This window comes from Panicum virgatum, chromosome 2K (assembly GCF_016808335.1).
Source record: "Panicum virgatum strain AP13 chromosome 2K, P.virgatum_v5, whole genome shotgun sequence".
NCBI lineage: Eukaryota > Viridiplantae > Streptophyta > Magnoliopsida > Poales > Poaceae > Panicum > Panicum virgatum.
In genome coordinates this window covers 39,428,581-39,499,396 of record NC_053137.1, presented here as the reverse complement: position 1 = coordinate 39,499,396, position 70,816 = coordinate 39,428,581, and the positions used below count along the sequence as shown (strand labels likewise).

At 46.8% G+C, this 70,816-nt stretch overlaps 3 protein-coding genes, 1 long non-coding RNA gene and 1 other non-coding gene across 16 annotated transcripts; 4 read left to right on the top strand and 1 right to left on the bottom strand.

The window, feature by feature from the left end:
• Positions 1–27,087: 27,087 nt before the first annotated feature.
• LOC120676080 (receptor-like protein kinase HSL1) lies at positions 27,088–30,364 on the top strand. Its single transcript, XM_039957298.1, has 2 exons — positions 27,088–29,604; positions 29,820–30,364. Exons 1-2 carry the CDS (start codon positions 27,096–27,098, stop codon positions 30,164–30,166), a joined length of 2,856 nt encoding a protein of 951 aa, XP_039813232.1. The 5' UTR covers positions 27,088–27,095; the 3' UTR covers positions 30,167–30,364.
• Positions 30,365–33,216: 2,852 nt separating this feature from the next.
• Positions 33,217–34,561, top strand: LOC120676073. Its single transcript, XR_005675641.1, has 2 exons — positions 33,217–33,863; positions 34,125–34,561. It is a non-coding gene; the product is annotated as an uncharacterized LOC120676073 (long non-coding RNA).
• A 2,590-nt stretch (positions 34,562–37,151) lies between these two features.
• TRNAV-CAC lies at positions 37,152–37,224 on the top strand. The gene has a single exon. It is a non-coding gene; the product is annotated as a tRNA-Val (tRNA).
• A 914-nt stretch (positions 37,225–38,138) lies between these two features.
• LOC120676062 (probable protein phosphatase 2C 68) lies at positions 38,139–39,607 on the bottom strand. Its single transcript, XM_039957285.1, has one exon. The coding sequence runs from the start codon at positions 39,470–39,472 to the stop codon at positions 38,411–38,413; it is 1,062 nt and encodes a 353-aa protein (XP_039813219.1). The 5' UTR covers positions 39,473–39,607; the 3' UTR covers positions 38,139–38,410.
• Positions 39,608–50,347: 10,740 nt separating this feature from the next.
• Positions 50,348–62,849, top strand: LOC120676000. Of its 12 annotated transcripts, none has more exons than XM_039957238.1 (22): positions 50,348–50,765; positions 50,883–51,069; positions 51,824–53,146; positions 53,228–53,404; positions 53,501–53,590; positions 56,220–56,474; positions 56,650–56,810; positions 56,893–57,069; positions 57,171–57,311; positions 57,399–57,490; positions 57,605–57,812; positions 59,170–59,310; positions 59,401–59,495; positions 59,576–59,629; positions 59,704–59,784; positions 59,903–59,986; positions 60,149–60,496; positions 60,589–61,152; positions 61,239–61,313; positions 61,394–61,474; positions 61,569–61,777; positions 61,854–62,849. In XM_039957238.1, exons 13-18 carry the CDS (start codon positions 59,450–59,452, stop codon positions 61,119–61,121), a joined length of 1,146 nt encoding a protein of 381 aa, XP_039813172.1. In that variant the 5' UTR covers positions 50,348–50,765; positions 50,883–51,069; positions 51,824–53,146; positions 53,228–53,404; positions 53,501–53,590; positions 56,220–56,474; positions 56,650–56,810; positions 56,893–57,069; positions 57,171–57,311; positions 57,399–57,490; positions 57,605–57,812; positions 59,170–59,310; positions 59,401–59,449; the 3' UTR covers positions 61,122–61,152; positions 61,239–61,313; positions 61,394–61,474; positions 61,569–61,777; positions 61,854–62,849. The 12 variants fall into 12 exon arrangements, 11 of the variants coding, with proteins under 11 accessions (XP_039813172.1, XP_039813158.1, XP_039813189.1 ...); XM_039957224.1 differs by having other exon boundaries at positions 50,349–50,765; positions 53,249–53,404; positions 57,605–57,794; XM_039957255.1 differs by having other exon boundaries at positions 50,349–50,765; positions 56,696–56,810; positions 56,914–57,069; positions 57,605–57,794.
• The last annotated feature ends 7,967 nt before the right edge of the window (positions 62,850–70,816 follow it).

Genomic DNA, 70,816 nt, shown 5'->3' with positions numbered 1-70,816 from the left:
AAACCGCCACGGTTAATGAGACATTAACTGTGACGGTATGTCCGAGATGTTTGGCTTGCCCGCCTCGGAAAATGATTTTTTGTAGTAGTGAATATAATTGAATGGACAAGTCTCTTTTAGGCCTCCTCCAACAAGGGGAGATATCGCTGGCTTGAGCTTAGCTGGAGGAGAGAGGAATCCTAAAAGTTGCCGCACCCGCTTTTATCCCACCGCTAGCTTATAGCATAGTATGAGAGAGCAGAAATGCAAAACGAGAACTGAGTGGAACGTCTTTTCAAATTTTTATTGTTTAACAGCTGCAGCTCTATCGGCGATTTCGTCAATCCCGTTGGAGACGGCCTTAGCCCCTCGCTCTTTGGATCAGGGCATCGCTTTCTTTGGAATTGGAATTAATTGAATCATATTGATGTATGCAAATTTACAGAACGGTGAGGTAATACTGAAGTGACTGGTTTTTAGGTGTTATGCACTGTTGAGTGTTGAGCAGTCGAGCATGGACAACTAACATTAAACTTCTTGCAAATTAGCGAAGATATACGAGCTGACATGATTCTAATAATTTCTCACAAATTCATATTGCACTTTTTCTCGGTCATTCTAAAGTTGTCCCACTTGCCCACATGGGAACCTACGCTACCGCTCTATCCTTATCACGTCCTCAGAGAGCTGCTACAAATTGCAGTACTCTGCTTATTTCAAATTATAGATCTTATTAATTTATACATACTTTTTATTATATATATGTAAACATAGCGTATATCTATGTTCATATAATAAAACTATATACCTAAATAGTTAAAGATCTAGAGTTAAATGCATTGACAGTCCAAAACTTATAAGAGTGTGTTACTTAAGTCCGTCAACTCCGAAAGTGCATTTCTGGATCCACGAAATTGTTAAGTTATTCACTATAGGTGCATACATATGTATCCATTTTTTTTTTGAACAAACGAGCACGGGATTGTGCCTATTTTATTGATAGAGAAGAAGAGTACAAACCGGAAACAAAAGTTTACAGTTGTGGTATTATAGACGCTAAGTTCTTTGCTCCTGTTGTTGCCCAAATGGCTGCTTCTGCCTTAATTTTCTCCATTAACCTAGTTGCTGACGTTTTACGTATGTATCCGTATGTATGTAATTATGTCGACATAAGTAAAAATAAAGGAGCAAATCTGAACAATAGTAGGTAAGCAGACAAAACTAATGATTAACTAACTGGTACAATATGGACTAGCACCACGCACACCGCTTGTGTGCAATAGTACTTATAATATCCAAACAAAGCAAATGAACTACTCAATGAAATCCAAAATGCATGGGAGTAGTGCACATGAAAATATAGGCTTCCATCCTTTTATGCATGAGCATCATGCAGATTCATATGCGTCAAACACAAATTGCTGTTGTGTATCCTTTGAAAAATTATCGAGGACAAGGGGGGAACCTACTATGGCCCTAGAGAGGCTCCGCCGGTGGCTGACACAGTATGTTTCACATCTTATTTATCTCCCTGTTCTTTCAATCTCTCTGATCCAACCCCACTCGAGCTGCCGCGTGCTGTCCGTGCCGCCCTCCTATCCGCCCACCACATCCACTAGCACGTCCATTGCTTGACCAGACATGGCGCAGACAGTGCCATCGCTGATGCAGATCCGGCCAACATAGTGGGAGGCACCCGCGGCGGCCTCGGGCAGTCCCAGCAAGTGGCGGGATGAACAAGGGATCCTCGCTCCGGCCAAGAGAAGGAGGGAGACAGTATGGTAATGGTAGAGAAGAAAACCAACGGCAAATGCGTCAATTCTCATCATAATCCATGTTGTTGGCAGTCTGGGAAGCGTACAATCAGCGTGCCGTATCAACATTACGTGCATACATGGATACGTATGAACTTGTGGTAAACAACATAAAAATTTTATGGTCCTAGAAATACACTTTCGGAGATGATAGACCTAAGTTACGTACCCTCACATGTTTAGGGACTACCGGTATATTTTACTCAAAGATCTACGGTTTGAAATAAAGAAAGTATAAAATACTTAGTGTTCGAATTACTTGCAAGTATATATGTAATGCAGAGAAATTTCAGAATTTAGGTTCCAATATGACCACCTTTTAGGATTTGGGTTCCAATTCGCGTGCCTTTCATAATTTGACACTCATCTCACGAATAATTCAGCTTAGGTGTTTTCCACGTGTTTTTTCAGTTTTGCCTCTTTTCCCTTTTCTTTTTCTTTCTGATCCCACCTGAAATGTCAACCTTGTCCCTATTCCTTTGACACCTTATCCTCACGATTGAATCAGGACACGGCCACCAAGCACCACGTCTCTTCCTTTCATCTCACATGTCTCTCGCTCATTCTTGCGCTACCGCTAGGATTCCATGGGAGGAACACAACCAGAAGATGCAAACGGTCGAAATGGGCTGAACGAAAGCCATCGATCCTCTGATGTGCCTCTCGCTTAAGGACGCACTCCCTAATCACTCTCCTGGCCAGTTTCTATATAGTCCCAATTTAGTTCGATTTGTCCAGTTTCTGTATAGTCCCAATTAAGTTCGATTTAGGGAAGGACGCATCCATAAAGAAAAATATCAATTAGGATTGTACTTACTGATTTGTGTACTTGTACTTTTTTACTTGAAGCACGATAGGATTGATCCGGATGCTGCGTTTAGATTGTCGATCTAGATTTCTCAGTTCTTAGCAAAGATAGGGGATGGTTGCTTTGTTGATGAACCTCCAAAATGCTATGAATGGATTGTAGACCATCACACATTGTTATACCATGTTATCTTTAGGAAAAGGACTTGGCAACAAGAGTGACTTGGAGAAGCTCCCAACACCCTTTGATATCTGAATTTGATATGTTTATTGGTGGGGAAAGAAATTTGGATGATGATGCAGCTTTATCATCGGCATTCTTTGAAAGAATTTCAGAAAAAAAAGTTGATTGTTTTTGTTGATGTTGAGGAAAAGTTTGAATCAATACTTTGTAAGTCTATTGTTACACAGAGGGAGCCATGAGTAAGGTAGTGTCTGACAATGTTGGTATGCAATTAGATTCAACTGGTCCTCTAGATGTTGAAAATGTGATTAACTAGGATAATCTAGAGCTAATGCCAATTCTAGAAGAACAGATAGGTGCTCATATCACATTGATGGATGAAGATGCTATGTATGAGTTTGTTGAGCTGAGAGCAGAGAAGTAAGGATTGCAGCTGAAAAGAAGCTGTGAATGGTTCCGCTCTTTTGGATATGGAGCTGGAAGCAGGCCCGTCCCTGAGGGGGGAGGGGGGCGAAAGGGGCAGCCGCCCCAGGTCTCCAAGACCCAAGGTCCCCTCCCAGGTAGCAAATGGGTTTGTAAAAATGCAAAAGACCTATGGAAAAAACTTGAAATAATAGGAGCACTATGACGTTCAACATGATCGAGTTGATAATAGTTCGTATAAAGGAAAAACTAATATTAATTCAAATGATCAGTACCTTGCAAATAAATAATAATGGATGGCCCATATAGTTATGAGGGACCCAAATTTTTATTTCGCCCCGAACCCCGAATATCTCAAGACCAGACGTGGCTAGAAGGAGCAGAATTACTTGATGATAGAGTTTCTGGAGAGGTGTCAAATGTCTATGACATTGAAGATCCTCCAATGGAAGTTGGAACCATCTATGCTAGTATGAATGAATGAATTCAGGGCAGTAGTGAGGCAACATGCTATAAATGGACAGATTGAGCTGGGAACCATCAATGACATAGAAGGATCAAGAAGGCGATAGGGATGAAGCACAGGTGATCCAAATCACTACTACCACAAGGTCATAAGACAAGTGGTGAATCTAAAGCATCAGACATGGTCATGCAAGGAGTGGCAGGTATCATGAAAGGCTTGCCCACATTCTTTGGCACTCATAATTACAACAAGCAATCCTAAAATGGAATATTTCCTCCACCCATACTTTCTAGTCTACCATTTTATTAGGCTAGCATAAGCTAGAATAATTAAAACATTACCTGCCAATGTGATATTATGGATCTAAAATTTGGTTAATCAGGATATGTCTGCATGGATGTTTGTATGGGTGTACGAACTCCCCCCATCATATGCATATGTTAAGGCAACATGCTGTCAAAATTCCCCTTATACGCACATGTTAAGCCAAACATGTTGCCAAAATTTCAAAGAAAAAGTGATTGTACAGATTGATAATTTCATTGTATAAGTAACATTACACATAATATAAGATGGTCGCATTTCATTACATAGTTAATAGAACAAATTAACAACATAAGATGACTTCAATACATCGTATTCTACTTCAGTACAAATAAAAGGGTGCCCAACAACACAAGAACTACATTGATGCATCCCGTAGCGACACAACATCTATTTATTGTAGGCTCCCTATTGTTCATCACTATCATCTACTCTTTGACCTCATCTAATCCTATATGTAGTTGTTCGAATTCTTGCAACAATTCAGGGATGGCATTCACCGAAGGATTTGGCCCAATAAATCCCTTTTCCAGGATATAAGCTCCGTACACTTCTTGGAAAATGTATGTAGGACATGAACTACGTGTCTGCATCAAACTGAAATCAATCAGTACTCAATTCACAACCATTAAACAGAATTGCAATGAAACTAATGAATTTCAGGGGACCACTAACATATTCATGGTTCCTAGGGCACTTGAAGAATCGTCTACCAAGATTCCTGTGGGAATTCATAAGTGCTCTGAGCCTCATATCCTTGGCTTCTGGGCAAAGAATCAGAGGAAGACCAGTCGCACGATCAACTACGGGAGGGGCTCAACAACAAGGGAAGGTGGTGGCACAATAGCAAGGGGATGTAGCAGCGCAACAGGAAGCAGCGGTGGTGGCACAGCAGCAAGCGCCCCTGCCTAACCCTAATGCCACTGCTTTGCTACTGTGGATGCCTGCAACATGCCCAAAAATCGAATGTGGGGCTCGAGAAGTGCAACAGGAGGAGCAAGACGAGAGAGAGAGAGAGAGAGAGAGAGAGAGAGAGAGAGAGAGGGGGTCGCCTGTGGTGGATGGGAGAGCGGCGACAGCGGACAACAAGAGAGATGACAACAAGAGATGTAGTTCCTCGTTCAATCGTAAAGAGGATAAGGTGTCAAAGAGACTAGCGAAAGACTTGAATTTCAGGTCGGTTGGGAAAGAAAAAGTGGCAAAATTGAGAAAAGAGATGAAAAATATCGAAGTTGAATTAATTTGTGAGATGGGTGTCAAATTCTAAAAGGCACGCGAATTGGAACCCAAGTCCTAAAAAGGCGCTCATATTGGAACCCAAATCCTGAAATTTCTCCACTTACCTTATTCCCTTACCTTATTGATGAGATCCGTGTTGTGCCCAGCTTGTAACTGCCCGTATTTACCAATTGCATCTTATTTCTCGCAACTCCAACTCACGAGTATCTCGTCGCTATCTCATCCATGCCTTTCCTCGTTGACAGTGGTCGTGCGCCCATCCTTCTACTGCCACACGCCATTGGCTTCTTCTCCAAACTTATGGAGTTTCTTCTTACTCAGACTTTATCCATTGGGCCATCAGTTTTGGGCCTGAAAGTACCAAACCAGAACTGGTGGTACACATTTAAGAGACTAAGATATTGCACAGTTTGATTAAATCCCTTGGTCCCAATCGAATCGGTTTAGTAAAAATCGACCAGTCTTTGGGCCTTCATCCTCTTGAGTTGTTTTTAGCCATGTGCTGTGCAAGGCCTTGCTTTATTGGGTTGTAGACCGCCATCCATTTCATTCTAGCCCATGGCCGGCCTAAAGACTTCCGTTTATTCGTAATTAAAAAAGCAGCACACAGCTGGCAATATATGAAACTTTGTTGGCTATTATTCTTTCTGCTCAGAAATACAAGAAAATTTTCATTTTTAAATGAAGAACCAAATTGTAAAAATCAAATTGTCATATAAGATACTGTGAAAAACTTTGGGTAATAAGATACATTATACAAAATATTGAGTCTACGGAGTGGCAATCAAGATAGTTCACTGCACTCAAACGTCAAACCATTGCACACAATATACAAAACTAAATCTTTTTTTTGGCTCGCTTAGAAATTATAAACGAAATTATTGAATGAAACAACCATGTACAGCTAATGACATAATGTATCCTTAATGACATCTTATTATCCAAGGGGGGGGAAGAAAGAGCCTCGAACATTTTTGTGGCTTGCTGTGCCGGGTATATATGTTCCCCTTCTCTGTCTAGAATCTCATGCGGACATTTTTGTGATCTTGTGTTAGTCAAGCCCTATTTGGCCGTATCAAAAATTGTCTGTAAACTATTTTTTTCTTAATGAAATATGTGCTCAACCACGGTCGCGAAAAAATCTCATGCAGAATCACAACTGCAACCCTACGTCCCCACTGGTTAGTGTACGGTGTGCTTGCTTGCTTTACGTGCTGCTTATGCCATGAAATCTGAGGGAAGGGACTCACAATCCAACTCGTTATCCACGTCGGACTGTACAGTCACATCCTATCCCTACCTAAAGGCTGTAGGTGTCTTCACTCATCAGCAACAGCAAGCAACAGGTAGTACTGGTAGCAGCTTGTAGACTGTAGTAGACTAGTAGTAGTACTCATTTGAGGAAAACAAATACTCCTAGTCCTAGCTGAATACAAATGATGAAATGATTTTGTACGTATTTTATAAAAATAACTATACTAACTTGTACTCCTAGCAGTTTCCTGCAAATATGGAATATCCATTAGTACATTTGTTCAGAGTGTTTTCAGTCAGTCATGCACAATTATCATGTGCCAAACAAGATAATTATGGTCACATGTGTTTGATGATTATTTATGCCAAAATAATAATAATGAGATGTGGCAAAGTATATGCACGCAATATTTATTTGATGAGTTATTTTGAAGGCATACATAAGTTTTAACATGGTTGAGCCTATGACACGTGGGCCCCACTTCTCTCCATGTTTTAGAAGAGTTTAATGTACGCATGCATCTCATGAATTGATTTAGGTTGGGTGCTCTACAAGCTGGCCCACCTATCAGTGCCCATGCAGGATCTCTACGCTGGTTTATTCCAGGCCGGTTGATTTAGAGATAAAGCTAGCACGTTTTGGAGATAAAGCCAGCGAGCTACTTGGAGATAAGATCTTGATTGTTTTAAACAAACGAGTACGTGTACAACAGGGAAACCATATCAGGTGGTGTACGAGTTGGTTCTGTGATATCTAGCTAGCCTGGGTAGTTGAGATAAAGTCACGTACCCTGTTGAGATAGAGTCCTGGTTGGTTATGATCGTATCCAAGCCAGCCGGTAATTAGAGATAAAGCAGTTCACGTGACTAGAGGAGATAAAGTCCGGTTAGTTTAAACGTGAGGAGATTTTGCTTGGCCAAGGGTCAAAGCACCGACCTCCCATGCCTATATAAAGCAGCCAAGACCCCGAGGCCAAGGGACGCACATACGGACCTGCACAACACGCACGTCCAGCCGCCACTGCACGCTGCCGGAGAGCCGCCGCCGTTGAGCAACTTGCTGCACCTCGCCGCCGGCCAGCAGTTCGTCAACTCAAAAGCTGTCACCATGATTTACCTCTTTTCTCCCCCTCCGAGCGGTAGCTCAATGATCTATACTAACGGCGGCGGATGCTCCTGATCCATACCATGGTGGATGCTCCCGGTAATGACCCAAGCAAATAAATCAAGCGGCGCAAGTTACTTTGCCTCGTCAATGACGAGAAGGGCCGGAAAAGGTCAAGTCAATGCCATGAATTGGCGGCGTGAGTTACTTTGCCTCGTCAACGACGAGAAGGACCGGAAAAGGTCAAGTCAATGCCATAAATCGGCTGGCGGCGCGAGTTACTTTGAGAATACCTCGTCAATGACGAGAAGGGCCGGAAAATCAATGACGAGAAGGGCCGGAAAAGGTAAGTTAATGCCAGAAAAGAGAAGTCCTTGATGGCTTGTGAGAAGTTTTGAAGTTTATGCGTGCCAAGAAGCTACTCCCTCCTTCCCTGTTTATAAGGCATACACGTATATCAAAATTCAAACCTTGTCATCTTTAACCAATAATTTGACTATTAAATTTTTATTTTTATAATGCAAATTTCATATGATTGGATTCATAATCAAATATATTTTACAATGATTATAAGTTTATAATCAAAAGTGATATAATATATGATAAATAAATGGTCAAAGTGTTGTTTAGAAGACCGTGTCATGTTCCACCATGCCTTATAAACGGGGAAGGAGGGAGTAATAAATAAAATAAGAAGCCCTGGTGAGCTGCGTACATGCGTGAGCTCCGCTAGGTTCTTTATTTTGGCTAAGACTGCCGAGGCGAGCAAGCTGAAATAAAAGATGTTTTGAGGTGCCGGAAGGCTGATTTTTGCCCCGTTGCACGGGAGCGTGAAAGTAAGAAGAGAATCAGATAGCAAGCATTGCATCGCTACTACTTGCAAGAGTTAGATTGAGAATTGATATTCTTGTTAGGCTGCACATGCAAGTCGCCTCTTAAAAATAGAAGAATGCGAACAGAGCGTTTTGCTCTATGATTACTCCGCAATTGCGGTATGCTTCTACATGTCTAGTACCGACGAGGCTAGACATTTTTTTTGGCTAAGTGCCGACGAGGCGAGGTCACGATTTCATCAGCATGTCCCAAGTAACGGGATTTGGATTCTATTTTGCCGGGTACCGACAAGGCGATGGTAACACACATATATCTATGTTGAATGAAACTGGGCCATATGACTGGGCACCAACGAGGCGAAAGTCACCCCTTCATCGTTTTCCGTTTATCACCGACATGGCGATGTACAGTCGTGACCGGGTTTCGGCGAAACAAAGCCACCCATATTTCTACACTCCATATATTGCATATGGATGATGGCGAGCAGACGAGTTGATGATGATCACAAAAGCGCAGCTTAATCGGAGGTTTTCTGTAGACTCGCTCTACAGATGTAATTAACCTGACGCGCCCAATCGGCCCCGGAAATCAATGAACTACGCAATCTCTATGAGTTAGACCTCTCGTTAAGCATCGACGCAGAAGACAGAAGAAGACGAGCTGTCGCGAGTCATGTATTCATAAATTTTGTAAAAGATCGAAATTAATGAAATATATGTTCTCGCAAATGTGTGCATGTGTTCCCCTGTATGCGCAAAGTTTATTTATTTTCTCGTCGCCTTCGTTTTGTTTTCGTGAACAACATGATCGTTTCGTTGAATTTTCTTTTGCAAGCACGTGCTCAATCTGATCCACCATATGTCCCGGTGATACTGAAACCTATGAGGTTCTGTTAATCGTGGGATGGTTGACCCTTGCATATGCCATGCTAGAGAACCGTTTTGGGAAGAGAATGTCTTCAACAGAGAGAGAGCGGGAGGCGAAGCAATAACCCAATCGAATCCAAGCTCATCACGTGAAAGAAAGACAGGTATCATAGATACTGGGAAGCCTGATGTAGGTGCAGGTCCATCTCTCACATCAGCAAAAAGGATGGGAGAGAGCTTTTGCCATGGCCCATAGATTTGAGAGGTCAGCGATACAGGATCGAGAGATCCAGACATCATCAGTTTTCTGCTGCTTCAGTGTGATTCATCTCCAACAGTCCAGCACATTTCTAGGTTGTAGATTTTTTTTTTCTTTGTGGGTTGCAAGTGTTCTTTTTTTTCATGTAACATAACGTGATAACTGACAATTGAAGAGATAAATATTCAGGTTATGTTAGCAGAATAGAATGGCCAGTTAGAAAACAAAATAGAATGCTCAGGAAAGAATGGAAGGATCATACACAATGTTGATCCCGTAATACCTTTGGCACTCTGCTCCTGCGGCCAAGCAAGGCCACAAGCGAGAATCCAAGAGGACGTGCACCCTGCAGGCACCGGGAAACACAAGCAAACGTGCAGTAGTAGTACCATGTGACGAGTTCAGGGGCGAATCTTTTCGCAAAGATTCATGGCAAAAGGTATTCCAACTCTCACCCTCTCCGGAGGTAGCGTCAAACAGTGAACTCCGGGTACTGCATGGTACCTGCGTTCATGTGGCATCTGCACTGTAGTAGATGCTGTAGCGCTGCTCGTATATATATGGACGTCAAATTAACAAAACTGGAGTAACCTATGTAGAAAATGCAGGAACTATATGCAGTATGCAGTATATCTGCTGAAAATATTGCAAACTTATGTCATAAAAACTAGGGAGTGATTTTCAACATTCAACTACGAAACAGGATAACAGAGTTGTTCATCCAACCGTTAAATCTGTTGACAGCCAAATTTGGCACCTGCCGAGACCGACCGATCAGACCGGTCGGGTCTGTACAGCCCGAGTAGAATTAGGGTTTTTGTAAAGAGTCATCATGTAATCCTACTTGTGAAGGGGTTCGTCTTCCCCGGCCTATAAATATAAAGGCTAAGGCCGATTGAGGTTATTCCCAATCGAATCAATCAAAATATCGCATTACTTTTTGTCTCTCAAACCCTAGCCTTTTCCAACCCTAGATTGCTTTCTTACTTCGTCTCCACGGCGTTTGAAGATGTTCTGAGTGGCCTGCCGACCTCAGAGCAACCCTAGCGTGACGAACTCCGACGGGGTCCCTCCCGAGCTCGCCGTTCTAGGTTTTCAGCGAAGCCCTGCACGAACCGGTTTGACCGGTCGGCGGCACCGGTCTGACCGGCCTGCCCAGAGCTTCGTGGGTGTTGATCGTTTTGACGATCATTCACGTGTGCTAGCGCATTTGAGTGTGTTGGCGCGATTTTTGTGTCAACATACTTTTTGGTGACTCCACTAGGGAACAGATTAATCTGGTTTTAAAACCGATCTAATCTAATTTCTCCAAGAAGATATGTACTCATGGTGAAGTCCACAGCGACAACGTCCTCAAGGCAACCATGGAGGAGCTCACCGAAGACGAGCGCCGGGCCTACCTCATCGCTGAAGAGCACCTGAAGGAAAATTTCCTTCAAGGATTCAAGAAAGAGCGAGGAGGCTTATTCAAGAGGGTTGGGGAGTTCGTGATGCCATCATTCAAGATAAACAAAGACAAAATCGAGGTACTCCCTAATGATCCCTCCGAATTAGTTATGCAATTTTCTCTCATGGTAGATTCGAAAATATCTGCTGCACAAGTAGCCGCGGGAGAGACTTTTGCTGGGCTTAACGATGAGATTGCAGCGCTTAAAAAGGGTAAAACTGTTGAGGGTGGCGCTCAATTCTCAGAGGCAAATTTGGCTGGCACATTTGCTACTCAAGATCAATTCTATGAGATGCCGCCGAACTCGTTCCCAGGGCAATCTCCGCTGCCATCTACTGTCCACACGTCATCGGTCCAACCGGTCTTGTCGACCGGTCAGACCGGTCAGACCAGTCTGACAGGGCAGTACCTAATGCCCCCTGCATCGCACACTTCTATCCCTAGTTCGGCCACCCCTAACCGAACTAATGAGATGGTGTTGCATACCGGACCTCATGGTACATCATAGCAGGGATCTGGACCTCACCGAGGACCGATTCCTAATACTAACATGGCTTACACTGGTCCTAGCACACAACGTATCCCATCTTCTTCGCATGCGTCGGCCAGCGGTACTTATCAGGCCGACTTCACTAGATTCAAGGAAGATTTGGCCGGTGTGCTTAAATTTAAACTTGGGATTGATATGGGTGGGTCACGTTTATAACAAAAGTCATATCCTCCCGAGTTTGATTTTGATTCATATCCTGCTGGTTGGCGCGTTCCCGAGTTCGTTAAATTTAATGGCGATGATTCTCGTACGACTTGGGAGCATGTTAGCCAATATGTCTTGTAATTGGGAGAAGCGGGTCTTAATGATGCTTTGCGGGTGCGTTTGTTTTCTTTATCTTTGACCGGGACCACTTTCTCTTGGTTTTCCTCACTTGCGTCGGGTTCGATTTTAAATTGGAATCAATTAGACCGCAAATTTCATGATCACTTCTTTAGTGGGGAAGCCGAAGTTAGATTGCTAGACTTGACATCGGTTAAGCAAAACCAAGATGAATCGGTTTTAGATTATTTCCAAAGATTTAAGGCTTTGAAAAACCGATGCTTTAATTCATCTCTTTCCAAAAAGGAATTGGCGGATTTAGCATACAATGGCTTGCGTTCTTATTTGAAGGAAAAACTTGAGGGTTTCGATTTTCTTGTGGTTAATCATTTGCAAATGTGTGCCATTGGTCTTGAGTTTAAGTATAAAAATTCCAAAGACTCTTTTAAGCCTCATCGGTCCAACTCACATGTTATTGAGAATAATTTCGACTGTTCAGACGATGAGGAGAGGGGAGTGTATGCTGCTGAATTCGTTTGGCCATCAAAGGACAAACCAACTACATGTCCTTCGCTTAAGCCGGTTCAAAAGAATCGGCAGAATGAGATGAAGTTTACTTTTGATATTTTCAAGTGCGATAGAATTTTTGATGAATTACTTAAATATGGAAACATTCGTTTATCTCATGCTATACCCTCGCCAGAGGAATTAAAAAGGCATGCATATTGTAAGTGGTATAATTCTTTCTCGCATGCTACTAATGATTGTAATATTTTCCGTCGACAGATCCAATCGGCTGTAGATGAAAGACGATTGGTACTTTCTGAGATGCAAGTGGACAAGACTCCCTTCCCTGTTCATACTTTGGAGCTGCATAATCCAAAGGTTCTCCTTCGGCCAGAGCAAGCCGAGGGGGCTCAAGGGAAGAATGTTGTGATTGGAGATCCGAGGCCGATGAATGCGAATGATAAGATTCTGGCTAGAGAAGTCGTTGCTGAAAAGACTCCTGAAAGGAAGCCAATTTTGAGGATTTTTATAAATGCTCCTATGCCCAGGAGGCAAACGAGTTCATCCAGTCAGCCTGCTGTCCAGGCGTGACCGGTCAAACCGGCCGCAACAACTGGTCCGACCGGTCAGACCGGGTCCAGTGACCGGCCAGACCGGCCCAGGGAGCAGCCCCGGACATTCAAGCCAAAACGTCTGGAAGAGGGTACTTGGAAGACAAATGTGCCAAAGCTGCAGGGGAGGCGTGCAAATCAGGGGCCGACCTTTGGGCAATTATTGAACAAGTACACTAAGGCTGTTCAATAAGATCGGCCATTAAAAAAGAGACCTCACTCACCACCATGTCGGGGTAATGCTTCACCTCCAAGGAGAGAATTCATCAGGCGCAGGGGTGATCATCCGTAGTTCCCTCCACAGAAAGTGTATGCTACCATGCCTTGGTCCCTACCAGCATCAAATGCAGTCAATCCGGTGTGGGAGCATGAGGGAATCTGGCTCCAGTGCTTTCTGATGCCGTACCCACCACCACCTCAGAGGGAGGAAAGACCCAGGACGCCAGTACATGACCGATTGGGGCCACACCAATCTGGTCCGGTGCCGCAGCCCCAACCGGTCAGACCGGTCGTGTATGACCGGTCTCAGCAGAGACCGGCACGATTTGCTCCTCCACGAGTTGAATACCATGTAAAGGAGAGGAAGTCAGAAGTGCAATCAGAAACAACTCCGGAGATGACCAAGGCCGATACTGTTGTTCAGATCGGCAAAATTAAGGTAGTTGTACAAGACAAAGGTAAGGAGCCGATGGTGATTGACAAATCGGCTAGTTCTTCTGCTCCTCCTATCCAGAAGCCTTTTACTGCTAACAATCATGAAGCTAGTGGCAGCAAGGTGGCAGACAAATATCATCAACCCCGTTGGTGTCCTGAGGGGTTGACGCATACCCAAAAAAGGAACCTCCTGCGCCTTCGCAACAAGGAGAAGAGGGAGTAGGAGGCAGAGAAGGTGAGGGATGAATACTTCAACAAATACTGACTCATGATCCCTCAAGGCAAAGTGTGGCAAGCCAAGGCGATGGACCAGCCAGTAGTTCTACCAGTCGAACCGACCCTGGCGACCGGTCAGACCGGTGCGCCCGACCGGTCAGACCGCCATGAGCCACGGGTCAGACCGGTTGAGCCCAGTGCAGAGAGTACAGCCAAATCAGCGGTGCCTGTTTCGGTTTCTCGTGTTGATGAAGTGGAACCAGCTCCTCCAGCAAAGGAAGATGAAGAACTGGTGGACTACGAGGCATCTCCGGAGCGCAACAATTTGTAAATTAATGTTGTGCATATGTCTTCAGATTACCTCATAATTCCCGAAGAGGAGCTGGCTCATCTTCAGTTTAGGCCACGTGATACTGTGTTCTAGAAGCCCAAGGAATCGGATAACCACTTGAAGGCCCTCTACATGAGGGGACATATTAATGGAAAGTCGATTTCTCGCATGCTCGTGGATGGTGGGGCTATTGTAAATCTTATGCCCTACTCATTGTAAAAGAAGCTTGGTGGCGAGAACAAGGAATTGATCAAGACCAACATGACGGTCAGCGGCGTGGGTGGAGGTGATCTCATTGGTGCCAAGGGGGTTGCGTCCATGGAGTTGACCGTTGGGAGCAAGACACTCGCAACAGGCTTCTTCGTTTTGGAGGTGAAAGGTAACTTCAGTTTAATACTTGGCCGTGATTGGATTCATGCCAATCAATGTGTTTCGTCTACCTTGCATCAATTTCTTATTCAGTGGATCGGCGATGAGGTTGATATAGTGCCTGGTGACACTTCTTCCTTCATTGCTACCGCCGATTCCAACTCCATTGGTGCCAATGACAACATCATGTGCTTATCGGGCTTGGATCTGTCCGATTATGAGCTTATCAGTTGCACCAAGGAGGGTTTCGTTCCTGCTACTTTAAAGCCGATGGAAAATTGGCTAAATCATTTGATGTTGTAAAGATGAGTCCAGCAGGCGACTCAGGTGCAACCGGTCAGACCGGGTCCCACGACCGGTCAGACCGGTCCTCTTCGGATCGGCCACCAGAGCCGACCGATCAGACCGGTCTAACGCAGAGTGTCTCCAGCAGGGCATTGAGCACTATCGGGCGCGTACGAATGATATGTGTGAAACTATTAAAGAGTCCGAAGACATGGACAAGCTGGGGCAAGGTTTTACGTCGGCTGATCCTTTAGAGAAGGTAGATCTAGGTGATGGTATTATTCCTAGGCCGACTTTTGCAAATAAAAATTTATTGGCTGAGTTTAAAGCCGATTTAATAAAGTTATTGAAAGAATATATCGATTGTTTTGCTTGGGAGTATTCTGAAATGCCGGGATTGAGTCATGATCTTGTTGAGCATCGTTTACCAATCAAAGCCGGTTTTAAACCTTATAAACAACCGGCTAGACGTTTCAATCCTAGTATTTATGATCAAATTGAAGAAGAGACTAATCGATTGTTAGATGCTGGTTTTATTCGGTCTTGTCGTTATGCGGATTGGATCTCTAATATTGTGCCCGTTGAGAAGAAAGATTCGGGCAAGATTCGTGTTTGCATTGATTTTAGAGATCTCAATTAAGCTACTCCCAAGGATGAATATCCTATGCCTATAGCCAATATTCTAATTAATGAAGCATCGGGACACCGTGTTATTAGTTTTCTTGATGGTAATGCGGGGTACAATCAAATATTTATGGCCAAGGAAGATACATCTAAAACGGCCTTTGTATGTCCCGGATTTGTTGGTCTGTTTGAGTGGGTAGTTATGACTTTTGGTTTGAAGAATGCCGGTGCAACTTATCAAAGAGCTATGAATTTAATCTTCCATGATTTGTTTGGTGTCATCTTAGAAGTGTACATTGATGATATTGTTATTAAATCGGCCGGTTTGGATTCTTATTTAGCCAATTCAAGACTTGCTCTTGAAAGGATGCGTCGATATGGTTTGAAGATGAATCCACTCAAATGTGCTTTTGGAGTATCGGCTGGGAAGTTTTTTTGGTTTCATTATTCATGAGAAGGGCATAGAAATTGATCCTAAAAGAATTGAGGCCATGAGAAAAATTGAGGCTCCTACTTGCAAGAAGGACTTGCAAAAGTTTCTTGGCAAGGTAAATTATTTGAGAAGATTTATTTCTAATTTGTCCGGGAAGATTGATGCTTTTACTCCTATTCTTCGGTTAAAGAATGAAGCCGAATTTATTTGGGGGGCAAAATAGCAAGAGGCATTTGAAAAAATTAAATATTACTTGTCTTCGCCGCCGGTTCTTAAGGCACCTAGGAGAGGTGTTCATTTTAAACATTATATAGCGGCCGAAGATAAAGTTATTGGAGTTGTTTGGGCTCAAGAAATCGAAGAAAAGGAGTATGTTGTTACCTACATAGGCCGACGAGTTATTGATGCGGAAACAAGGTATATTTTTATTGAAAAATTATGCTTATCTTTATATCATGCTTGTACTAAATTGCGACATTATCTACTATCTAGTACTTGCGTAGTAGTATGTCAAACCGATGTGATAAAATATATGTTGCAAAAGTCGATTTTGAGTGGTAGAATCGGCAAGTGGGCATATGCTTTGATAGAATATGATTTGGCTTGTGAACCTTTGAAATCTATGAAACGCCAAATCATAACAGACTTTATTGTTGAGCATCAGATTAATGATGAGCATGATTTAGAAATCGGCCATATTATTTGCACACCATGGAAGCTTTATTTTGATGGATCGGTTTGTGATGATGGGAGAGGAATTGGTGTTGTTCTTATATCTCCAAGTGGTGCTGTTTTTGAGTTCTCAAACCGATTAGAAGAATATTGTACAAATAACCAAGTTGAGTATGAAGCATTATTATTTGGCTTGGAGATTTTACAATCCATGGGCGTGAAGCATGTTGAAGTTTTTGGTGATTTACTTCTCGTTGTGCAGCAAGTATCCAAGGTATGCCAATGTTATAATGGTTCATTAAATGCATATCTTGACAAGTGCCTCGACATTATTTCTTCTTTTGATGAATTTGTTATAAGACATTTGCCAAGAGAAGAAAATGGACAGGCTAACGCTCTGGCTCAGCAAGCATCTGGTTATAGTGTTGGAAGAGGAAGATTCAACATTAGGAAACCAATGCGGATCAAGGCCGAGCTGCAGGCTCTGGACGAACCGGTCCGACTGGTTGATGCGACTGGTCTGACCGGTCCAGAGACCGGTCTGACCGCCTAGTCGCCAGAAAACACCGATTTGGCCATGGAAAGGGCCGAAGATCAGGATTTGAGGGTTCCTATAATCTCCTATTTCAAAGATCCTGGTCGTGGGGCAGAGAGAAATATTCGGCGTGCAGCATTCAAATATATTTTAATTGATGGCGAGCTTTATCGTCGAATCGCTGAAGATTTGCTTCTCAAATATTTGGACTCAGATCAGGCCAAAGTTGCTATGGGAGAAGTTCATGAAGGCATCTGTGGTACTCATCAATCAGCTCCTAAAATGAAGTGGTTGCATAGGAGAGCCGGTTTTTATTGGCCTTCCATGATTTCGGATTGCTTTAAGTATTATAAAGGGTGCGAAGAGTGTCAACGGTTTGGAGATTTGCAATTGGTACCTGCTATATCGTTGCATCCTATTATAAAACCATGGCCGTTCCGAGGTTGGGGGTTGGATTTTATTGGATAGATTAATCCTCCATCTTCAAAGGGGCATCGATTCGTGTTGGTTGCTACGGATTATTTCACTAAGTGGACCGAAGCAGTTCCTTTGAAGAATATGACACATAGAGAGGTGATTGAGTTTATAACTGAGCATATTATTCATAGATTCGGTATTCCTCAAACTTTAACTACGGATCAAGGTTCTTCATTTATATCAAAGGAGGTACGCGCATTTATCGAATCTTACAAGATCAAATTGCTCAATTCATCTCCATATTATGCTCAGGCCAATGGACAGGCCGAGTCAAGTAATAAGATATTGATCAAGCTTATCAAGAAGAAAATAGAAGAGAATCCTAAGAGGTGGCATGAAGTATTATCCGAAGCATTGTGGGCTCATCGTATATCTCATCATGGTGCTACTAAAGTTACCCCTTTTGAGATTGTGTATGGTCAAGAGGCCGTTTTGCTCGTTGAGGTAAATCTGGACACTTATAGATTGGCTAACCAAAATGATCTTTCCACCGTTGATTATTACAATTCAATGATAGATAACATTGATGAAGTGACCAACAAGCGAATGAAGCCTTTAAAAGAGATTGAAAAAGACAAGCTTCGGGTTGCTAGAGCTTACAACAAGAATGTCGTGGTGCTGCAAACCACAGCCGGGTGGCGGAACGCACCCGCCCTAGCCCAGAGGGTGTGTAATCGGGGGTTAGCTAGTCCCAGTTAGATCTCACTCAAGAACACGATGAACACAGCTGGTTTAGAGTGGTTCGGGCCGCCGGAGCGTAATACCCTACGTCCACTGTGTGTTGTATTGCTCGCGCTCTCTAGCTGAGTCTTGAGAGAGTCTGAGGATCTGTGTTCTAGCGGGTGTGCTCTCCCTTTTATATGTCCAAGGGGAGCACGTACACTGAGCGGGGCCCCGATATGTGGACCCGGCGATGTATTATAAACTACACTTTGGCCTTCAATGCCTCAGGTCCGGAGATCTTGTCGTCGGCTTCCGTGCGTAGCTTCTGACCAGGGATGGTCTTGAGCTGTCCTGTCAGAGTAGAGTCTAGCCTCTGCAGCCACGCGTCGAGGTCATGATGAAGCGCCGAACTACTGACTCAGTCCACTGTAGCAGCGTGCACTGTTGCTCCAGTCAGTAGCTGGTCATCATGACTCGTCGCCCATGCACACGGTGCTGAGTCTTTAATGCTTGTCTTGGTAACTGACGAGCCGCCTCGGTAACTGGCGATCCATAATGTGGACTGACAAAAGCTGCCCCGTGCCCAGAGGCAGTAGAGCCTGCCTCGACCACTCGCACTTAATGCGGGTGGGTGAGGGAGCTTCCAGCGGAAGGCTTGCGCCCGCGCCCGCGTCTGCGTGACACGCGACGGCTCTGGACCCCTCCCGATCAGCTAGCTGAGCCGAGAGCTCACGGGGGTCCGAATAGGCGCGTGGAGGTCCCGGACCCATCTGTGGGAGTCCGGATGGCACGTGGAGATCCCGGACCCACCTGCGGGGGTCTGGGTCTGCGGCCACAGGTATTGAGCATTTCCACCTCTAGGACACGTGGTGACACCGGACCCGTCCCTGAACGGGAAGCGGGTCCGGGACCGTTGGTCTGGTGAGATGGAGTCGGACCCCAGAGGTCCGGCTACTCAGCTCCTTAGGGCGTAGTTACGGATAACTACGCGAGTCTTGGCACAGTAGGAGTGGGTACCCCAGTTACAGGGTACCGACAAAGAAGATAAAAAATAAATCTTTTCAGGTTGGAGATCTAGTTTGGAAAACAATATTGCCTCTTGGGATGAAAAACAATAAGTTTGGTAAGTGGTAGCCAAGTTGGGAGGGTCCATATAGAGTTGTTAAAGTTATCTTCGGCAATTCCTACATGATGGAGACGCTGCATGGAGATCGACTACCTAAAGCTATCAATGGGAAGTACTTGAAGAAATTCTATCCCAGCGTGTGGCAGGATGCATGAAGAAGAGATGGCCGATTTGTGAAAATCGCTCTTAGCAGTATTTTTAGGCCCAAGTGTTGTATAGAATACTTCTGTTTTGCTTTTTAGCATGTAAACTCACTAAAAAGCAGGGGGTCATATGTTGACAGCCAAATTTGGCACCTGCCGAGGCCGATCGATCTGACCGGTCGGGCCGACCGGTCAGACCGGTCTGGTCTATAAAGTCCGAGTAGAATTAGGGTTTTTGTAAAGAGTCCTCATGTAATCCTACTCATGAAGGGGTACGTCTTCCCCGTCTTATAAATATAAAGGCTAAGGCCGATTGAGGTTATTCTCAATCGAATCAATCAAAATATCGCATTACTTTTTGTCTCTCAAACCCTAGTCTTTTCCAACCCTAGATTGCTTTCTTCCTTCATCTCCATGGCGTTTGAAGACGTTCTGAGTGGCCTGCCGACCTCAGAGCAACTCTAGCGTGACGAGCTCCGACGGGGTCCCTCCCGAGCTCGCCGTTCTAGGTTTTCAGCGAAGCCCTGCACGAACCGTCTGACCGGTCGGCGGCACGAGTCTGACCGGCCTGCCCAGAGCTTCGTGGGTGTTGATCATTTTGACGATCGTTCGCGCGTGCTAGCGCATTCGAGTGTGTTGGCACGATTTTTGTGTCAACAGAATCCAAACAAATTTAGCCCCTTAGGGCAACTCCAGCAAGCTCTCTATTTGAGCCCCTACTCCTAATTTAGAGGGTGAAGTCTAAAAATCTAACTCTAGCATGCCAGCCCTAAAATAAGGAGGCCTCCAAATCCACCCCCCAGACCTGGGGAGTCTTTAGGGAGCCCTCCATCTGTGGGTCCCACCCACAACAGCCTCTTCTTTCTCCCTCTCTCTCCAAGCCCGCGCTCCGCTCCTCCTCCTGTTCGGCGCTTCCTCTGCTCGCCGGCGCCGCGAGAGCTTCCACTCTCCGCGTCTCAGTGCGCGGGCCAAGCTCCTGCCGAGCCCTCCTCGCCGCTGCCGTGCACGCCGCCGCCCTCCACGCCACCACAGGACAGGGCGCCGGCGTCGTCCCTATTGCTCCACGCCGCCGCCACAGGACGGGCCGCCGGCGTCACCCCTGCTGCTCCCGCCCGCCCGACCGACCGGAGCAGCACCCCCACGCGGCGGATCTTGGGCTGCGGTGGAGAGATGCGCGCATGTGTGTGAGAGAGAGGCGGGCGAGCCAGAGGATCCCGCGCCGGCGCGAGCAAGGGAGCGTGCGCTGCGAGCGAGCAGGATGAGCGTGCGCGGGCGACGAGCGAGCAGGAGGAGTGTGCTGCAGCGGCGAGCAAGGGAGCGCACCGGCAGGGGCCGAAGGACCATGGCACGGTGGCGCCGAAGTGGCCGATCTGGACCGAGGGGGGAAGAAAGAAGAAGTAAAAGAAAAATAGAAAAATAGAAAAAAAGAAAGGTCACTTATAGGTGGGCCCCACCTGTCATATATAAAGAAGGGGCTAAGAAGTAGGGGGTATTGCTGGAGTTGTGGACAAAATTTAGAGCCCCATAAAGTTGGGCAGCCCCTACTCAGCAAGTAGGGTCCCTAAAGTAGGAGTTGTTGCTGGAGTTGCTCTTAGGTGGTTTGAGAAAGTGGTTTTTCATTTTGTGAGAATTAATATATTCAATTTTAAACTAAAAAATCATAAATAATTCATTTTAAGTCAAAATTATAAAATGAGTATTAAATATTTTCTAGAAATGTAACCTATCTATTGACACAATACTTGTGAGTTATTCAGATCCAATTTTGTTACGTTCATAATATCTGGTTGCTTCCAGTTATAACTATTATTTTTGAATAACTAAGATTCAAATGGAGCAATAATAGATAGGTTATATTTTTAGAAAAAAATTACTAGTTTCATATTATTTGATTTAAAATGAATTAGTTTCAATTTTTTAAATCTAAATAGATTTTTTACTTTTTTAGAAAAATGAAAATCACATTCAGAACCAGCCCAAGGGCCAACTTTGCCTAGTTTCGACAGTTGGATATCCTATGGTGTCCGATTTTGTAGTTGAATGTTGAAAATTAGACTTTTGTGATAGTTCGAGAGTGTAAATCGAATTTTTCCCTTCCCTAAAACTACTCCCACCATCTAAAAAAACAAGTCACTCTAGAAACTTAGGACAGATTAGTGTTCAAGGTAATTTACCTAGTTGTCCCTCATTGGAATGAGCTAGTTTTTTTTTTGAGATAATGAAAGGGAGAAAACTATGCACTCTAAACAATAAGAACGGACAATTATTTCACAGAGCAATTTATTCTTGACTAACTGTATATATGCACTGCCAACATTAATTTCAGGTAACTTCAAAATGACAAGTTTTCCATAAGAAGAGTGCAAACCTCAATCGCTAAACTATTGGCATCACATAATACAATTGAAGTCCATGTCTTGTTTGGAACGAGAAATTCAACAAGATTTGGGAAATCTTTCATCGTCTAACCTATATTAGACATAAGTAAGCAAATTTTAATGAGCAATCTGGGTTGAGAGGTGACAAGAGCTCAGTTGTTTATTCGAGTATTTGACATGCGGAGGCTGTGATCTGTATATTCCATCATCCAAAGTTTATTAATCTTGAAAACATGTTTAATACTGCAGTGATATATACATCAAAGAGAATTCAAGTCCTTATTTAGATGCAACGTGTAAACTTTTTGTAAGGAAATCTTTGCACATTTGAAATGTTAAATATAGATTAATCACAAAACTAATTATAGAACTTGTCTATAAACTACAAGATGAATTTATTAAAACTAATTAATTCATCATTAGCAGATATTTATTATAGTTTTCCTGTAGCAATTTATTGATCTAATTATGTTTATTAGATTTGTCTCGTAATTTACAGTCAAATCATGCAATTGGTTATTTTATTTTATTTAAATTTAATATCTCATACATATGTCGTAAAATAATTTTAGAATTTTGAATTTTACATCTAAATAAGAGGCCAACTAGACAATGCGTTCCCAAAGACACACACAGGGCAGCGATGATTTGACGTCGGGCCATGGGCTAGCCGCTAGCGTGTTGAACTTGAGTCACAGCCTGACCGGAAGTACACATGACTTGATTGGGATTTAAATACGATCACTTGGTAGCTGGCCCTCGCTGTACTGAATGCCTTGGAAAATGCACTTGTAGATTTTCTTGTCAGATATAGCCTGTAGGATTTTCTCCGGTTCCCTATAAATCTTAGAAATGCATGAATAGACAATATACTTGTTAAAAATGCATGAGTAGCCATTGTACTTGTTAGCGCATTTTAGTTTGGCCATCATATTTTGAAAAGTTTAAATCACGGCCACTAAAGTTTAAATCATTAGCTATACAGACATACATATTTGGATCATGTGGCTTCCAACGTGGAGTTTTTTTTTTTTTTTGCAAATTGCCCTTTACATTTGAGTTATTTGAGGCATGTAAGCCGAACCAGAAACCATCTAAATGTCAATATGAGAATAGACCTTGCTATCTACATCAAGTACTGTCTTGACATGCAGTCCAATTTCACGGGGTGCTGAGCTTGATTCGAGAGCATTTATTATTTCCTATAGCTCGAAAGTTTAATGTTTCTAGAAATCTTAATTTGAACTATAGCTCAAAGATGAATGGCTTCACTCTGCATCCCTTGGTAGTCAAAATTACCAGTTCCTCTACTTAACAATTAGAGCTCCAATGTGACTAAAAGCGTCAATATGTATTATTTTTTTACATCAATCAAAATTATATTTTGAAAAATTCAGAAAGACAAACAGATTAGTTTTTCTTTGCTTTCTTATCAGCTTGTATTTCGTTCCTTGCATGAGTATCACCTACCCGTTTGCCAGCTGTTTTTTCTTCTTTTTTGCAATCGTTGCTACCCACTTCTGTACAGCCTCAACCTTCCTAACTTGTGCAAGATCTGCTTTCTTCTCTGCAGCTTTTTCCTTCCTTACCGGTGCCTCTGTTGCCTTATTCTTCTTGATTGTGGCCATTATAGCTGCAAATAACTCAAATGAGAGGAGCAATTTGCAAAAAATAACTCCATGTTGGACGCCACATCATCCAAATACGTATGGCTACAAAGGTAATGATCGCATTGATTGAGTCAAACAACTTTAGTGGCCGCAATTTGCACTTTTCAAAGTACGATGGCCAAATTGAAACGCGCTAACCAGTATAATGAATATAATAATCATGCATTTTACTATAAATTTTAGTCATAAAAGCTTATCAAACAGCTCAATCATAGTACTACTACTACATTGACTTTCCCCATCTGGCGGCCATCCCTACACAATCCAATTATACCATGTTAGGCAAGTTTTTGAACGTAAACTAGGCAAATAACTTTGGAGATTTTTATGTTTCCAAATCTACTACATGTATATGTTTCTCATAAATAAAGATACTGAAAATAGTGAATCATACATGTAAAAATAATGAAAGAGACATATTTGACTCCTGGCTGTGTTTAAAAAGGAGTAAATTTCATCGACGATCCTTAAACCTGTCCCAAGTTCTCGTCTCGGTCTATAACTCTTAAAATACACATATATAATAGTCATTAAACTTTTCCCAAGCACTCATTCTGATCCTTAAACTTGTCCCGAGTTGTCATCCCAGTCCTCGTACTCTCAAAATGCACATAATGGTCCGTAAACTTGTCCCATGTTCTTATCATAATCCTTAAACTTTTCCAACACTCTCATCCAGGTCATGTGCTTCTAAAATGCTTTATTTATTTAGAAAAAACTTTTGTGAATTGTTTAAATTTTATTTGGATTTCAAATCAAGTTTGAATCCCACTCGAAGTGGATCCAAAATTTATGGATAAATTATCACGAATTGAATGTGAAATATAAAAATCTCTAAATAACCTATATTCAAATTATATTTTTTTGATTTTCTCAAAAAAATTTAGAGCAGAGGATAAATGATTTGACTATTATTTTAATATCTAAAATAAATGTCTTGAAGTAACAACTCTATAAATCATCAAATATTGTATCCAAGATAACTGCCTCATGAATTTTTTTATTAATTTTTAGTGAGATTAGAACTTGATTTGAAATTCTAAAAGTTCGGAACAATTTGTAAAATTTTCTTCTAAATAGTTCTGAAGTATATAGACTTGGTTGAGAGAGTGGTATAAGTTCATAGGCCATTATGTGCATTTTGAGAGTATGAGGACTAGGATGAGAACTCGAGACAAGTTTAAGAACCATGATAAGAGCTTGGGATAAGTTTAAGAACTATTATGTGCATTTTAAGAGTACCGGGACTGGGATGAGAACTTGGGACAAGTTTAAGAACTGCTAGTGAAATTTACTCTTTAAAAAGTTTTGATTTCTATGTCTAATTTAAATATGTTCCAATTTTAGAAAAAATGTATTGTTTACATTGAGCGCAATAAGCATATGGGCCCTCAAACTAAAGTTGTGGTAGATTAATAATTTATGATAGTTGTATAATTTTTCCACTAATCCATGAAAAACAGGGCTACAAAACGTTTCTCTTCCTGGTTGAGAAATCATGAGTATTAGGCTATACAACTTTGTGGCTTGGCATGATTTCTTGAGCATGATTTCAAATGTTACCTTCCTTACTTTTTGCATCACGTGGCCAATAAATATGACTATTCCACGATAAAATATCTAAAGCAACATCATTTTAAACAAATTGTAGACCATCAGGTAGTTCTTGTGAACGCTTTCACCAGTGCGACGGTGCACATTGTTGACCTGTCGTCGCCCTAGCCCTACCAAACCCACAATCTCACCGAAGGCGTGTCCTTTGTTGTAACTAGCTTAGGTGGCCATCCCTTATCGTGTAAATAGCCATAGCGAGCGCGGCTAACCTCTTTCGACACTACTCTTTCGCGGTACCTTTCACAAACCACGCTGGGCCGCGTGGTTCCCTCGCCGCGCCGTCCAAATTCTAGCCGGGGAGGTGTGGCCGTTCCCACCTTTCCAACCCAGCCCCGGCGTCGAATGCTCTCTCTTTACCGCGCGGCGCCAAAAGCGGGCCATCGCGCACCGCCTCGCCACGCCCCGGCGCGCACCACGCACCCCTCACGCTGTGCGACCCCCGCCCCGGGCACGGCCCCAGCGCTCGCAGGCAGCAAAAGCGCCGAAACGCCTCCGTTGCAGGTGACGACGGGCTGTTCTGTTCACCCACCGGCGTGAGTCACCGGCCGAGAGCAAAAGCAGAATGAGCCGGGGCGAACGGCCAACGGAGGAACGGCTTTTGTTCGGGGCGGGGCAAAAGCAGGCACTTTGCACTTGCAGCCGGGAATTGAATGGAAGACACCAGAGGGCCAGAGCCAAGGCCATCAAAGTTTTCTCTCCGCTGGCCTGGCCGCCGTGGCCAAGCGCTCCTCGGGACCATGCATGCCTCGAGACCTCGCGTCCTGGCCTGGGCCTGGCTGGCGCGAGGCCGCCCGCGCGCTTCGGTTCTCGTGCGCCGCCCGCGCGAGCCTGCGATTCGCCCCCGCTCCCTCGCTGCGGCTGCCACCAACTGCTGGAGGTGAGAGAGAGAGGCAGAGGCCTAGGCGTCTAGGCTGGGCAGCCAGGCACCGCGACCCTGCCACGCTCCTGGACCCGGTGCAGGAGAACCCGTGACGCGGAACGGAGCGCCCGTCCACGGCCGGGGCGCGTAGCGTACGGCGCCGGAGAGGATCGGAGGCGCCCGCGGGCTTCGCTACGCCATGCTTCCCGCATTTCTCACAACCGGCTCATCTCTTGCGGGGAGCCAACAGGCCTCCCACCGCGATCTGCTACGGCCACACCGGGGCCGCACACCCCACCGGAGGAGGACGTTGGTTCCTCGGCAAAAGTTAGGAAGGGTTTACACTAGTAGCTCATTGCGGTGTTCTGCGTACAAATTATACAGTTGAAAAAAAATGATGATATGCCCCTTGAAATATTCTAGCTAATACTTCCACTCAAATCCTAAGAAACTTTATCTAGTTATATATTTTCTCTTTATTGAGGTAATGGCACAATGCATCAGCTTATTCAAACAAAAAAATATTAAGATCAGTTAGATTTTTCATACTTTTATGCTACTAAAAAAATAGGAGGGACATGCCTTTTTTGACTCTGAACAACCAAACCATCGGTTACTTGAATCGCGCCGTCATCCTGCTACCAATACAGGCATATCACTAATGCCGTTTGTCGGTACCTCATAAATCAGCCGGCTACATTTCTGATGTCAACAAAAGGTTAACATTGACCCAACTTGCGTGGGACTCCATTAACTACGTGGTGACAACTGTGCCGCGCTCATCAACTTGAGAAACGTATCTCTCGCTATTCACTCGGCACACCAGACCATTTTCCATCGGCAATGCGTCGAGCCACTCCCCGCGAGCCAACTCAGCCGAGTTATCTCAACTGACGCGGGTGGTGATGTGGTTTGTGCCTGGTAACCATTTGGGTGCACACCCTTTGGGTCCCCTAGCAAGAAAAAAACCTCTCTCAGTTTCAATGTGCACTTCTCCCAAAGAGACAAAACCAGGGAGCCTTCCAATCCTCTGCGACCGCAAGGCAACTCCCTCCTTAAAACCTCCCCCACCCCCACACTCCCCACTCTCCCCACCAGTCCACCGCCGCGCGCGCCATGGCTGCCATCCGCCAGCGCCTCCTCGCGTTCCTGCTGCTCCTGCTCCAGGCCATTGCCGCCGCCTCCTCCGACGCCAGATACCTCCTCGCCGCGAGGTCCGCGCTCCGCGACCCCTCCGGCGCGCTGGCCGGCTGGAGCGGCGGCTCCGGCCGCGGCTCACCGTGCCGCTGGGCGGGCGTCTCCTGCGCCACCAACTCCACCGCGGCCGTCGCCGGGCTCGACCTCTCCAAACTCTCCCTCGGCGGCGGATTCCCGGCCGCGCTCTGCTCCTTGCGGTCACTCGAGCACCTCGACCTCTCCGCAAACGAGCTCGTGGGCCCGCTGCCGGCCTGCCTCGCCGCGCTCCCGGCGCTCGCGCACCTCAACCTCGCCGGGAACAACTTCTCCGGCGAGGTCCCGCTGGAGTGGGGCGCCGGGTTTCGGTCGCTCCTCGTGCTGAACCTGGTCCAGAACCTTCTCTCCGGCGAGTTCCCGGCGTTCCTGGCCAACCTCACCGCCCTCCAGGAGTTCAGCCTCGCCTACAACCTGTTCTCGCCGTCGCCATTGCCAGAGAAGCTCGGCGACCTCGCCGACCTTCGCGTGCTGTTCGTCGCCAACTGCTCCCTCAACGGTATCATCCCTTCTTCCATTGGAAAGCTAAAGAATCTCGTCAATCTGGACATCTCAAGGAACAGCATCCACGGCGAGATACCAGGAAGCATTGGGAATTTGAGTTCTCTGGAGCAGATCGAGCTCTTCGCGAACCAGCTCTCCGGGAGCATTCCGGTGGGGTTTGGAGCCCTCAAGAGACTCCGTTCACTGGACATCTCCATGAACGGGCTCACTGGGGAGATACCGGAGGACATGTTCGCGGCGCCGAAGCTGGAGAGCGTGCACATGTACCAGAACAATCTGTCTGGTCGCGTGCCGGAGACGCTGGGGGCGGCGCCATGTCTGTCCGACCTCCGGATTTTCGGCAACCAGCTCACCGGGTCGTTGCCGCCGGAGTTTGGAAAGAATTGCCCCCTCCAATTCCTGGACGTGTCGGACAACCGGCTGTCAGGTCCAATTCCGGCGACGCTTTGTGCTTCCGGGGAGCTAAATCAGCTCATGCTACTGGACAATGGGTTTGAAGGTGCCATTCCGGTGGAATTGGGGCAATGCCGGACACTGACCAGAGTGCGGCTGTCCAACAACAGGCTGTCTGGTTCGGTGCCGCCGGAATTCTGGGGATTGCCGGGTGTCTACCTGCTGGAGCTTCGTGGCAATGCACTGTCGGGGACGGTTGACCCTGCCATTGCCGGTGCCCAGAACCTATCCAAGCTGCTCCTACAGGACAACCGGTTCACTGGTGCTCTGCCTGCCAAGCTGGGGACATTAGCCAATCTGCAAGAGTTCAAGGCTTCAAACAATTGCTTCTCTGGGCCTCTGCCACCATCGCTCGCCAACCTTTCCTTACTTGACAATCTTGATCTGAGCCACAATTCCTTTTCTGGAGAGATCCCAAAGGATTTTGGTAGGTTGAAGAAATTGTCACAGCTGTACCTTTCAGATAACCACCTCAGTGGGAACGTCCCTCCGGAGCTTGGGGAGATTATTGAGATGAATACCCTTGATTTGTCAAACAATGAGCTTTCAGGTCAGGTGCCTGCGCAGTTGCAGGATCTCAGGCTGACTCATTTCAACATATCCTATAACAAGCTCTCAGGGGCTTTACCGGTTCTCTTCAATGGAATACAGTATCAAGAAAGCTTCTTGGGCAACCCTGGCCTGTGCCATGGGTTCTGTCAGAGCAACAGCAATTCTGATGCCAAACGTCATACCATTATCAAGCTGGTTGTGTACATCTTCACAGCTGCTGGGGTCATCTTACTCCTCGGTGTTTTTTGGTTCTGTTACAAGTGCAGGTTGTACAAGATAACTGCAGCTGAATTGGATGACGGAAAGTCCAGCTGGGTGCTCACATCCTACCACAGGGTGGATTTCAGTGAGAGGGAGGTTGTCAATAGTCTCGACGAGAGTAATGTGATTGGCCAGGGTGGTGCAGGCAAGGTGTACAAGGCTGTTGTCGGGCCTCAGGGTGAGGCCATGGCTGTCAAGAAACTCTGGCCTATCGGTGTGGCAAGCAAAAGGATAGACACATTTGAGGCTGAGGTTGCCACACTAAGCAAAGTGAGGCACAAGAACATTGTAAAGCTTGCCTGCAGTATTACAAACACAGTCTGCAGGTTGCTTGTCTATGAGTACATGCCAAATGGTAGCTTGGGGGATATGCTTCACGGTGCAAAGCGCATCATCTTGGATTGGCCGATGAGGTATAAGATTGCTGTCAACGCTGCTGAAGGACTCTCCTATTTGCACCATGACTGTAAGCCCCCAATCATCCATCGGGACGTGAAGTCAAACAACATCCTGCTTGATGCAGAGTATGGTGCCAAGGTTGCTGATTTTGGTGTTGCAAAGACTATTGGGGATGGCCCAGCCACCATGTCGATAATCGCAGGATCTTGTGGGTACATCGCACCTGGTGAGTTGCTGATGCCTAATAGTAGTTCTGCTTGTTACATAAGTAGCTGCTGTGCTTCACCATTTTTTTTTGTACTTCTCCAGAGTATCTTTTTCATCACTTGCTTACATAGTTTTTGAAACATGTTCTGGTTAACTGAAGCTACAGCTTAGAGCTGATATATACTCCGTATTGCATATTAGTTCTTAACCTGAGTTATCTGTTGTGTGTTACAGAATATGCTTACACTCTCCATGTAACTGAAAAGAGTGACATATATAGCTTTGGTGTGGTGATGTTGGAGCTTGTCACTGGTATGAAGCCGATGGCACCGGAGATTGGCGAGGTGGACCTTGTGACGTGGGTGTCTGACACTATTGAGCAGAACGGGCTGGAGTCTGTGCTCGAGAAGACTCTCGCTGAGCAGTTCAAGGATGAGATGTGCCAGGTTCTGAAGATCGCCCTGATGTGTGTCTCAAACCTTCCAGTCAGCCGGCCACCAATGAGGGCTGTGGTGACGATGCTGCTGGGGGTCAAGGAAGAGAACAAGCCGAAGCAGAAGGTGGCACCTCTGGCTGTCTGACCTGAGGTAAACCCATCTTAAAAAATAGTGAATAAAAGATGTGTTTGCTCTTCTCGGATAAGGTACTACAAACCAATTGTCATTATATCTGATCCTGAGAAGTGCATTCCTGATAGCTGCTAAATAGTTCTGAAACATTGCCAAAGCTTGTAACTGTACTAGCCTTTTACTCTGAATGAAAAGTGCTGGTTGGTATCAGTCTGTCCTGTGGCAAAAATTTGTTGTTCATGGCTAGGTAGTGCTATCGTGGTGGTCTACTTCAATCTTTTTGTGCTTAGTTTTCCAAACCTTTCCACTCGATGCTGGTAAGATACTTTGGAACATATTGTGGAAATGCTACAGTGTTTAATGAACTAAAACTTCCATGGATCTCAACCTGACTATAGAAAGCACGATTACCTTTATACAAACCAATAGTTGGCGTGTTTGGCGCGCAACAATTTCACTGGACTTTTGAACAAAGTAGTTCAATTCCCCGTGGAACTTAGGGAAAATGTAGGCATATTTCACCATTTAACTCCCATCTAAATATGCTACAGTAATTCAGGTACTGACCAATGATTGAGTTCGATGACAAGCGTTTTTTTTTCTTAAAACATGCAGCATTATTTTAAAGAACACCTGTGACAGTGATCGGAGTTGAGTAGCCCTGTTGGTCCCATTGCTTCTTTTGTCTGCTCCTTTTGTTTGCCCCCTTTGTCCTGGCAAGCAGCCAAGTAGACACTGCACTGAATCGCAGTCAGGTTTCACGGCGGCTGCAGTAGAAACAGGAGGAACAGAAGCTGCACCATACCTACTCTTTTGCCATACCCTATGTGGATCCAGATGTTGTGGATTTTCCACCTGCTTTTGCAGCTCGAAAATCAATGGGCCGTGCCACTGATACTGTTATACTGTGGAACCACAACTAGAATCTGCACGTCTGATTGGCAGACAGAGACAGGCAGAGTAAGAAACAGGAGATTCAGTTATGCATTGCAATTTATTTTTCCACCATGTTACCAATATGTATATGAATTTACAAAATCCAACTCCTATTCTTTTATGTCTAGAAACACGTGACTCATTTATCATGCGACAACAGAGTCGCAGGAACATCACATTTTTATCTGTGGTAAGGAACTTGATTGAAATACTGGTATTAAAAAACTTGCTTCAAATACAGGTCTGTAGTGTTTTGTAGGGATTTAAGTATAAGTGAATTGCTTACTTTTCCCTATTAGTTTATTATTTTGGGTTGAATTGATTAGTGCATGCAACTCAATACGTTATTAGGACCATAGGGTCTTGAGTCTGAATCAACCGACTGCTAATTTTCACATTTGAGGCCTGAGGAAGCCTGAGTGTGAGGGGGATCATGAGGGGGGAGTGTTGAAGTATAAATTATCGACCTCTTCTCATCGGCTTAAGCTTTTTACTATGTTGAATTGATTGATGCATACAACTTAATATGCAGAGTAGTTTTAAAGATATGAGGAGCATAGCCTAACTGTTCATCAATATTTGGTAGGACACTAGGACCGGTGTGCCTAGAGGCTAATGCCCTAGACAAATGAATTGACCTTTGCGGCTTCTCATTGCATGAATTGGCCGGATGATTGCGTGCACTTTAGCTTTTAGCTTCTTCTATGCTACCTTCTTAGTGTGTGTTCTTTTTTTTTTTTGGTGTGTGAGGGGTTGCACATTTCGACGCCTTTTTTATATTTTTCTTGCTTTGTGTTGTTACATCACCTTTTCAGTAACACTATGTACCATGCACAAGTATATAATCTAAAGGAGGACACAATCGAATGCAAGCTCACACTTCAATGATAATATCCACCCATTTTCATGATGCATACAATTGGAAGAGTACACTGATGGATCAAAATGTGCTGAACTGCTAAATGAGGTGTATGAAAAACTCAATCAATTCAACCATGCCTGTTTCATACAGCTGATGTTAATAATCAGTGTAAATTTCAGGTAGGAGTAAGTGCATTAGAACTGCATTCTGCAATGAACATTAGAATGTAAGTGCATGATCTGCATGGAGCCCATTGAGATGACACTCATGGAACCCCTCCATGATTGAAACTGGAGAATAGCATGCTTGTGGGCTCCATGAATCTCTTCTTGAAGAAAGGTACCTCTACTTCACTAGGGTTCTAGGAGCTGCAATCTTGGACTCCTCGGTCCTTAAGCAGCCAATGAGACGCAAGTGCCGGCCGAATCCTGTGGTTGCCAACTGTGATGGCCAAAACCAACACAGAGCAAACAATAGAAAAGCAACGACAAAAGAAAGGTAACGTATGGTGTGAGATATAGGGGTAAATGCAAGTAAGATGTAAGAAGAAAAGCAGTAGTTGGAGCACTTGCTACTTGGTATGAGAACTCAAAAAGGGACTAGTGCCATTTCCTTTTGGTAGCCTTTTGACATGGCCCACTCCAGATGTGTGAACACACACAGTCATGCATTTGTCTGAAAAAATTGTCAAGGTAGTCATCATGATTGCTTTTGTTTGTTTATCCTCGTCCCATGCGACAATGACAATTTAAACTTGTCAATGACAATTTAAACTTGTCAACTTAGCAGAGAAACACAAAACATGATTGTAGTAGAAAAACTAAAGCAATAATGTTGGCAAACAAAATATGGTGCCATAATTCTCGAATTTCAAATTTAGAGGAAGCCCAAAAATTTGGACAAAAACGTCGTCAACTCTTACGCATTACTAGCTGAATGTTACTATCGCGAGTTGTAGTTTGCCCGTGATACATGCCTGATGCTTCTTGTATTCTTCAGCCTGTGTGATTGTTGTTACTAATATCTTACCATCACATCTGTTGCCATGGCACTCACGCTACACCGTGCCATGTTTTTTTTCCTCGTGTATATTACAGTACATACAAAGGCATGCCAATGTGTTTTGCTCTTTTGGCGTGGCCCCTCCAAAAAATTGTGAACATCCAACAAAGGCATGCCAGCCATAATGCATGCCTTTATTTAATTTATTATCTTCATGCTGCAAATCTCAGAATCTAGCTGAGGCAGCACGTACAAGTCACTCTGCTAATGGATTGGGCTGGAATGGTTTAAAGAGTTTGGATTGTATATTGGACATCTTTGGATCGGTAGCAATGGTTTCCACGTGCATATTGGATTGGGCTGGTTTGGGACTATGGAGCTAATGGATTGGGCTGGTTTGGTTAATTTTACAGGTTCCAAATGAGTTACAACCCGTGGATGCAAACAAGTTACAACCCACATCGATAGCAACTCAGTGTCTGAGTCTCGTCAGTTCGTTCGTCACCCACGGGCCGCGGCCGCGGCCGCAGCCGCCGTTGCGCCGGCGCCGCGCCTCGTCCGCCAGCGCGCCGCGTACTCGCTCCGCCGCGGCCTCCGTTCCCACCACCACCCCGCCCAGGGCCTCGCCTCCCCACACGTACCCCCTCTCGGCGTCCATACCGACACCCGTGTCTACAAGCCCCACCACCAGCGCCTCGTTGTAGATCTGCTCCGCGCCCACCGGCGAACACCGGCCACGGCAGCACCGGGACGCCCGCACCGCCGCCTCGGTCACCGCTGGGAAGCCCCTTTCTGCTGCTGCGGCCATCGCTGCCCTCGATACTCAACGTCGTGCCGTCGGAGCCGCACAAGTGGGACCTCTACTCAGTGGTTGGTTCATCATCTGCATTTGGTATTTCAAACCGAAGGGTTAGTCCTCTACTCCAAACCTTAATCTGATATGTTGACTATTGATTCTCCATCCTGCAAAAAGATAGAGTATATCTTACTCTATTTGAATTTTAAAACTGGTTCTTAACATCTTTGTATGATCTTACTGTAATATCCTAGATCATCTGCAGCATGTTTCTGTTGTGGCCCAATTTATTTTTTATTAGCTATGGATTTCTGCACTATTCTCATTACTATAATTTCACTTGACTATACCTTAAAACCTTCTTATTCACACAGATCCTGGAAGCAAGGGAGCACTTGTTGCAAAGTTTACGGGCTCAGAATAAGCAAGGGAGCATTTTGTACTGCACTTCGAGCTTCAGAACTTGCACCTTGCCACCTCGAAGAACACTATTCCTTTTGGGCTTGAATTTGTTGTGTTATGTGTTTCTAATTGATTATGGATCTCTCAGATTATCTGGCTAGCGACCAAAAAAAGTTTCTCAGATTATCTAGCTGGTTCTAGCGTGTTGCTGAGTTCATTTTTCTGGTTACATGCATCCGTGCTGAGTCATTGATCTGGGCCGAGCAACCATGTTAGCTTGTTGCGGGTCCTCCATGACCACCCCCGCATACCAAACCATAGTTTTACAATGGGTTAAAACCATAGTTGTGGGGGTGGATTGGTACAGTGTACAGAATAATTTAATATCATAGTGGGGTGGATTGGTTTATGTAATCAACCGATTGGATTGGGGTGGATTTATTTTTTATATAATAACAGCACGGATCGGTGTGGGTTCACGTTGGGCTTCAGCCCACTAGCAGGGTGACGTACAAGATGATCTCGTGCTGATGTAGCACGCATGTACTAAACGTGCATTGAGATTCAGAACGACGGCAGCCGGCGGCTCCGTCCTAATGAATGATGGTCCAGGGCCAGGAGTACTGCTTCTCTTTACTTCTCGTTTCAACATTCCACTTAGCAAGGGAACTGTGAAGCCAGCCTTAGGCTGTTCGCACTGGATCCCTTAAAGGGTCCTAGAGGACGTCCATAGGGAAAAATCTCCCTGCAACGATGTCCTCTAAAAGCTCCCCAATCATCCAGCATCCTCCAGTGGTAGGGAAATAGAGGAGGTTCCCTATCGGCGGGCCCCACTCCACTTGGCGTCTGGGCTCCCACACCACCGGAGCAGAGAGAGGGAGGGAGAGGCGGAGGTCGACGCGGCCCGCCATGGCCGCGCGCGAGCAGGGCCAGGGAATAGGGGCCGCCTGCTCGCCGCCGCACGTCCAGGGAGCAGGGGCCGCGGTCCGTACCACCGCCGCGACGAGAGCCGCCTGGCCGGAGCCCCGCCATGGCTGCCACCGCTGTGGCCCCGCAGAGGCCTTCTCCAGTGCCGCAGCCATGGGAGAGGGAGGGAGGAGGGGCGGTCGTCGTCGTCGCAGATCCGGCGAGGGAAGGGCGCGGCCTCCGCTCGCAGCAAGCTCGTGCTTGCTCCTCCACCCGGGCGCGGCGGAGCTCGAGGCCGCGCCGCGCTCCGCCCTCGCCGCGCCCGCGCTCCGCCCTCGCCGCGCCCGCGCTCCGCCCTCGCCGCGCCCGTGCTCCTACCGGCGCCGCCGTGGCTGCCGTAGCCGCCGGTCCCAGGCGCGGATCCGCAGCGGGGCCGAGCGGCTCGGTGGCCCGCAGCGCGCCGTAGCCGCTGTGGCTGCCGTGGCCGCCGAGGCGGGCACGCGCCCCCGTATCCTCCGCCCTGGCCGCCGGTCCCAGGCGCGGATCCGGCCGCCATGGCCATGGGGCCACGCGGGGCTCCGCTCCTGCGCCGCCACGGCCACGGGGAGCAGGGGTGGGCGCCGGCGGGCGCGCGCCAACCCGGCGGCGAGGAGGCAGCAGCCGGTGCGGATCCGGCCGGCGCGGCCATGGATCCGCCGAGGGAGGGGGAGGTAGGGGGACGAGAGGAGGGAGATGGGCACTGGACGGCGAGAGAGAAACAGAGAGGGGAGAGATGGAGGGCGCGAGGGAGAATGGGAGGGAGGAGAGAGAGAAGGGGAAGGAAGAGTAAAAAAATCTATGATATATGGGTCCCACCATGGTAGTTGATATAGGGAAAAATATAGAGGATGAATGAGTGCAGAAAAATATGATATAGAGGAGAGAATCTCGATAACGAGGATATATATATTCTCTTAAAGGATAGATACAGGGAAACATGAGTGTGAACAATCTTAGCCTGTCCCCAGGTGTAGCAGCAGCAGGGACTCCATGGACGAGGTGCCGTGCCGTGTTGGCAGGCATGGCGATGCTGGGCGACAGTTTTGGGGCCTTGCGTCGCCGGCCAGAGCTGTCGTTTGTTTGGTTCGGTGAGCATTACCGGGCCGTGGACGTGGATCCAACTTATCTGTGTGTATTTTGCAGGCATACTGGGCCGGGTCAATTTTCGTGAGGTTGACTGACATCAACCCAAACGGCCCTCTAGTCACTTGAAATAAAACAAAGGCTTCTGGGCTTCTGGCCCGTCCATATGCATTAACAAGGTCCAAACTACAGCATCTACCATATATTTGCAACCAAACAGCGATCGTCGCAAATATTAGGAGTCGCTCGAGCGACAGTCAAACCATCACACAAGACTCAATAATAATTTTTTATTTCGGAACAATTTCTTTTTACCGAACTAATTTTTTGTATTGCTGGAACAATTAAAAAATTATTCCGGAATAAAAACATTTTGTTCAAAAACAAATTTGACTGGATTACACATGTAGGCCGATTTGTTGGGCCTAATTTAGGCTCAAAACATAAAACCTGGGATGGAAGAGACTAGTGTGACTGGTTTTTTCTGGGGGTGGTGGCCCCAGCAGCGCCCTTGACCGTCACAACGATTCTCAGGGAAATTCAAGAGCTTTGTAACTCTCTAGTTAGCTTCTCTTTGTGTTATACTAATAGAGGGTGTAATCTGGCAGCACATGTGTTAGCCAAGCAGGTTTCTAGTGTATGTGTGATGGGCGAGTGGCACCAGGCCCCGTCATGCGTACCGCTTTACCTTGAGTCTGATTGTAACTTTGCTCTTGATCAATGAATGAATTCCCTGGTCTAAAAAAAAGTGTAGGCGCAACTGGCAAAAAAAAAAGAGTGAACGAGCAGATACTTCCCAGAAAAGAATATGAGGTTCTCACACGAATGTATATAGGGTTTTTCCTTGTGCTAAGGCAAGTGAAACTACAGTGAAGGCACTGGAAATCAACACCGTTGTCATGAATGATATATATGTGTGTATATATATGTATATGTATATATATATCTAGAAGACGCTGTGCGAACAAACTGTCTGGGTGGTGTAGTTGGTTATCACGTTAGTCTCACACACTAAAGGTCCCCAGTTCGAACCTGGCTCAGACATCCGCAGTTTTTTTTTGGTTTTGCACTTTTTCATGAACGAAAACAAAAATGCCTGGGCATTTCATCTGCCTTTCACGTGATTTAAGTTTCACATAATTAATATCTGCTTTGTTTACCCGGGATGTACTGTACAACCCTTTTCGTGCTGGTGCGGGGGAATAGCCGAGCTCGTGCAAAATCAGATTCCCCGCGGCCGATCACAGCCACCTCGCAGCGTGTCGCCCGGCGGGCGGCATCTCCGGCCGGCACCTCCGCCGAGAGATGGCGACGCATCGCCTCGCCGCCGCGGAGCGCAAGCGGGAGATCTGCAGCTGGGAATCCGGCCTGGCCGGGGCACGCGCGCCACCGTACCGGGTGGCTACAGCTCGTCGTCGCCGTCGTGGCGGAGTCGCGTCGCGGCCGGCGCTCACGCAACCGGCGGCGGCACTCCCGCGTGGATCCTCGCAAATATCCCCCGCGCTCCTGCGGGATTCCGGGCGGAAGTTTCTCACGGCCGCCGTTCGCGCTCGCAAACGTTGACGCATGAGCAGTGCGGGAGTAATGAAACAATCTTGTTTTTTTTTGGAGAAGATGGAAAGAAAGATCTCTTGTTTTTGTAATATTGGTTGCACAATTTTCAATCGGATGCACAATCCGTCTCCCATCAATCAGATGCGCAAATAATGGTTGCCCAATTTTATTTCAAAAGTAATAATAATGGTCGCACAATTTTATTTCAAAAGTAAAAATAATGGTTGCCCAATCCGTCTCCCATCATTCGGAGATCCGGGGATGATTCAAGTGTTCATTTCGTTCATGATGTAGTCCCCCTCTTTGTTGTTTATTCAGATGATTGCCCCCCTTGGTTTCAGATGCGATAACATTGAATTCTTGACAGACCATCTCGCCTTTCTCCGATGATTTTGAGAAGTTCATTTTCATTCCACATGGTATCCGGATCGAGCTCCGGTTACACCATAATAATTCATTCATCTATGCATGCGCTCCTCTGAACTTTTTGATTCAGGGAGAAATACAGCCCAAAAAATCATTCCCAACAGAAAAGGAAGAAGAAAAAACAATCAGTAGAATTACTACTTGCTAGCTAGCTAGCCGCTACTACTACCATCCCAGCCAGATCCTTTTGTGCATAATCCATCCCACTGAACTAGTGCTACCACCATCTGATTTGAGAGGTGAAGGACAGCTAGTGGTTCTTCCGCCGGAGATCGACGACCACGACGGAGACGTTGTCGGCGCTGCGCCTCGCGAGCGCCAGCTTGGTGAGCAGCGCGGCGGCCTCGGCGCACCACTTCTCCCTGCCCCTCCGGAGGCAGGCGCGCGCCACCTCGCAGGCGGCCTCGTTGCTGACCACGTCCCACAGCCCGTCACTCGCCAGGATCAGGCACTCGTCGCCGTCGGCGAGGTCGGCCACCGTCACCTCGGGCACCGAGCACACGTACGGCTTGAGGTACCCGTCCCCAATGGCGCGGGACATGGCCAGGACGCCCAGCACGCGCACGCCCTCCCAGAAGATGACCCGACCGCCCGCGGCCTCGATCCGCTCCTGCTCGTCGGGCCGGTCGGGCTTGTGGTCCGAGGACAGCGCGACCGGCGCCGCGCCGTCGCCCCCGCGGCAGAGCACCGCGCGGGAGTCGCCGCAGTGGGCCACCACCACCCGGCGCTCCTCCACCACGGCAACCACGGCGGTGGAGCCCACGTGGTCGCACTTGTGCGCGTCGCACCGGCAGCTGGCGGCGGCGCGCCCGCCGGCGGAGGCGACCTCGGCGTCCATCCGCGCGAAGCACCGCTCCATCGCGGCGGTCCAGGCCGCGGGCTCCCGCCGCGCCGCCGGGCCGTCCTCGTCGGCCAGCTCCTCGGCGAGCAGCTCGTGCATCCGGTCCCGGCACGCCTCGGCGACGTGCGAGCAGCCGTGGCCGTCGAACACCCCGTAGAAGTCGCACCTCCCGGCGCCACCGGCGGCGAAGGCCTCGCGCACGGACACGGCGTCCTCCATCTCCCTCCTGAGCCCGGCCACCGAGGCCGCCCCGTGCTTCCGCGCCACGAGCAGCTCCCCGGCCTCCACGCGTCGCTTCCTCGTGGCCGCCTCGGCCGTCCCGGCCGCCGCCGGCGCATGCTTCCACCTCCCGGCCTCCCCCGCCCGGCGCCGCCTCTCGGCGCGCGCCCTCGCCCTGGCCTCCGCCTCCGGCCCAACCACCGCCGCCGCCGCGACTGCCGCTGAGTCACAGCACACCTGCGCCATCGACATCAACCAGCAAGCACCACCACCCCACACCACCTCTGAGCTTCCACGGCTACCCCCACCAGCAGCAAAAGCCTCCCGGAAGAACACAGCAACGCTGAGGAGAGTTGAGAGGAGGGACCCCCGGCGCGCGTCGCCCTTTTTAAAGTCCCCCTCCTAGGAGAGGGAACGGGGCGCGTGGCGGGGCGCGCGGGGTCTGAGGCCCACCGCATCCGGCCGTCCACCACCCCCCGGCATCGTGGCTCGCCGCGCCCGACACGTCGCCGCCGCTGTTCAGCCGGGCCGCGACACGTGACGCCGGCCGGCCGGTCCTCAGCACGCACGGCACGCCCCCAGATTATTTTCGTCGCGCACCACGTCGAGGCTTTCTTTAGTTGCCTTCAAACTTCCAAATTTTATAAAATTTCTAGTCACATTAAATATTTCAATGCATACACGAAGTATTAAATGTAGCTAAACAAAATAACTAATTATACAATTTGTTTATAATTTGCGAGATGAATCTTTTGAGTCTAATTAATTCATGACGATATAATAATTACCAAATACAAATAAAAGTACTATAATCCTTTACACCTAAAAACATTCGCTTCTAAACAGAGCCCTAATCCTTGTTACACTATTCTAATAGCCTAGCAGTATCTAATCTAATCGCGCACCCGCAGACCGAACCGGACCGAACCCAGCGCAACCGCCCCCGGCGCCGGTGGCGAGCGGCAATTGGGCCACGCGGGCGATGCTGGACGCGACGACCGGCGCACCGGATCCGGGCTGGCGATCCGGGCGCCGGTGCGGCGACAGCGGCGGCCAGCGGGTGGGGTCGCCGTCGTCTTTTGGTCGAACACCCCCACCCGGCAAAACGCCGCCCGGTTTGATTCGGAAGGCGGCCACCGCGGCGGGGGGGCCACGCCAACGGTGGGTGCGTGCCGGGCAGGGATTGGCCGCCGGCCGCCGCGCCCGGCTCCTGCTGCTGCGAGGACTCGTGTCCCGTTTGACTCGGCGCCCGTCGCGACCCGGCCCCGGGAGACACGACACGTTCGCCCGGCCGCTTTGGCCCGCCCTCGGGCACGCACCACCTGTGGCCTTGGGTACGCGCCACCGCAGGCATCAGAAACCTGGCGCGCGGGCATGTGGGGCCACCCCGCGGAGGAACGCGCGCGCCCCCCGGACGGACGTGCTGTCCCGTCGAGGTTCCGTGCATGCGCCGGCGCTCGACACGTTCGGAGTAGCATGGCATGGGGAAGTCGCCGGCAGGGCCCGTCGCAATCGCGCACGAGGTGAAGCGTGGGCGGGGTGGGTGGGGGGCCGTGGAGATCTCGCTCGCGCGCGCGGGGTCGTGCCGTGCCGACCGGGGCTCGGCGGGCGGGCGGGGGGCGATGGGCGGAGGCGTGGGGCCCAGCCGGGGTGGCTGGCGCGACAGGTGTCGGGGCGCAGCATGGGAAATGGGCACCGCGTGACGTGGACGTGAGTGGTTGTTTGATTTTGGGGCTAAATTTTATACAATGTCATATAAAAAATAATATTTAAAAATGTTAAATGGAGTCTAATTAAATTGCACAACTTTAGAGTTAAACTGCGAGACAAATCTAATGAGGTGTATTAATTCGTAATTAGCGGATGGTTATTATAATATTACTGTAGCAAATCATGAATTAATTAGACTTATTAGATTCGTCTCACGAATTAGCGCTCATCTATCATAAAATATTTATAATTAAATTTTATTCGACACTCCTAAATAGTAAGATTTTTTTTATGTGATAGAAGCTAAAAAAAATCCTAAAAAACAAACAGCACATGAATGTGATGGATGCGCTGATGCTGCACGGCTACCAGGTCCTGTTTAGTTAAAAAAAATCCTACAGATGTTGCACGACTATCTAGGTCCTATTTACTTTAAAAAATTCCTACAATACTCCTCACATCGAATTTTTGAACACATTAAATACAGTTGAAAAAATAACTAATTATACAGTATAACTGTTTCGTATGAGTTGAATCTTTTAAATCTAATTAGTCTATAATTAAATATTAATTGTTAAATAATAATGAAATGTGCTATAGTGCTAAAATCTAAACTTTTTCGCGAAGCCCCAGTGGCAAATTTCGGGGTCAAGCCGAAAGGGAACCACCGCTTGGATTTGGTGCTCCACCGTTTTTTTTGCATGTCCCGTTCTTAAATAAGTGTTTGAGGCTTTGTTTAGTTGCTTTTAGAAAAATTTTTAACATGGATTTTTTTTCACATTTTCTTCAAGTAGGGAGGTGTGCACGCACGAGAGGGTTCTGCCAACACATATTTCATGTGTTAATCTTATAGCGTCACTCCCACTGACGTGACAGTACAGACGGTCTGACTTTAAAAAATTATATTTTTTTCATATGAGTTTGGATAAAAATGTTTTTATATGAAAACTATTCCTCTCGGCGAGATCTACAAATTTGTAGTTTTGAATTTTTTCATTTGAAGTCAATTAAATGTTGAAATAATTAATTTAACCTTGTAGCGTATTAAGAGCGTGTTTTTAGTTCTAAGCCACAGTCAGCCATGAGCCACAGGTCTGTGGCGGACCTTTTGGGCGCCACAAGTCTGTGGCGAGATTCTTTCCTTTGTCACACTCATTTCACTGTAGCACACCAGAGCTTATTAATCTACCAAGCATGCCTGCAAACCTCGGTGGCAGCCGCAGTTGTGGTGTGGCGAGCTGTGGCCACAAACCAAACAGACCCTAAGTTTTGAGCATCGAGAAAAGGTAAAACGATTAATAATGGGACGGATTAACTATAAGTTATTGTAGTATAATAAAACCAATTTCAGTTGGAGTGTTATAGAAATGTCATGGACATTAAATTTGCTAACATGTACTAATAGTATGAGGAGAAGAGAGAGAGGAGAGAAGAATGTCATGAAATTCAATTTGCTAACATCACCATAACACTCTACTAGCACAGTTATCAAATTTTCAGTATTGATAACTGTGTCAATAACACTTTCACTGAGACCGTAGCACAGTTCTCAAATTTTCAGTATTGATAACTGTATCAATAACACTTTCACTGAGACCGTCCTAAATTGGATCCAAACAAAGGCCATACTTGGAGTATTGTATTAATCCTGCCGGTCCATGCTAAGCAGTAATAGCAGCAACCCAGGGTACTCAGCACAAGTACGGGCCACGGCAACTGCATTGTTACAGGTGTACGAATCGTCTTGATCGTCGACGGCAGCTCGCGCGAGAAGGTCGTCGGTAGTGACCGGAGGTCGCACGGTGAGGTCGTACGATGCCCCGAGCATCATCTCCGGCAGCATGGCCATCGAGAATCCCGCCGTGGCCTCGTCGAGAACAAGCCCCGCGCCGCCGGAGCCCTTGATGCCCCAGTAGAAGGAACCATGCGCGCGGCCGGCGAAGTAGAAGGGCTCGATCGCGCAGGGAATATCGATCCCGCCGCTACGCCATGCCCTCTTCACGACGTGCCAGTCGCCGGCGCCGCGTCGTCCCGAGGAGAACACGTAGGCCACCGGCACGCCGTGGCCGGGCTCCCACGCGTGGGGCCGGTGCAGCGCTGCCATGACCCTGAAGCTGGAGATGCCGATGCGATCATCGCTGCCTGCAGGCTGACCGGTCCTGCCGCCGTCGAGCAGGAACAGGCCGAGGTACTGGTGGCCGCCCAGGTCCCGAGGGCAAGGGATCGGCGTGTACCGCCGCCGCAGGGGATCGCACACGACGAGCCTGGGAACGTTCCGGCGGCTCGCCGCAGCCGAGCTGCTGCCCAGCTGGCCGTAGAGGTGGACGCCGCGGTAGAGGAGGAGGAGGCCGCCACGGCTGTCGGCGATCTCCCAGGTACTGACGCCGCCCGGGAGAAAGTCGAGGGAGAAGGGGCGCCTACGGTGGGTGGACGGCGACGGCCGGACCGATGCCGAGAAGTGGCGGCCGAGGGTGGGCGACGGCGGCGGCTGGATCGATGCCAAGCCGAGGGAGGAGGAGGACAAGTGGCGGCCGACGACGGGCGGTGACGGCTGGATCGACGCCATCGGCCGGCTTTGGGCTGACGGTCTGCGCGCCGCCAACGTCTTTCCTTCACCGTGGAATAAGGTCGATCGAATTACCGTTTCCAGGTCGATCGAATAAGTTTATGGGCAAAGCTAATTCGAGCGCGCGCCCCAGCAGAGCAACTAGCAAACGATCGGACAACCTAGTATATTTCATTTTGGACAACCTATTAATTCCCTTTCTCTTTTTAGATCTTCTGTAGTAAATGCCGCCCACGATGATTTTCCTTCTCTTTTCACTGCGCAGGTCCTTTCCTTATTGGGACGTGGGCACAATTCTCTTTTAGGGCACATATTTTTTTTCGAGAACGTGGGAAAGAGGGAGTAGTACGGGTGGGGGAAGTGAAATAAAAGTTAGATTCAAACCAAAAAATTATTTTTAGAAAAATGAGAAAAACAATAATTTTAGTAAAAATATTAATTTCTATTTATCCAGGATGCACTAGACAAAAGTTACATAGATAAGTTATAGGAAAAGTTGTGTAGACAAATTTTTATATAAATCGTTCACTGTTCTGCGTATGTAGCATAAGTTATATATCTAAATATGTTCGAACAAAAAGATATATACATAATTTTCTATACTGGCAAAGTTAATATGGGTTATAAGAAAAAGTTGTGTATACAAATTTTTATATCAATCATTCACTGTTCTGCGTATGTAGCATAAGTTATATATCTAAATATGTTCGAGTAAAAGTTATATACATAATTTTCTATTTTTTCTTGGATGCACTACCAAAGTTAATATGGGTTATAAGAAAAAGTTGTGTATACAAATTTTTATATCAATCATTCACTGTTCTGCGTATGTAGTATAAAGTTATATATCTAAATATGTTCAAGTAAAAATTATATACATAAATTTTTTTAGTGGATAAGTTATTACGTCCTTTTTGCATAAGTTTAATATATAGAACGATAACACAACGTGCTGGCTGACGTAAAATAGTATCATATATAAGTACGTAGAGAAAAACCAAAACAGGTGATAATTTTTCACACATATTATCATTCTCATTAATGTATACCACTCGTTTGTTGCTATTCGAACTCAAAATGATTGCATCATTTCGTGACAAATCTGGGAAAAAAACACAAAGTATGTCAATACCAAAGAAAAATATACATTTTTACATAAGTTATGTGTGATAAAATACAAAGTTATATATGATAAAAATATAAAAAGCGTGTCAATACTTTTTTGCGAAAAGTAATTTATGAAAACACAAAGTATGACACATAACTATGTAAAACAAAAACTTATGTCGTGTTAAGAAAAAAAATAAAAGCTAAATATAATTAAATGTAATGATAACTTATGTATCACATAACTTGTATGTAAAAAATTTCTGGTGTCAATAAGTTATATGTGGTAAAATATAAAGTTATGTATGTAACATGTCAATACTTTTTTTCAAAAGTTATTTATGAAAAAACACAAAAGTATGTCACATAACTATGTACAAATTAAATATATTGATAACTTCTGTGTCACATAACTTAAATGTAAAAAAAAATTGGTGTTAAGAGAAGGTTACTAACAAGATTATGGGAAAAAATAGATTAGTAATTTAAGAGGGAAAAGAAAGCACATATTTCAAAAATCCACCGCCGTGTGTGGTCTTTGAGCACTTGATATTTATGGACCCCACATATTTTCAATTTCCAATATCCCTAAAAACTTGGTTGACTACTTGGGCCAGCAGCCATGACGCTAGCAACAAAGTGGGCTGAAAAAAATGAATCGATGACGGGCCACGCCGCCAGCAACAAACTGGGCCGCAAAAAATGAAAAGGATGGCGAATTGGGCCAAACAAAAAACGGAACGCGGAAAGAGAAGGAGAGCGCGCTCCCACGCGCCGGATCTAGCGACTGTCGGATCGATTGCTGGAAAGAGAACTAGTGCGCGATAGCCAAAATGGAATCGCGTAAGTTTATACGAGTTGCAATTGATATAATCGCGTCTCGTAACAAGAACAAACAACAGTTACTTGTCGGACCGGATTAGGAGACCATATGAATATGGGCACGCACTCCATTCAGTCGGGTTCTTATATACTCCCTCCATTCTCAAATATATGAGGTTTATGAATTTATGACAAGTTATTTAGTTCATAAACCTCATATATTTGAGAATGGAGGGAGTATTTTTTTCACTAGGCAAGATCAATAGAGGGGTCCACTGGTGCCACCGTGGCGGACTGGGATGCGCCATAGAGGGGCCGCGCCCCAGCATGCCAGCACCCGGGTGGGTAGGGGACGTCTATTCTTAGCTCGCGCGACTTTGCACAGAGCTATCACAGAGAAGCACTCTCGCCTTCCGGTGCCGCCTCCAGCGCCGCTGATAACCAATCTCGCCGCCCCACCAACCCTCTCCTCTAGGTCTGGTGGCTATTGGGGCCCTAGAACTCCGAACCCTAAGCTCCACCACCTCAATCACCACCTCGGCCGCCGGCGACCCCCACCTTCCACCCTCGCCTGCAGCCGCTCCACCCCTCTCCCTTCCCTAGCTCGCTGGCGGCCGCTCCCCCCTCCCTTGACTCGAGGAAGAAGATGAACAAGGACGGAAAGATGAACAGAGGCAGGAAGCACTGTGCGATAGAATCTCTTCTACTCGCATATACGAGGAATAAATTTCTCGGGTGGGTGTACTCCACACTAGGAGCCGCACCAACCGAGCCACGCTCGGCTTGCTCTCTTCACAACCCACTTGGTTCTTTTATATATATATTTAGCTCAAAATTATATAAAATAATAAAATATAAGAACCTAACTTTTAGATTATCCAAGCTAAAATCAAAGCCTTTTACCACCCCTTTGTGCGAGCAATGGCGCCACATACTATCTCCAGCATGCACTGGCTCAGTCCGCTCCCGCATCTGTTGACAGAACAACCATCGTCAGTGTCCACTGCCACAAAAATACCCATCGGTACCGGGCGGCAGGCGCCGCTGGTTGTGGCGGCCGCTACCAGCTAGCCGGTACTAAATAGACGTTCATTTAGTACCGGTCGCAGCGCCTGATATAAAATACACTCCCACCTAGAACAAATATGTCCGGATAAATGCGTGTGTGCTAGGGTTTAAACTCGTGACCTATGGCCTCGCATGTAGTCTCCTCTACCATCCCTACGCACACAGCACATGTGAGTACATAGAAAATGCTATTCTTTTGAAGTAACCGGGAGAGACCATTTAGTACCAGGTCATAACACCACTCGGTACTAAATGCCACCATTTTGTACTAGATGGTTTTAAAAACTGGTACTAAATGACTAGGGCCCCGAAAGTCATTTAGTACTAGGTCATAACACCAACCGTTACTAAATGGTGCCATTTAGTATCGAGTGATGTTAAAAACTGGTACTAAATAGCTCCAAGAGACACTGTGATGTAGAATCAGTATTAAACTGGTATTAGTACCGAGTTTAAATCAACCAGTACTAATCAGAGGTGGACGAATGACTCTGTTTCTGACAGTTGCTACCACTAGGTTTGGACGAAACCTCGTAGTTCATTAGCTTGCTCGGCTCGTTCTATCTCCCTAACGAGCCAAGCCATTTTAGCTTGTTAAGATAATGAGTAAGCTCAAGCCAGCTCGCGAGCTAAACGAGCTGAGCAGGCCAGCGTACACAGGACAGAGCAGTCGAAGAAAACCTAGCTACCCCAACACGCGAGCCTAAGGTATGCGTGCCAAGGCCTCCAGCTCCAAGTAGCTTTCGACCCGTTCGGCTGTTCAGAACCGGCTGGGCTTGAAAGCAAACCAGCTCCAGCCGCCTTTCACGTCTCGCTCTGTCCAGCCGGCTCTGTCCAGCCCATCCTGTCCAACGGAACAGGCGATTTGTTTGTGTTGAGTTGTACGCATCGCTGCGAATCTTCCGATCCATGTTCCCTTCCAGACAGGATGTAGATGTAACACGCCACCTGGATGTAGATGTGGCACCGGCCGGGATACCCTCGTCGTGCGCTCCCTCGAGAGGTTGCTGGGCGTACTCGGCAGGGTCTGTGTGCTGTTGCTGAGAACAGAGAAATTGTATTGGAAAATAAAACGGAGGAGAAATTGGATTAGATTATCAGAAAGATAGGAGGTGCTGACGTCCGTGATGTGGCACTAGGTGACCACGATGCACAGAGAGCTGATACATCTGCTCGTGCATGTTAGATATCGCCGGAGAAATGTCGCCGCCCGCGATGCCGGCGAACTCAAGAACGCACACACACAAACTCACGCGAACTAGAACTGGATGAACACAAGCACAGTCTTGTTTGTGCTGCATTGCGGCAGTGTTTTCAGGACTCCTTGATTTGCATATAAAGGAAAGATTACAACTAAGTCGGGAGCGTGGCCTCCGACATGCGCGGCACGGCCATCATCGACGAATGCCACCCCAGACGCCTAGTTCGTGCCGCACAACGCGCTCCCTCGCGAACACAGCGCGAGTCAGAGCTCAAAACACGCACCGCCTAACAACCAGCCGTGCGCATGCTAACCAACTAACCGAAAAGGCTGAGCACAAGAATTGAGTATTCAACAGTGCAGCATCTATAGCCCGCAGTGAGGGACGAATTAATGAGCTCCTTAGTCCCAACGTGGAGCAGGGTATGAGGTTGCCACCTCTACCACAACCCTCTTTGACAACGCTATCAGAGGGAGCAGCAGCGGCCGATGCAAATTTCTGATATGAGTTGTGGTGTGGGGGAAAGGGCGCGAAAATTAGGTTTCGTCAAACAAGATGGCCTCGAGAAAAACTAAGCGTTACCACTCCACTCATTGGCTATTGTGGACTGCTAACTTGTGTTTTATCAACTCATTTAGCTTGCGAACGGCTCGAGAATTGACAAGCTAAATTCCTTGCTGGGCTCATTAATAAAATGACTTAAATACACTATCAAATCACCTGCGACACACACTTGCGTCTATGCTAGTAGGGACTTCTTCGGGACATATCTTTACCTACTTATAAAAAGCGGACCACATGATACGATTCTTTTTATGGATCACAACAGCGCACAACATGAAGACCATTCTTTGTGTGTTCGAATAGCTATCGGGGTTAAAAATAAATTTCCATAAGAGTGAAATCTTTTGCTTTGGAGACGCGAAAAACTTTGAGTGGGACTGTTTGGATGCAATCCAGTCACTTTCCCAATCCGCTATTTAGGCATCCCGATCCATTTTAGGAGGCTGTCAAATAACGATTGGACGAGAATCTAGAAACGCATTGAACAATGCCTTAGTAGTTGGAAAGGTATAAATCTTTCAACTGGAGGACGTTTGACGCTAATCAATTCAGTTCTTAGCAGTCAACCCATGTAGATGATGTCTTTCTTTGAAATCCCGAAGGGGGTTTGGAAAAAGTTGGACTACTTTCGTTCTAGATTCTTTTTGGCAGAGTGATGAACACAAGAGAAAATATAGACTAGCGAAGTGGGACATCCTGTGTCAACCGAAGGATCAAGAGGGACTAGGGATCCACAACCTAGAATTAAAAAATATAGCTTTGCTCAGCATGTGGCTGTACCGCCTGCTAACAACAGACGGTACATGGCAGGAGATCCTACGCAATAAATATCTAGGGACTAAACCACTGGTTCAAGTTCAATGAAAAAGTGGGGATTCAAATTTCTAGGCAAGCCTCATGAAAGCAAAAACAGATTTTCGATGATTCGAAACTTTCATTATAAAGGATGGGTCACAAATTAGATTCTGGGAGGATGCATGGTTAGGCAACAGCCCTCTACGCGTCCAGTATCCACAACTTTATAACATTGTCCGGAAAAATAGGCTACGATGGCTGAGGTACTAAGTCCACGGATCCCAAACTTAACCTGGCGTCGAGATCTCATTGGTAGCAAATTGGCAAAGTGAAACAACCTGGCTTCACGTCTTGGCAATATTATGTTAAGCCATGACAGAGACGAATTCAAATGGAGATTAGACCAGACATGTGTATTTTCGGTTAAATCACATTATCTGGGCTTAATCTATCAAAACAGACCGAACAATAATTAAAAAAATTCTGAAAATTGAGAGCCCCACTCAAGATTAAGATTTTTCTCTAGTACCTCAGGCATGAGTTATCCTTACCAAAGACAATTTAGCAAAGCGAAACTGGCACGGCAATCAACAATGTTGCTTCTGTCATGAAAATGAAACAATGCAACATCTGTTTTTTGACTGCCGTTTTATGCGAATGGTATGGGTCTCGGTCTATGCGGCATGGGGCATACCCAAACCGCGTAATATGGCTAATATGTTTGGGAGCCGGCTAAATAGAGTACCTAAAAACTTCAAACCACTTATACTTGTGGGCGCGACAACTTTGTGTTGGTCTGTTTGGCTCTGCAGAAATGGTGTGGTGTTTGATAACAAACAATCTTTCTTTTTTCATGTTGTTTTCTCAACTACGCATTGGCTCCGCACGTGGGCTATTCTTCAGCGGCCTTCTTCCCAGGAGGTACTTGTGGAGGCATCTCTTTTTTTGGCTCAGGTGGCCAAGATTTTTTTTGCCCGAGCATATGGGTGGCGGTTTAGTCTTAGGATTGGCGGCTATTAGAGTGTCAGGTATTTTATCAAGCTCTTTTAGGATGTGTGTTGTTCTGGCAGAGGCTGCAAATATTTCAAGACGATGTATCAACTCGATGTATATTTTTTGAAATTAATAAAGTTCCTTTTTCCAAAAAAGAAAAAAAATAAAAAGCGGACCGTTTCTATGGTACAATTGACTTTGGTCCGTTTTTACTCACTGAACGGTGGACCCGATCGTCTCTTCTCAGACATGTGGACCCTCCCTAATCGTGTTCCCCTCGGCACGCCTGACCCTCCCTAATCGACGTTCCCCTCCGCTCGCTCGACCCTCCCTAATCGTGTTCCCATCTGCACGCCCGCGCCTTTGGCGTTCCCCGCCGCACGTCCTCCTGCGGATGCGGCAGGGCATCTTGGAGCTGCGGATGGAGGCGGGGTGTTGCGCCTTGGGCCGGCGGACGGGACTGGTTGCGGTGGGGTCTGGGGGCGGCGTGAGCTATGAGCGGCGGGAACCGGTGGAGGCCGGGGTGGGAGCTGCATCATCGGCAATCAGCGGCGGCGCCATGGTTTCGGCCTCCCCTTCCTCTTGGTGGCTGCTCGTCCATTCAACGCCTTCCCCCACGCTAGCGCCCCCTGTTGCCTCCTATTCGAATCGGAAGCGAACGACTGGGAGTGGAGGCGGTGCCCCGTAGCCTCGTATCCGAATAAAAAGCGAATCTCCGGTACGTCTGAATCAAAGTCTTGGCCGACTCCGAGTCAAAGTTGCATTTTTGTTCCGACTCATATTCAAGTTGCGTTCTTGTTTCTGTATGTAAATAGCTGGAGTATCCTTTTTGCAGAGATATCTGAAAATTGCTGGGTCATCTCCAACGTGTTGTCGCCGAGACGTTCCTCGCCGTAGACGAAGTCACGAAGTTGTCGGCTTTGTGTCCTCTCGTGCCGCACCTTTGCCGTCACCAGTAGCACTGAGATTTCCTGCACCAACACCCTGCTGTTTCAGCTTCTTAACTACGTACTGCACACAAGGTACGAACCAGTTTTTCCAGATTATGTGTGTGCCTATTGTTAGTCTTGGCCTCTCCGGCAATACTATGTTTCATTCAATTTTTGAAAAAAACAAAGACTGAACAAAACTGGTTTACAAGTTCAGAGTTTGGTTGCCTATTAGAATGGCCCTCTCAATACAAAGAAGATGCGGTTCAGTCCCTATTGTAGTTGTAGAATTTCAGATGTTCTTCACCTGCTTCTGTTCTGAATTAAATTCAGATTTATCAGTAGCGCAGCATTGTAGTTTGGTTGTCCTTACAGAAGGGCATCAAGGGCTCACGTCGAGACAGAAAGTTCATTGGATGACGCTCTCACCGAGGCTTCAACATGTAAAATGCCTTGTGCTTTGAGAAGAATGTTTGCAATTATTATTGTATTTTGTGAATGCACAAATATTAGAGCTTTGTGGGATAAGCATTTTGAAGATATGGCTGATGATTATGTACGGAATCATGGTAACACTCCAATTGTGGTTCAACTTGTGCTTAGGGATATAGCCGATATTGTACGATCAATGGGCAAAGATATCAAAAACTATGGATTCCCAGAATTGGATGTTTCAGCTGCAAATTATTTACATTTGTCTTCAAAAAATTATGTCTGAATTATTTTTAGTATAATATACTTGGTTTTTGTTATTTTCACTATATAAATTATATTTCACAGCAGTAACATGCATTCAACTAATAAGAGCTTCAATAATTTATATCTTTTTTATTTTACAAATTTACAGATGAGACATCTAGAGACTACTACAGAGAACTCACCGAGGAAAGGAATATTGGCTTTCAAAAAGAGGATTTGAAACTCATTGACACATTGAATGCCGAACAAATGGCCGAGTATAATGAGATTCTAGATCATGTGCTCAACCATAAAGGAAATGTCTTTTTTTTGTTGATGGCCCTGGTGGAACTGGTAAGACCTACCTTTATAGGGCATTGCTGGCAAAAGTTCGATCGATGGGTATTATTGCCGTTGCTACTGCGACATCTGGAATTGCAGCCTCTATTATGCTGGGTGGTCGTACTGCACACTCTAGATTCAAAATCCCAATAAAGCTTTGTGAAAACTCCATTTGTAACTTCACAAAACAGAGCGGAACCGCTGCATTGTTGCGCACATCATCACTGATTATATGGGATGAAGTGGCCATGACACGAAGACAAGCAGTGGAAACTCTAGATAGATCTTTGCAGGACATAATGGAATGCAATCAACCTTTTGGTGGTAAGGTAATGGTATTTGGAGGGAATTTTAGACAAGTCCTTCCAGTTGTGCCTCGTGGCACTAGGGCACAAATTACCGATGCCACGCTTCAGCGGTCATACATATGGGAGAAGGTGCATAAAGTACAACTTCAGTAGAACATGAGAGCGCAAGGCGATGCGTGGTATTCTGATTTTTTGCTTAGGATTGAAAATGGGACTGAGGTAACATATACAAATGATTACATGCAGCTGCCAGATGAAATTGTTATAGAGTATGAATCAGAGAATTCGATTGACACTCTCATAGAGCATGTGTTCCCTGATTTGGAAAAAAAATTGGACATCTGCATCTTATATGCGTGAACGTGCTATTTTGTCAACAAGGAATGAGCATGTTGATGGACTAAATGCTAGGATGATTGATATATTTTCTGGCAAAGAAAAGGTGTTCTACAGCCATGACTCTGTTGATGATGACTCAAACAATAATTATCCTCTGGATTTTCTCAACTCAATCACACCAAATGGGCTACCGCCTCACGAGCTGAGGATAAAAAAAAATTGTCCGGTTATTCTCCTGTGAAATCTTGACCCTCACAACGGTCTGTGTAATTGTACTCGTTTGGTGGTGAAAGGTTTCGACGATAATGCAATTGATGCTGAGATTGTCAATGGTCAACATGCTGGGAAAAGGATTTTCATTCCTAGGATACCGCTATGCCCATCGGAGGACATTACACTTCCTTTCAAGTTCAAAAGGAAACAATTCCCAATTAGATAATTCCCTAGACAATTCCCCCTTACCTCTCACAATGGACCCACAAGGGCAAACTTTGTTGATTCTGGTGAGCAATATATATTTTTTATCATATCCCTTCCTTCCATGTTGTAGACTCACCTAATATATGTCTAACATTTATAAATAGTAATTTATGTATGTGTTGAAGGCAAAGAAAACATTGACCCAGCAGAACGAATACGGCAAAAGAAAAGAGAAAAATATGCCAGTTTGACAGAGGAGGAGAAGGAGAAGAAGCGTGCAAAGGCAAGAGAAAATTATCAGCGTAGGAAGGCCACTAAAGGAAAAGAAATAATCCCGGATGGTATGAGGTTATTTTGAAAGGTGTTTCTATCATATTTTGAAAAAGGTCTACTTTCATGGCACATCATAATTCTTTTTTTTTTTGAATAAAATGCAGGAGCTCTGCTATATCATTTAAGAAAGGGGAAGCAGTTCAAAGTTCTTAAAAAAGAGATATTACAGAATTAACTAAGTCCTCAAACTCAAGGTAAAAGCAACCAAAGTTAAACATTATTAATGAACGATAACTCAGGGCCACCACATGCCAATCTTCTGTCACTGATTTCTCCCTTGATCTCCTGTATGACCGTGATTGGCAATCCAAACTGTTGATTGAAAACCCTACGGTTCTGCTCCTTCCAAATGTTCCAGGCTGTGTAAATCATCATTGCGGCCTTCAGCTTTCTTGTCTTGTTAGGCAGGTTAGCAAGCTCCTTTTCCCACCAATCTAAGATCTGCAGGCCTGATTGTGGTATCTTTACTAAGTTTTGTGTCCACGCGGCCACTGTGCTCCACACTTGTTGCGCAAACTGGCAGTGCAGTATGAGATGTGATGCTGTTTCCTGCTCCTGGTTGCACAAAGAGCATACTGGGTTGCAGGGCCATTGCCGAGCCAAGAGTTTATCTGCAGTTAGTATCTTGCTTTGGACAAGAAGCCATGCAAAAAACTTGTGCTTTCCTTCCGTTTCTGCCTTCCAAATATAATCTCCTTTGAACAAGCTGTATGATCCTACGAACTGTGCATTGTAAGCAGACCTTGCCGTGTACATCCCGTCCGCTGTCCATCTCCAGGCAATAGTATCTGGTTCATCTGTAAGTTGCACTGACTGCACAAAGTCCCACAACTGCACAAAGCTTGCCATTTCTTCCACTGTCTGCATCCTCCATAATCCTCGTGTCCAGTTTTGCTGGTGAATTTCCTCGCTTACAGTTTTATTTTTCCTCCACACTAGCCGAAACAAGTCTGGAAAGACATCCATAGGTGCTTGTCCATTCATCCATGACGATTGCCAGAATCCAGCCTTTAACCCATTTCCCACCGTGACTATTGTGCTTACTCTGAATAACTGCTTGTCAATTGCATCCACCGGCGGTTCAGTGCCTACCCATGGTCTCTCCGGTGACACCCACTGGAACCATAACCACCTCAAACGCAAAGCTCGACTGAACAAGTCCAAATCCAAGATTCCCAGACCTCCAAAATGTTTTGGTCTCATTGCCTTTCGCCATTGTACTAGGCAATTTCCTCCATTGGCCTCAGCCATTCCTTTCCAAAGGAAATTCCTTCTAAACTTATCAATTTTCTTGATGGCCCACTTTTGAAGCTTGAAAACAGTTATTAAGTATGTCGGTACTGATGTTAGTACCGAGTTGGTGAGCTTCAGTCTTCCTGCTTTATTCAGTAGCTTCCCTTTCCAAGTCGTCAGTTTGGCACCTACTTTGTCTATGAGTGGTTGAATGTCCACTCTTTTGAGCTGTCTGACATGGAGAGGAAGTCCAAGATAACTGCACGGGAACTCCTTAACCTGGCACTGAAAAGCTTCCATGACATGTTGTAAATTCATGCCATCACAACAAACCGGGTATACTGCACTTTTGTCAGTGTTAGTGACCAGCCCTGAAGCACAACCAAAAGCTCTCAATATATTTTCTACCACCTGAACCTCTTCAGTAATTGGGTTAAGGAAAATTGCAGCATCATCTGCATATAAGCTGATTCTTATCCTTGCATTTCTGTTGCAGATCAGTGATAGTAATCCTTCGGCGGTAGCTCTTTTTAACATTAGTTGTAAAGGCTCCATAGCTAAAATGAAAAGCATTGGAGATAATGGATCTCCCTGCCTGAGCCCAGTTTTATGTTTGAACCATTTCCCCCTCGAGCCATTCAGCAGAACTGAAGATGTTGCTGTCCCCAACAGTGTTGTTACCCATGATCTCCACCTTGAGCCAAAGCCCATTTGTTGCATCACCTCCTGTAGATAATCCCAACGAACTGTATCAAATGCTTTAGCTATGTCTAGTTTCAGAAACAATGTTGGCTTCTTTGCTCTGTGTAACTCCTTGAGCAGGTTCTGTGTGTAGAGGAAATTGTCTTGGATGCTTCTTCGTTTGTTGTGACCTTGAGACTAGAGTATCCAACTCAGTTGACAACCTTGTGGCCATCAACTTAGAGATGAGTTTGTTACACTGTGTGATAAACTGATGGGCCTATAATCGCCCACTTGCAAGGCATCATAATTCTTGAAATGAAGATTTGAATCGATTGGCAGGCACAGATGGTTCTTTGGTCTCTACTCCGTTTAATGGGGTCACACAAATCATCGAAGCAAGTACATTACCTGGGAACCAGTTTAAAAGCACTGAGATTGGAATTATAAAGAACCTAAACAAGTGAAAACATCTCTCACCTAGATAATTCCCCCTTATGACCTCTCACAATGGACCCACTGCGCATCTTGGATGAGGAGAAAGTTTTGAGGTGTTGAAGAAAATAGCACTTTCTAAAATACTTCTGCCCTTTTGCTTCTACTTTTTTCACCATAGCAGTTTCTACCCGCCGGCAGCGTACCCACGTTCATTCACTTGCTAAAAGTAACACCTTCTTATCTTCCTCCACATGTCCCTTGCCAGGCTATGCGTTGATTTAGCGTTGATACTTCTTGCCTTGCTTCTTTCATGCACTGGAATATAATTAGTATCCTATTAGCATAACATACGTTCTTTCCTACCTTCTACTCCTACGTGATTGATTCTTTCCAATTTCGCCATTTTGCATCGCTTTCCTCTCTCTTTCATGCACGGTGATTAGTCCCAATCCCATGCGCTGCTTGACCTAGGACTACGAGCGGCAATGGACTGCTAGGGCCTGCTTGCTTCGACCAACACCCCACGGACAGAACAGCGAGCAGCATCATCGGCTCATCGCGACATCAACGACGCCCTCCAGCACTACGTGGCAGCCAGTCCGACATCAGCCGCGTTGCCTCGGAGGGCGTCCTCGCCACCGCGACCTCCGCCTTGATTGAAAGGTAGCCCGATTCTACGTGAAGCACTTGGCCAGCGGCCGGATCACCATCGCTGCCATTTCAAAGGTAATGCATTCTTTGATCATCATAGATCAATTAAATACTGCTTTTGCGAAGTAGATGAACTGCATTGTACCTCGGTCAACCCCAGAATATGGTGCTCATATGCATCTCGTGGTTATATGTCTAAATAAAGTATATGCATGCATGGTCATATTGAAAATAATATGGTTGCCTGCAGCCTGCAACGTGGGAAAGAAGTCAAATAATTTGTAGCCAACATTTAGGTAATCACTTCGAGGTTTGGTTTTTGTATCCTCATGGATTGTCGTGTTCCAATTGATGATACGACGAACACAACACTTGGATGTAAGAGACCAAGGGCAAACTTTGTTGATTCTGGTGAGCAATATATATATTTTTATTATATCCCTTCCTTCCATGTTGTAGACTCACCTAATATATGTCTAACATTTATAAATAGTAATTTATGTATGTGTTGAAGGCAAAGAAAACATTGACCCAGCAGAACGAATACGGCAAAAGAAACGAGAAAAATATGCCAGTTTGACAGAGGAGGAGAAGGAGAAGAAGCGTGCAAAGGAAAGAGAAAATTATCAGCGTAGGAAGGCCACTAAAGGAAAAGAAATAATCCTGGATGGTATGAGATTATTTTGAAAGGTGTTTCTATCATATTTTGAAAAAGGTTTACTTTCATGGCACATCATAATTCTTGAAATGAAGATTTGAATCGATTGGCAGGGACAGATGGTTCTTTGGTCTCTATTCCGTTTAATGGGGTCACACAAATCATCGAAGCAAGTACATTACCCGGGAACCAGTTTAAAAGCACTGAGATTGGAATTACTTCATCACGGCCAATTTCAAGTTTGTGTGTTATCGGTAATTTAATGTATATGATAAGTATATAACAAAGTTCAAATTATATATATACATCATAATGATATGTGTTTAATGTATGTGTACAAGATTAGTAAATGAGGACGGTCCTACCTATGCTAATGACGATGATTGGCTCCATACATATGATAGTTCTACCATAGGAAATACAAGAGCATCAGGTTAATATATGGAACTTTTGGTGTCTTTTTGAACTTTGATGTGTTTGAATTTCTTTTATTTAGCATGTGGGGCATCATGTCATGATGTCAATGGCTTTTTGAAATTACCAATAGGTCAAGACTCTGCAGATGTTGTGCCGATCGTACATGAGATGAACCATAAGTCAAAAAAAAATAGCCGACTTGACAGAAGAACAAAAGGAGAAGAAGCGTGCAAAGGCAAGGGAAAACTATCATCTTCGGAAGGCTCGAGCTAAAGCATTGGCCACTCTACCAATACCTGATAGGAGTTCTTGTGATATTGGTACTTTCTTATTTCATGGTAGACGAGTTTATGCAACAAAAGTAGTTTTCTTCTTCTAGATGGAGTTTTGTCAAAACACTACTACAGAATACATCATCGCAAACGCATCATCACTGCCGGTTTGTTTCGAACCGGCGGTGATAGTCTATCACCGCCGGTTCCAAATGAACCCGGCGGTGATGCTAACGTATCACCGCCGGTTCGTAATACGACCCGGCGGTGATGCTCTCGAGAGTATCACCGCCGGGTTGTAATATGACCCGGCGGTGATGTGTTATCCACCTATTTTAATTTCTCTAAACCTCTCTTTCACTCATCTCCCCCGAGGCTCCCTCTCTTCTTCTCTCGCCATCCAGCCCGCCCCTCCGCTCCCTCCTACCACTCCTTTGCCCGCTCTGCTCGCCTGCCTGCCCTTCTGCTCTGCTCGCCTGCCTGCCCTTCTGCTCCGCCTCCTCCCATGACCCGCTATGGTCAGCGACTGGATGCGCCCAGGCCATGCTCCGGCGCACGGGCCCCAACCTCGGCGCGCTCCGGCGAGGGCGAGCTTCACCACCGGCGCGAGCCATCTCGGGCGCGGGCCGCTGTCCTGAGGACTCAGCCCCGTCGCAGCTGGGCGAGCTTCGGTGTGGGTGTGGGCCGCCGCTGCGAGGACCCTGCCTTGCTTCGCCGGTCACGTCACCCTAGCCCTCGTCGGCAGCTGCGCGCCCGGAGGCCGCGCCTACCTGGCCGGATTTGGCCGCCCGCCACTAGATCTGGCTGTGGTCACCCGGCCGCCGCTCCCACCTGGCCGGATTTGGCCGCCCGCCGCCGGATCGTCGTTGCATCCATTCTTCGCTCCGTCCGTTCCCCATTCATCTCCCCCGTCACACAGAGCGCCTCCGCCGACCCTTCCCCTTCCCTAACCTCGCCTCCCCTCTCTTCCCCTGCAGGTAGGGAAGCGGCGAGCACGCAGCAGCGGCACGGAGCAGGGTCCGGGGGCGGCACGGAGCGGGCCCAGGGCGGCGGCGGCGAGGAGAGTCCACTGCAGGAGGGCTCGTGGGGCGGCGACGGGCTGGGAGTAGCAGGAGGGTCGGCGCCTCCTCTCTGCGGTGGCGGGCAGCGAGCAGCAGGAGGGCCGCCGCCTCCTCTCTACGGCGGCGGGCGGCGAGCAGCAGGGGACCGCCACCTCCTCTCTGCGTCGGCGGGCAGCGAGCAGCAGGAGGGTTTTTTTTTTTTGTTTTGGGACAGGTTCAACACCGCCGGTTGTGGAACCGGCGGTGATGGCCCTCCTTATCACTGTCGAGTTAAATCCAACGCCCCTCAAAACCGGCGGTGATGGCCATTTTGAACCGGCGGTGATGAGGGGCGCTGGAGTAGTGAAAAATGATCATTGCAGGTTGCACCGAGGACTCGTCTCCTGAAGAGCGAAAGAGGGAGCGAGAGAGGAGACGATATGCTACATTATCAGACATTTCGAAACAAGATAAGATTTTCAGGGATGGCATGGCTCGTAAAAGAAGGAACATGCATACACAAGGTGGAGTATTATTTCTCATTACTATTTCTCATTACTGATCAACTTATTCATCTAAATGGGTCCTCACTTTTTAATAATGTTTATTTATAGATGTTAATGTTGATGACACACCTGAAGCTTCTAAACGGGAGCTAGAAAAATGCAGATACGCCACTCGGTTGCAAAGAAAAACGGGGTTTTACAAGGTATAGTATGACCAGCACATCTATTCAGCTCAGAAAAAACCCAAAACAATGCTAATATGCTTTATATTTATTTTCTGCAGTGAATGGCCATGCTAATTGTTCAGATCAGTCAGTGGTACTCCAAAATACAAATGGTATTATTCCTCTAACGAATCTTGTTAAAACCTAATTGATATTTATATACTAATAATGCTGAGAACATATGTAGGTCCTATGTCTGCACATGTGGATCACAATCGTTTTGAATCTGGGATATGGGAACCAGAGGACATAGATGATCAAAATGAAGGTGATGGATCATCATATATGATATGTGTTGATATTTGTATTATCGAATAAGTACTTCTGTTATGCAATTGGGCACCTGTACTTACATTCGGTAATATTTTCATGGTTCACTACATCAGAGGAAGATTTGGACTGTGAAAAAACCGAAGATGTTATGACAGATATTTATGATGATGATGAGGCTAGGGTGTTCCATGATAGGGGTATACCTATTCTTTTTTTTTTTGAAACCAGGGTATACCTATTCTCATTGTATTAATTTGTATTTATAGATATTATTTTATGTCAAAATAGAGTAAAGTAACTTAAAAAATGTGAACATTTTATAATCCAACTATTTTTTTGGTGTGCATTGCTGCATGCAGAATTTGTCTACAAGACAAACAGAGATGCAGATATTGCAGCACCATTGTTTGATCCATTCGATAGTGTTTATAAGGATCTTCCAAAAGAGCACCAGAGACTTCAAAAAGTGCCCAATTGTGAGTTTTGCGGTGCAATAAAATTTCCTGGTGAAGGCCTTGGTTTTTGTTGCAGACAGGGAAAGGTTAACATCTTCATACCAGATGTCCCTAATGAATTGCAACGACTTTTCACAAGCCAAACAGACAAGGATGCTTTGTACTTCCGGCAGAATATTCGTTACTTCAACTCACACTTCTCATTCACCAGCTTTGGAGCCACAGTTGATCGTCGTCTAGCTACTGCAGCTGGTATTAACCTTAAATTGTGAATTCTTGACAAGTGTATTTATTCGTTTCATACATATATGAATAACACAGTAGATTCTCGCTGGCTCTTTCAGGTACAGGTGTTTATACTTTCAAAGTGCATGGGCAAATATATCATAAGCTAGACCAACTGAGGCCTGGTGGCAAAGGTCCTCGCCATATGCAACTATATTTTTATGATACAGATGAGAGCATTGCACACAGATCAAAGAGATCTCCCCATTTAGATGCTGATTTAATTAGGAATATACTGGGTATATTTCGGAATAATCCTTACATGCACACATTCAGAAGTCTCGGTCAACTTGAAAATATTGATGAGTACAAAATCGAGATGAATACAAGCATTTCAGTGGACCAACAACGATACAATGCTCCTACAATGGAGCAAGTTGCAGCTATATGGCAAGAGGGTTCTGATGAGAAGCGTAAATTTGATCGAAGTATAATGATATATGCAAATTCTGGGCGTGCACATTTCATAAGAGCATATTATGGATGTTATGATCCACTTTCGTATCCTGTATTCTATCCTAATGTTGAGACTGGTTGGGAAGATAAAAAGATTTTGCTAGAAGAGAAGCCAGTTATTCGTATTCCAAGGTAGAAGAGGAAATATACTAAACGTACAAAGCCAGGTAAGGATCGTATATTGTTATTTTTTATTTTTACTTCTTAAATCATAAATATTTCCTCATACAATAATTATTATCATACATCGTAGATGCTTGTAAGCCACGTGTGGAACATAACAACAAACAGAAAACATTGAAGAATTGACCTAAGGTTGCGTTGGAAGGTATATGCGCTGGTTTCTATGTTTTATATAGATGTAGGTTAAATATTCTTATTACTTTGCATACTAATATATATATACAGATCATGATGCCTGTGTGGAGAACAATGAGGAAGATATAAATGGCGACATCGATGATGGAAGCGGGGATGACATTGATGGAGGTTTGTGCAGTACCACTCAATTTTATGATCAACATATACAAACATTGCCCGCTAAAGTTGTTTAGTAATTTTTTGTTATTTCTTCTGTGATCAGGAAAATCATCATCACGGTTGCATGTAAGTGCACGTGAGTACTATTGTTACATGATGCAGGTTCGTGAAGGCGTGTTTGTGATATTCTTCTATGGAGGTCGGCTCTTTCAACAGTGGATTGTTGACATATATATCAAAATTGAATCCATGCGCTTGGACTGGTACTCAAATCCTGAACATCAGAAAATCATTAGAGCTGATCTTTATCAGGTAAATATTGGTCCATGATCTGCAATACTCATATAAAATAATGTAAATGTGTTAATATACTTATTTGATAATACAGGGAATTCTTGACTCCCTTGCATCGGGTGAGGTCAGTGGGCAGAGGACTGGAAAACGTTGGTACTATCAAAGGACTTTCCTGGCAGTGATAGAGATGTGAATTGCAGATTCATGGATGCAATGGCTTTAGTGGCACGTTATGGTCGTCCAGATTACTTTGTCACAATGACATGCAACCCCTACTGGCCAGAAATATTAGAGCAGCTACTGCCAGGTCAAACACCTCAAGATAGACCAGATATTGTAGCCAGGGTATATCATGCCAAGCTTCTTGATCTGCATGACTTCCTAATTGTCAAAGGCCATTTTGGAAAGGTGAAAGCATGGGCACACGTAACAGAGTTCCAGAAATGGGGTTTACCCCATGAGCATTTTTTATTGATCATGGACAGTAGTGCTAAACTAAGTAGTCCTGATGACTATGACAAATACATATCTGCTGAGCTTCCAGATAAAAAAAGCACCCTACCCTGCATCGACTTGTTTGTAAACACATGATGCATGGTCCATGTGGGAGTCTCAATCCTAAATGTGTGTGTATGGCGGATGGTGCATGTCGTTTCAAGTACCCTCGTCAGTTCTGTGACTCTACACAACAAGGAAAAGATGCATACCCTATATATAGAAGACGTGAAGATGGGCATAAAGTGTTTATCAGAAATAAATGGTTGGATAACAGATGGGTTGTGCCATATAATCCGACACATCTGATGAGGTATAATTGCCATATCAATGTTGAGGTATGTTCCAGCATCAAGGGAGTTAAGTACTTGTATAAGTATGTATACAAGGGAACTGATTGCGCCTCATTTGCAGTTGAGAATAAAAATGAAAGTGACCCCGTAGTAATTAATGAGATAAAACAATATAGAAAGGCAAGGTGCATTACCGCCATTGAAGCTATCTACAAGTTATATCGTTTTCCGATGTACTCTATGTCGCCACCAGTTTTACAGATGCAAGTACATCTTTCTGGAATGCACATGGTTCCCTTTAATGATGGTGATAACCTTGAAGATGTAGTGCAGCTGAAACGACCCGGGTTTCTTAAAGGAGAACCCGAATCCCTGTATCGTCGTGATAGTCCCTGTATCAGTAGCTATCACATACAGAACTCATTTCAGGCAGTAAATCAATTCATACTCACTTAAAAGAGGTTCAAACATAGATTTAATTATTACAAAATCCAAATGATTTACAATACGAATCTATTATTACAAGCCCATTGGGCTAACTGGAACAAACAGAAAGCGGTAGCGGTAGCGGTAGCTAATCTTCGGGCCATCCTTCATCTTGAACTCCATCACCACAGGCAGCACTTGAGCGTAGCATGAACTTCTAAGCTTCAATCGTACCATCCATCTTCGTTGGCGTCGAACTCCTGCTCGGATCTTGCATCTTGCCAAACTATCCCCAAGGACGGGATAGGTTCACGTCACCATCCGTATGTAAGCTTTTAAGTGGATGTAAAGGTATAAAAAGTAGCCAATGGATAGGCTGGGGTTTCCTATGCAAGCATATACATATATATCCATAATCATGTCTTTCACCCATCCCAGGTCGGTGCAGGAAACTCCCTTTCCTTGCACCTCATCTGACTCCACAGGGGGAAGTAGACTAGAGGGAGGTAGAAATACTGGGGTTTACTACTCTATGAAAGTGCAGCCAGATCAAGAGTTGTACATAACCGAGTATGCGGCTATACGTATAGTTTTCATCCTGCAGGGGTTGTACACCTGTACCCACTCGGGCTGCAAGCCGGGAGCGACCCAACTGAGACACAGCCCACAACCATGACTCCCTAACCATGACAGTACCATCCTGCATTCCCGAGGTGGGATACATTCGCCGCAACGAATGTTCCGGGCCTGTGGATCTCTAGCTTGGCCATGGCTTCGAGAATCTCGGAGACTAGGGTCGGAGAACCCGACTGGGCCCACGCACCCCGAATTGGGCGTGCGCGGTCTACCCTCTCCTAGAGACTAGGGTCGGAACACCCGACCGGGCCCGACGCACCCCGAATTCCCATGGGCGTGCTCGGCCTACCCTCTCCTTAAACACAACCACAGTCTGATACCGCACAACTAGAAATGGCTGGAACCCCTTCCCATACGGGGGTAAGTGGTTTGCACGTTTGACATATATTGCCGGGGCACTATCTCGAACTATATTGCCGGGGCAAGCATCTTCTCGCGCAGTCCTCCGCAAAGGTCCGCCAAAGGCACCCATAACAGGTATCGCCTCTCCTTGGGCAACCACACAGGTACACCCCTCCTCATCCCGCACCCGCCACAGGTGCTCCTTAGGATGTGCCCACCACACATCCCCGGCCAGTCGTTTGTCCCCGCTAAAAGCCCTATCTCTGGCTCCTCACAAAGTGGATCTCATGCATGCCAAGACTATCATATCATGGAATCCCATACCCAATCACTCTCATAGTAGCCAAAGCATCCAATAATCAATCAAGGTATAGGGATGCAAGGAATACGGTATAAGTAGGCCATGCAGGCTTATCACACACACACACACACACACACACACACAAGTAAAGCAATAGCAATTCTAGCAAGCAATGCCTAATAGGTATTCAAGTCAAAGATGGGTGTGAACTTGGCAGCTCTTCGTAGTCCTCCGTGGTCTTCTCGTAGTCCGGGACGTCCTCCTGGTTCTTCTGGGCGTCCAGGGCGACGATCTTCTCTTCAGCAGCAGGACCTATTCATAATTACAAATTACTATAAGGGCCAAAGTGCAAGAAATGCACGAAACTATCCAAATAAGATCCAAATCACAACAAAACCTACTCTAACGCATAGATCATAATTTTAGAAGAATTATGAAACTAGTTTCATAATTTTCGGAGCTCTGGTTGATTTATTATGAATTTTTGAAGCTTAAAACAATTTCTAGAATTAAATAAAGGTTTTCGGAACAAGAAAAACACACAGTCAGCCACGTGGCAGCCTCTGGGAGCGCCACGTGTCATGCTTGACGTCAGCATGGGGTCAGGCTCTGCTGTCGTCATTATCACATCAGTGTTGACTTGGTCAACATTGACCAAGTCAATGGTCAATGGGTCCACGTCCAGGTCAGCGGGTCCACGGTCAGTGGGGCCCACCAGTCAGTCTCACAGGAGACACTGACATGCGGGTCCCGCGTGTCAGCAGGGGTTAAAGCAAAAGAAAAGGGAAAAAGAAAAGGGTTTCTGGGCTCAAAGGACGATCAGGCCGGCTTGGCGGCCCACTAACTCGGCTTGGCCCACGGCTCAAAAGAATGGCCGGCTCGGGAACTCGGCTTAGCAGGCCGGCTTGGGGGATCGGCCCGGCCCATGTCTTGCAGCTCGGCTCGGGGAACTGGGCCGGTGGAGAGCGGCGGCCCATCTTCTTCTTCTCCTCTTCTTTTCTTTCCTTTTCTTCTCCTTCCTTTCACTGGTGAGCCGGGCCCGCGTGGCAGCGCGTCCTCCTCATCTCTGCTTCACTCGTCTCCTCCAATGGACCTTGGCAGGGGCGCTCGGTCAGGGATGTTATGGCGAGGGCTCCTCGGCGGCGGCGACGACGGCGAGACATGGGTGACCGGGGCAAGGCGGGGTCATGGACGGAGGGCTGTTGGTCTGGTCTGACACCATGGCGGGGCGAGGGCGAGGCGGTGACGGAAATAGAGACAACACGAGGGCGAGGTCGCGGGTCACCGGCGAGCTAGATCCGCGGCGGCGTGCCGGAGCGAAGGTGAGGCCGGGCTGGACGGCTTTGGGCTCGGCGGACTTGGCAGGCGATGGCGGCGCGACGCGAGCTAGGTGCCCAGGGTGGCGGCAACGAGGTCCGACAGCGACGGGGTAACGGCGGGTTCGTGCTCCGGTTAGGACAGGGCAGGACGAAGGCGAGGCGTGTGCGCGTGTGGCCGGGGTGCGCGTGGCACGGGAGCGGCCGGGTTTGTGTCCAGCGGGCCCGTGGGGAGGCGATGCGGCACGCCGACGGTGCAGGACAGCACGGCGGCGGGGCTAGGAGGCTGGCACAGATCCGCGGCGGTGTGGCGACATGGCGGCGTGTTCGTGGCAAGCACGGCCACGGCGAGGCAGGTCAGGCGGAGGTTCCGGCGGTGCTTGCGTGCGTGAGGCGCTAGCGTGGTGGTGAGGCCGTGCCGCACGGCGGCGGGCTCAGCGACAAGGTGGTGCAAGGCGTGGGTGCGTGCGAGGGCGCAGCGTGTGCACAGCCACGATGGCAAGCGGAGCGGTCAAGTCTGTACGAAGCAGATGAAGGCGGCACCTGGTGGCGTAGAGTGCGTGTGTGTGAGGGTGTTGTGCGTGCGGAGCGAAGCGAAGCGAGGTGCATCCATGGCAAAGGCCATGGCGGGTCTGTGTGCATGTGGTGTGATTGCACGCAGGGCGCTCGGCGAAATGCCGTAGAGGCGCTTGCGTGCGCCACGCCGCGACGTCGAGACGGCGGCCGTGGCAACTGTGGCGTGGCGAGGGCAGGGGGCATGGCTTGAGCGTGCCAGGGCATGACCCTGGGCTCGGCCAGCAGGTCGGGCGCGTGCGCTCACGCGCGGGATCCTGACATGCCAGGTCCGCGGCGTGGCCGAGTCGCGAACGCGGAGCATCGGCGCTCCGGGCTTGCGAGGCATGACGGCAGTGTGAGAAGGGCGACGACGGCTACGTGGTCCTAGGGTCCCTCTACGGTGTTACACACGACAGCATTTAGGAGGGCAACGGAGGGTTTGGTGGCGAGGGAACCTACCGAATGGATTGGGGGAGAAAGGAGATGGCGCCATGACGAGCTGAGGCAGAGGAGGCACGGTGCAGTGCTGTGCCGAGCTGCAACGCCGATGTCGGCGTTCGGGCGCAGGCTTGGCGAAGTACGACGGCGGCGGTCCTCCTTGGGCTCGGCAATGTCCTTCTCCTCCTTCCTCTTCTTGCTAGGCTCCAGGTGTGGCGGCGTCCTCTCCCTCCTCTACTTCTTTCTTTCCCTTTCTCCTTCTCTAGTGGCGGCGGTGGAAAGGGAAGAAATCCCCAGGCTTAGGGTTTGGGGATGGCCGATTGGGGGGTCTTATAGGTGGCGCGGCTAGGGTTGGAGGCTTCGGGGCGGCACGGATGCCAAGGATTGCCGGACAAGCTCGGGGCACGAGGCAGGGACACGCGGTTGGCATCGGACGGCTCCGCGCGGTGGCTTTCCGCGGGCTCGAGCGGACGCGGGTGGTCAAGGGTAGGCGCGCGCGGCAGGCGTGAGCGCGCGCGGGGTTGTAGCTGGCTCAGAGCAGGCGATGCCGGCGCGGAACGCGGGCGATGCGGGTAAAGGCGAGGTGCAGCACCGACGGGCCCCAGCGGCAGTGAGCGCGCGGCGTGGACAGGTGTGCCGACAGGTTCTGACAAGCGTGGGCTTGTCCTCCACCCCCACGACCAAGCGGTTGCGTCCACGCGCGGATAGGAACGCGATGGCGTTAGCGGCGCGAGTGGACGGCTTTGGGGAGAAGAAGAAATGGGGAGAGGGGGAAAAGGTGACTGATGAGTGGGGTCAAGGCGTCAGCGGCAGCGGGCTGGGGACCAAGCTGCGCGGTACGCGTGCGTGGGGCGGATTGGGCTGACGCAGTGCTGTCGGGCCGGAGGGAAAGGTTGGGCTAGGATCGGGCCACGCGGGACAACGAGCCAAGGGCATGGAGCAGGCCGGGGCTCGAGCGGAAACGGGCCGAGGAAGGATAACAGGTTGAGGCAAGGTTAGTAGGCCGAGGTTAGGTGGGCTTGGGTTGGATAGTTAGCAGGCTGGTTAGGGGAGTTAGATGTTAGAGGTTAGGGTTAGCTTTTAGAATTTATTTGAATGGCCATATTCAAATAAATTCCCACACAAATTCATCCAAGCAAAGAAAAATGTTCAAATGGGTTTTGAAACAAGGTAGACTCACTAGATCCAAATAAATCCAAATATATCACACTAGCATTAAGGTCCTTATGTTTCACTAGCTTTTATTTTCTAGGAATTTAGCGAGAATTTGAAGACAACCTTATATTATTGTATCTAATGACACAATCACACAAAAAGTTTTTGAAAACTCGTATTTTTGGAATATATAACATTCCGTAAAAATTATGGGATGTTACAGACTCCCTCCCTCAAAAGAATCTCGTCCTCGAGATTAAGAGGTTACCAAAGTTTCGAAGAACAAAAACTTTTTGAAGTCGAACGATAGCGATATTAAAGCTTGAGGTCTTCGACAAGAACTCACCGGCCATGGCGTAGGGTGCATCTCTTGTTTCCCTTCCTGTCAGGTGGGTGAGCCTCCAACGGTCGGTGGTGTGTGAAGCTCGAGTAGATTTGCTTGCGGATCCTGAGGCTGGACCAGGCGTACGGTTCTTCTTCTTCTTCTTCTTTGGACAGTAGGAAGCCTTGTGGACCATCTTGTTGCAGGCAAAGCAGATGATTGTTGCAGATTCGGTAGTGTTGTCCAGTCTTGGCTGCTGGCTGTTGTAGTGGTCTCTCTCGAGGTTCTTGCTTGGCTTGCTGGAGTTCGATTGGAGGTTGTTCTGGTGCGGAAGTGGTGATGCGTCTTTAACTCTGGGTGGGGTCCCACCTAAGTCCTGGTGTATGGGCTTCCTTCTTTTGCCATGTTGTTTGTCCTTCTTGCATACTTTCTTGGCTGGCTTTTTCTTGCCAAGTGCTTTTCTCCCAGGGCACTCGGCTCTCTTGTGTCCTCGTTGCCTACAGCTTCGACACTTCATCATGAACTCTTCTGGGGCACTGTTCTTTCCCGTGTGTGTCATCCCGGTATGTTGTTCTAGAGTATGACCAATGTGTTGTCTGTTCTGGTCATCCTGGTAGTCATTCTCTTGGTGCACTTGGCTGTTCTGGCCCAACATGTTAAGGTGCAACTGGTGACAAGCTCTTCTTCTCTTAGTCCTGAGGCGTTCTGCCCCTAGGGTTACTTCTTTCTCAACCGCTATTGCTCGGTTCGCCATGCTCATAAGTGAAGGGTATTCTTCTCCAGCTATGATGATCCTGATCTCATAATTCAGTACTCGGTGAAACCAAAACTGCTTCTTCTCTTCGGTGTCTGTCTCGTCGGGTACATACCTCATCATCTTGGTGAAGTGTCGTGCATACTCGTGCACTTTCATGACTCCCTGAGTCATATTACGGAACTCTTATGCTTTGTGAACGATCAGCTGTCGGGGGATGTGGTACTTACGAAAGGCTTCAGTGAGCTCCTTCCAAGAGATATGTGCAGGATTCTCGTGGGCATAACAGTAGCTATCCCACCAATCTCTAGCTGTTCCCTTCAACTGGTGTGTAGCTAGGGCAACACACTCCTCATCGGTGCAGGCAGTTAGGTCAAGTTTCTTCTCGATTTCTCTCAACCAATCCTCAGCTTCAAGTGGGTTATCTGAGTGATCAAAGGTAGGTGGCTTTAGCTTGAGGAAGCTCTCGATCCTCTTTCGTAGGCCTTCCTTGGGTGTTTCCTGATTCTGGGCAACAATTTGCACCAACTGCTGAAGTAACTGTGTCTGAGATGCCATTGCTTCTGCTACGGTGGGCTCTTGGGGGTAGTGGTGCTCCTTGCTGGCGATTGCTCTCATCTGTGTCCATCGGCGACGGGGTAGGGTTAGCATTGATCTCCTCTTCGGCCTCTTCTTCGTTTTCTCCTTCGACCACCTATCCCGCAGGAGTTTTGGGAGCTCTGGCAGTCCGGACTGCGCCTCTGCCTTGCTCTGCGGGTGGAACAGATGCCTGGGCATGTCCGTGGGTTACGGCTGCAGTTTCCTCTTGAGCGGCTTCTGCTGAACGTGCCATCAGGCGGCTGGATCTTCGAACTGGCATCTTCTGCGAAGGATAGACGAGGAGCTAACTCGACACTCACTAAGAAAACGCTCAAAACTATATCCTACACTCGAGGGTAAGAACCATAAGAGGCAAACAAGATGCAATTTAAGATGCAAGCACTCAAGCAGTCAAACTTTCCTGATCTAACACCTTTCTATCTAATTACTTCGTAACTGCTTCAAAGGTTAGTCTCTACTTTATAAAGTTCAGGGTCTCTCAGGAATCAACCGAGTTTACTTCCTTCTGATCCAAAAAGGCTTCATAAGAAACTTCTTCAGCGTAGGTAAGAGAATGAGTCAAGGATTTAGGGAAAGATAAGTCATAGGTAGTAATGAATGGTTCAAGGAGGTATAGTAAGCATAAAGAGTCGTTCAGAGTGTCCTGGATCTATCGGCCAGTCCTATGGCTCGTGCTACGGTCAAGTATGCTTTGATACCAACTGAAACAACCCGGGTTTTCGAAAGGAGAACAAGAATCCCTGTATCATCGTGATAGTCCCTGAATCAGTAGCTATCACATACAGAACTCATTTTAGACAGTAAATCAGTTCATACTCACTTAAAAGAGGTTCAAACATAGATTTAATTATTACAAAATCCAAAGGATTTACAGTATGAATCTATTATTACAAGTCCAATGGGCTAACTGGAACAAACAGAAAGCGGTAGCGGTAGCTAGTCTTCGGGCCATCCTTCATCTTGAACTCCATCACCACAGGCAGCACTTGAGCGTAGCACGAACTTCTAAGCTTCAATCGTACCATCCATATTCGTTGGCGTCGAACTCCTGCTCGGATCCTGCATCTTGCCAAACTATCCCCAAGGACGGGATAGATTCACATTATCATCCGTATGAAAGCTTTTAGGTGGACGCAAAGGTATAAAAGGTAGCCAATGGATAGGCTGGGGTTTCCTATGCAAGCATATACATATATATCCATAATCATGTCTCTCACCCATCCCAGGTCGGTGCAGGAAACTCCCTTTCCCTGCACGTCATCTGACTCCACAGGGGGAAGTAGACTAGAGGGAGGTAGAAATACGAGGGTTCACTACTCTATGAAAGTGCAGCCAGATCAAGAGTTGTACATGACAGAGTACGCGGCTATACGTATAGTTTTCACCCTGCAGGGGTTGTACACCTGTACCCACTCGGGCTGCAA

What these genes read in the sequence shown, in the direction of transcription:
- LOC120676062 (XM_039957285.1), bottom strand. Translation starts at nt 39,472, where the DNA reads ATGTCGATGGCGCAGGTGTGCTGTGACTCAGCGGCAGTCGCGGCGGCG.
- LOC120676000 (XM_039957238.1), top strand. Translation starts at nt 59,450, where the DNA reads ATGCAGATACGCCACTCGGTTGCAAAGAAAAACGGGGTTTTACAAG. An exon ending in TAGGGTGTTCCATGATAGGG is followed by an intron (nt 59,987 to 60,148) that starts GTATACCTATTC and finishes TGCTGCATGCAG; the next exon opens with AATTTGTCTACAAGACAAAC. An exon ending in TCGTCTAGCTACTGCAGCTG is followed by an intron (nt 60,497 to 60,588) that starts GTATTAACCTTA and finishes TGGCTCTTTCAG; the next exon opens with GTACAGGTGTTTATACTTTC.
- LOC120676080 (XM_039957298.1), top strand. Translation starts at nt 27,096, where the DNA reads ATGGCTGCCATCCGCCAGCGCCTCCTCGCGTTCCTGCTGCTCCTGCTC. An exon ending in TTGTGGGTACATCGCACCTG is followed by an intron (nt 29,605 to 29,819) that starts GTGAGTTGCTGA and finishes TGTGTGTTACAG; the next exon opens with AATATGCTTACACTCTCCAT.